This window comes from Cyprinus carpio, chromosome B14 (assembly GCF_018340385.1).
Source record: "Cyprinus carpio isolate SPL01 chromosome B14, ASM1834038v1, whole genome shotgun sequence".
NCBI classification, from domain to species: domain Eukaryota; kingdom Metazoa; phylum Chordata; class Actinopteri; order Cypriniformes; family Cyprinidae; genus Cyprinus; species Cyprinus carpio.
In genome coordinates, this window is record NC_056610.1 from 14798788 (window position 1) to 14868546 (window position 69759).

At 38.0% G+C, this 69759-nt stretch overlaps 8 protein-coding genes and 1 pseudogene across 9 annotated transcripts in view; 6 read left to right on the plus strand and 3 right to left on the minus strand.

Annotated features, from left to right (window-relative positions):
• Positions 1-430: 430 nt before the first annotated feature.
• Positions 431-7396, plus strand: LOC122133962 (annotated as a pseudogene).
• A 1720-nt stretch (positions 7397-9116) lies between these two features.
• LOC122139686 (phospholipase A and acyltransferase 3-like) lies at positions 9117-14723 on the minus strand. The gene is made up of 4 exons (XM_042738801.1): positions 14715-14723; positions 14171-14375; positions 13789-14057; positions 9117-9677 (listed from the first exon to the last, which is right to left on the minus strand). The coding sequence occupies exons 1-4, from the start codon at positions 14721-14723 to the stop codon at positions 9552-9554; spliced, it is 609 nt and encodes a 202-aa protein (XP_042594735.1). The 3' UTR covers positions 9117-9551.
• A 3108-nt stretch (positions 14724-17831) lies between these two features.
• LOC109101546 (integrator complex subunit 5) lies at positions 17832-22444 on the plus strand. The gene is given in 3 exon segments (XM_042738217.1): positions 17832-18152; positions 19037-20202; positions 20205-22444. Coding segments are annotated over 3 exon segments (3102 nt in total). The 5' UTR covers positions 17832-18075; the 3' UTR covers positions 22064-22444.
• A 215-nt stretch (positions 22445-22659) lies between these two features.
• Positions 22660-32068, plus strand: LOC109101544 (neutral alpha-glucosidase AB-like). Of its 2 annotated transcripts, none has more exons than XM_042738218.1 (24): positions 22660-22825; positions 23655-23756; positions 23996-24104; positions 24328-24455; positions 24622-24801; positions 25305-25377; positions 25656-25737; positions 26244-26340; positions 26428-26608; positions 26702-26855; positions 26943-27178; positions 27274-27400; positions 27727-27806; positions 28321-28461; positions 28638-28734; positions 28844-28945; positions 29244-29487; positions 29622-29686; positions 29774-29850; positions 30105-30179; positions 30273-30386; positions 30475-30587; positions 30682-30782; positions 30896-32068. In XM_042738218.1, the coding sequence occupies exons 1-24, from the start codon at positions 22803-22805 to the stop codon at positions 31000-31002; spliced, it is 2808 nt and encodes a 935-aa protein (XP_042594152.1). In that variant the 5' UTR covers positions 22660-22802; the 3' UTR covers positions 31003-32068. The 2 variants fall into 2 exon arrangements, with proteins under 2 accessions (XP_042594152.1, XP_042594153.1); XM_042738219.1 differs by lacking the exon at positions 22660-22825 and adding an exon at positions 22928-22950.
• Positions 32069-32360: 292 nt separating this feature from the next.
• On the plus strand, positions 32361-42264 carry si:ch211-114c17.1 (pre-mRNA-processing factor 39). The gene is made up of 14 exons (XM_042738221.1): positions 32361-32506; positions 32968-33200; positions 33291-33416; positions 33589-33707; positions 35178-35345; positions 35719-35902; positions 35999-36103; positions 36509-36745; positions 36856-36982; positions 37100-37371; positions 38686-38870; positions 41291-41362; positions 41455-41623; positions 41769-42264. Exons 1-14 carry the CDS (start codon positions 32407-32409, stop codon positions 41841-41843), a joined length of 2172 nt encoding a protein of 723 aa, XP_042594155.1. The 5' UTR covers positions 32361-32406; the 3' UTR covers positions 41844-42264.
• A 443-nt stretch (positions 42265-42707) lies between these two features.
• ubxn1 (UBX domain protein 1) lies at positions 42708-45944 on the minus strand. Its single transcript, XM_042738220.1, has 10 exons — positions 45803-45944; positions 45257-45319; positions 45122-45175; positions 44797-44909; positions 44610-44685; positions 44328-44519; positions 43792-43843; positions 43560-43682; positions 43169-43346; positions 42708-43026 (listed from the first exon to the last, which is right to left on the minus strand). The coding sequence occupies exons 2-10, from the start codon at positions 45313-45315 to the stop codon at positions 42986-42988; spliced, it is 888 nt and encodes a 295-aa protein (XP_042594154.1). The 5' UTR covers positions 45316-45319; positions 45803-45944; the 3' UTR covers positions 42708-42985.
• A 2737-nt stretch (positions 45945-48681) lies between these two features.
• LOC109101542 (EH domain-containing protein 1-like) lies at positions 48682-57496 on the plus strand. Its single transcript, XM_042738224.1, has 5 exons — positions 48682-49708; positions 52382-52479; positions 55229-55641; positions 56107-56271; positions 56355-57496. The coding sequence occupies exons 1-5, from the start codon at positions 49311-49313 to the stop codon at positions 56880-56882; spliced, it is 1602 nt and encodes a 533-aa protein (XP_042594158.1). The 5' UTR covers positions 48682-49310; the 3' UTR covers positions 56883-57496.
• A 1355-nt stretch (positions 57497-58851) lies between these two features.
• Positions 58852-61128, minus strand: LOC109101903 (microtubule-associated proteins 1A/1B light chain 3C-like). Its single transcript, XM_042738226.1, has 4 exons — positions 60618-61128; positions 60092-60147; positions 59847-59953; positions 58852-59581 (listed from the first exon to the last, which is right to left on the minus strand). The coding sequence occupies exons 1-4, from the start codon at positions 60673-60675 to the stop codon at positions 59422-59424; spliced, it is 381 nt and encodes a 126-aa protein (XP_042594160.1). The 5' UTR covers positions 60676-61128; the 3' UTR covers positions 58852-59421.
• Positions 61129-63489: 2361 nt separating this feature from the next.
• LOC109101541 (dapper homolog 2-like) overlaps positions 63490-69759 on the plus strand; it is a 10780-nt gene continuing 4510 nt past the window's right edge. The window contains 2 exon segments of the mRNA XM_042738223.1: positions 63490-63859; positions 69601-69759. The exon segment at positions 69601-69759 is cut by the window's right edge and continues 10 nt beyond it. Coding sequence (XP_042594157.1) covers positions 63626-63859; positions 69601-69759 — 393 coding nt within the window. The 5' untranslated portion in view covers positions 63490-63625.

The window sequence follows — 69759 nt, forward strand, 5'->3', positions numbered from 1 at the left end:
GGCTGCCAAAACTGATTACAGTTACATTTATTTTGTAATTAAATTACTTAACCCCGTTACATGTAACTAGTTACTCCCCAACACTGCCTGAACCCTAAAGAAAACGAGTGTGGTGAACTGAAGAGAAGAAGCACCAGCACGGAGCTGGGAATCTGAAGGGTCTGGAGAGATTCTGGATGAAGGAATGGTCTCTGATCTCTTATCAGGTGTTCTCCAAAACGTGTCAAGCATTATAGGTGAAGACTCAGAGCTGCTTTCTTGGCAAAGGATGATGCAAAAAGTATTAAATAATAGATTACCATTAATTGTGGCCAACGTGTATCAGAGAAAAACATTTATTTCATAATGAGATTTCCCCCCATTTTGAATTGAACAATGAATAAACTAACCTCCAAACAGGATCAAGTGGACTCAGAGTGTGTGCGTGCGCGCGTCACGTGGCCTGATGGTCGCGGAGCAGCTGCGTCCTCTGTTGGCTCTCTGTCAGTCCTACAGAAACAGTGTAGGCTGGTTTGACGGGGAAAGGATGTGGTCCTTTTTCGCACGGGATCCTATCAAAGACTTCAACTATGAGATTTTACCCGAAAACCAAGAAAAGTCAGGCATATGGACCCTTAGTCGGGGGGGCAAGCGCAAGGTAAAATGACTTGACATATTAATATAAAGCATGTATTGTCGCAGCAGGCCGCTGAAGCCTCGGTCTAAAGTTTAGCTACATCCCGCTTAGCGTTGCGCAGTAAAGCAAATATAAAAAGCTCAAAACACCCTGAAATTCTTTGTAGGATATATATGTTTTAATAGGCATTACTAAATATATTTAGAGGTGCAATATAAGGACCACTTATATAACACAAACTAGGTTTCTTTTGTCATCCTGTCAGCACAGTATACATCGTTCCTGTGGCCACGTCAACAGAAAACCGCAGATACATTAAACGGCTTAATAATGAAAGTACAGTTGTTAGTATTCATTTGTTTATGTGTTTCCTTTTATTTATTTATTTTATTTTGAGTGCTACACTGTCATCGCTCATTGTATTATATGTATGATTGTATTAATTGCTGAGAAAGGTGCAGTGTTTGTATTTACTGTACACGTGTCCTGACAGGCCATATTAATCACTGTATCACATCAACATTCACCAGAATTACTTTTGTCATATCAGTAAATTGTATCTTCTAGTTATTTACTAGCAGGCATCAGTAACCATCTATTCATCTCTGTCTGATGATCATCTGATCAGCATTATAATGGCAGCTTAAACATCAGGGAGGCTATTTACTCTAATGTTATTGACTAAAGGCTATATATCAGTGGTTTCATTCATTTCAAGACTAGTCAGTATAATCAGGACATCCTGGTTTTCCAAATCTAATTGCACTAGTGTTCTTGACCAACTATAGATGAATTATAACTTAAGTTAATTAGTACCCCCTCTTTCTTTTTTCCCAGACGACTGGTGAGCCAGTGTCAGTCTTCGTGTATGAGGTTTCTCAAGGAACAGAGGAGCAGACACAGCTGGCTAAAGCAGCTTTCAAACGCACAAAAACTCTCAGACATCCCAACATCTTGTCTTACGTAGATGGGTTGGAGGTAAGGATCCCATGAAATGATGTTGTTTATAAATGTGGTGATGATGAATCATAAGGGGGTTGTTCTCTTGAAGCAATGCTTTTCTTCATCTTGATTATTTAGGTTGAGAGGTGAGCTTTGTGAATGTAACCCCTTTTCAGTTAAATATACTTGAATACCAGAATATAAATATTTTAGTCACTTTTTGTTAGTGTGGGAATTTCGGTCAAGATTTATCCCGATTGCAATTATTAAAAAGCCATTTTCGTTAGACAGAGAAAAGCTTGTACATCGTCACAGAGCCAGTGACGACTCTGGCTGCTCACCTGAAGCTCCAGGCGGAGAAGGGAGGTGCGAGTGATTTAGAGGTGTCATGGGGCCTTCATCAGATTGTCGTAAGTTGAGAAGGCATGGACTAAAATGAAATGATTGTTCAATCATTAGTTCAGTTACTAAGTTTGCTGTCACTCCTTTCCCATCAGAAAGCACTGAGCTTCTTGGTGAACGATTGCCATCTCAACCATAATAACTTGGGCATGTGGGCTGTCTTTGTGGACCGTGCTGGTGAATGGAAACTTGGAGGGTTGGATCATGTGACCTCAAACCAGGGAGAGTCCACTTCCTTACCACCACCTAAAGTGATCAACCCCGACTTAGAGAGATATGACCCTCCAGAGAGCCCTGGCGGTGGTGGAGATAAATGGTACAGGCAGGAATCTCTTATTCTCTAGTAGTTCAGCCCATATATTTCATGTAGGTTATTACAATTTTAAATTGACTCTACCATCAAACAACAAAAAAAATTATTTATAATAAATAATAAATAAAAAACAACATCTTTTTGTTGTGTCTGTACCATCTCAGGACAGGGGACGTGTGGCGTCTCGGTTGTCTCATTTGGGAAGTATTTAATGGAAATTTACCACGTGCCTCCTCGTTACGATCTCTCGGCAAGGTACTAGAGCACTTTTGCTTAACTAGTTGTGCAATGACAATTTTCTTCAGTAGTTTTGATTATAACATACAGAATAAAAGCTATTTACACTCGGAGTCTTTCAAATCACTTTCTTTACCTCTTACAGATTCCTAAGCAGTTAGTGCCGCATTACTGTGAGTTAGTGGGAGCCAACCCAAAGATTCGGCCCAACCCTGCACGTTTCTTACTGAACTGCAGATCTCCTGGAGGCTTCATGAACAACAGCTTTGTGGAGAGCTGTCTGTTTTTGGAAGAGATACAGGTATTTAAACAGTTGTGTGTGTGTCTTTTCCTGTGAGCCTGTATTGTGTTGTATTACTCTAGCATTCAAAAGTTTGGTGTTGGTAATTCTAATATGCGGATTTGGGGCTCGAGGCATATATTGTTACCAGTATTGAAAAACAACTGTGCTGCATAGCTTTTTTTGGAAACACTTCAGGATTCTTCAATTAATAGAAAGTTTATATATTTGACCAGTATTGTATATTGATGAATACGCTTTGATGAATGAATAATTCAGATGTTATAAATCTTTTATGTAAAATGATAAAAACAGTATGTAGAATGATCACGCTATTTGTGTGGGTTGTGTTTATAGGTTTGTGTGTTGTTTTTACCTATTTTCAATAATACTGTAACATGATTACCATTAATTTAGGTCAGATAAGTCACATATAAGCTTGTTTGTTTGGTGTATTCCTGTAGATTAAAGAACCTGCAGAGAAGCAGCAGTTTTTCCAGGACCTAAGTGAGAATCTTGACTCTTTTCCTGAAAATTTCTGTAAACATAAAGTGCTGCCTCAGCTACTTACAGCCTTTGAGTTCGGCAATGCAGGCGCTGTCGTCCTCACACCATTATTTAAGGTGATAGACATTTTAGGTATTGCATTATTGCTTAAGCATGACCATGTTGTTTAAGTTTCTTTAATAAAAGTTTTGATACTTTTTTGTGTTAGGTAGGGAAGTATTTGTCAGCTGAGGAGTAACCAGCAGAAGATCATCCCAGTCATAGTGAAGATGTTCTCCTCTACGGACCGTGCCATGAGGATACGACTGCTACAGCAGGTATATATCACTTCATTGCTTCATGTAGCTTTCGTAAGAGTTTTCTACATCATAACAAAGTCTTACCCAAACTCTCTGACTCTGTCATACACACTGTCTCCAGTTCTAAATGTATTCTTTTTTCTATGTGTCTCTTTTTACCAGATGGAGCAGTTTATTCAGTATCTGAATGAAGCAGCAGTTAACTCACAGATTTTTCCACACGTGGTTCATGGCTTCACAGACACAAACCCTGCCATCCGAGAGCAGACTGTAAAGGTATTTGTATGCTCCATCTTCTCTCCTTTCCAGTGTTTTGCACCTCAGTGTAACTGATGTTGGCATATTTATACATTTACATTTATAACACTTTTAAATAATGTTTCTTTGAATTTCTTTTTCTCCTGTAGTCCATGTTACTGTTGGCCCCTAAATTAAATGAAACCAATTTAAATCAAGAGCTGATGCGTCACTTTGCACGACTCCAGGCCCGGGACGATCAGGGCCCCATCCGCTGCAACACCACCGTTTGCCTGGGCAAAATTGCCCCCTACCTCAATGCTGGGGTAACTGCAACTAAAACCCACAATTCTTCACTTGTTCAGACATATTGTTTTCTCTCAATGACCATCTTTTTTCCAATGCTTTTTTCTCAGATGCGCCAGCGTGTATTAATCTCTGCATTCTCACGGGCAACTAAAGACCCGTTTCCTGCCTCACGAGCAGCAGGCGTGCTGGGGTTTGCGGCCACCCATCAGTACTATAGTGTGGTAGAAAGCGCCAGTCGTATTCTGCCCAACACTGTGCACACTGACTGTGGACCCAGACAAAAACGTCAGAGATCAGGTAAAGAAAACTGTTGTGCACACTGCCACAGTATCTATTTTTATGTTCTGTGGTTTGGGTGTGTATTCCATCATTTTTAACTTAAGTATTTCTGTTCCTGTAGGCGTTCAAAGCCATAAAAAGTTTCCTCAGTAAGCTGGAGACAGTTTCTGAAGACCCCTCTAAACTAGCTGAAATAGGTATGGTGTTTTTAAAAGCATATTTTGTCCCTTCTCTTAAAGGGATAGTTTACAAAAAAAATAAATAATAATTCTTCCCAAATGTTAAAAAAATAATGCTGACGGTTCAATCGCAGAGAAGGATGTTACTGCATTGGCTCAGACAGGAGGCTCAGCTGCTACATGGGCAGGATGGGCGGTAACAGGTGTCTCATCTCTCACCTCCAAACTCATCCGAAATGCTCCGGCTGGTTCAGAGGCACCACCTGCTGAAAACAGCCCCGTCCCTCAACCTGCTGCTGGACCAGCACCCACAAATACTGCAAGCAAAGGTGTGCAACAAGACAGAAGCTATGTCTCATGTCAAAGGCTGTGCCCTATGGAGCTCACATTTGTCATATGCAAACATCAAGGATGTCTCATTTAAAAAAAATAAATAAAAAAATAAACCGTTATAAAATTGCCTGTTACTTATAATGAAGCGTAAATGACTGTACTTTCTTTCTTTCTTTGGAATGTAATGGCTATTTTTCCTAAATGAGGCATCCTCAATGACATATGCAGCCAACAAATATGAGTTTTAAGAAGATAAACTATTTTACTACTTGCCCAATTTTTTTTTTTTTTTTTTACAAATTTACATTGAAAAAACCCTTTTGATTCATTGAGTTGTGTATTTACATATACAAAAATAACTTTCATGTAGAGATTTTTAAAGGGTGCTGTATGTAAGATTTTGACTCTACTAAAGTATAAAAAATACCATAATATGTTTGCAGATATTTAAGAAACATGCTAAGTTAACATACTTGTTTATCTGAAAAACAATGCTACAGTCAGTTATTCTCCTTTAAAAATGTGCATTCTGGCCTGAATGTCAATCTTTGTTTTGGTTTGTGAAACCCCCCCCCACTGCCAGTTTTCCCAATTGTATTTCAGCACCCCGGGTTGCCAGTTGGCGGAAAACAAAGCGTATTTCATTTCATTCATCATCAAGTGCTAGATCCTGTTGGTGTCGTCAATCTGGCAAACTGTGTGTGTGTGTCAAGTCTGAGGAAGAGCTGGCGGGTGAAAAAAAAACAACTCCAATATTTTGATTTTGGACTGCAATGCCTAGTTCAACCACTCGGTGTCAATCCTACATGCAGCACCTTTAAAGTATGATTTCAGATTGATTACAGTTATTTTGAATCTAGTTTCAACCTACCAAACAGCTTTAATCTGAAATCTTATTTGATTTTATTTTTTCAAAAAGATAATGAGCAGAAATAAACATTAAAAGGAGTGGCACCAAGATTATAATCTCATCAACTTGCTCTTTTCCTGTTAGGGCCAGAAATGAGAGCACAGACGTCAGGTGCACGTGGGATCCAATCAGAGACCTCAAATGAGGAGACAGTGCAGCCAGAAGGGGATCGGTGGGATGATGAGGATTGGGGAAGCCTTGAGGTGAAAGATGGTTATTCAAATTCTGTAAACTCTCTGGTGTTTTTTCAGTGCTTGACATTTTATAGTGTTAAAAGTTCTCTTACACATGAATACTGAGAAATTTGAATAATTCCTTATATCTGTGCACCCACAGGACCCTGAAAAAGTCCAAACAGATCCAGACGATTGGCGTTCTGATTGGTCTGCAACGTCATCAACACAGAAGAAAAGCAGTGTAAGTGATATGCATTAGTGTAGCTTATTGAATATAAGATCACTATTCTCCTACTTGATTTGTTCAGTGTTTGCTTTGTGCAAATGTTGAGGATGTATATACAATATCCATACTTATAATTACTAAATGGAAAACTTGACAGGTTTTTAACCATATTCGTTCATTCTAAAGTGGTTGTCTGGGATGGGATTTTCAGTATATTTTTAAAAAATATTTAGAGAATATTGTACATGCATTACAATATAATGATCAAATGGGATAATTCTATTCATTCAAATATTACTTCACAAATAAATGAAGTCTTATCCATTAATAAGGCTAATCTACTCTTGTCATGTTTCTATAGGTGGGCCGTAAGTCCTCAGAGGCAGTCAAGAAGCAGAGCTCTGATTGGAGCTCTGGCTGGGATGCGGATGACAGCTGGTCTAATGAGAAAGACGCAGATGGTCAGGGTCAAAGTTCACCTGCTGATGAGGGCTGGGGTAATGACTGGGACGAGGATGGGAGTCTGGCTGAGAGTTTCTCTCCCAACACCTCGAAGTAAAGCCTCAACCAGAGCTCCAAAGAGTGGCAGATTAAGCTCTGCGCAGGAAGGGGTACGATTGGCCAGTGATTATAACTGGGATGGAGCGGAAGGAAAATCAGCAACATCTGATCTGTTTTCCAGTGTGTCACAACGAAGTACTACGGTAAGTCTCTGGTAGAGGTATTCCCTTTCATTGTAAATTGCTAAATGTGGCAGAAATCCGTTCTGAATTATAGTTCCCTCCTAGTGTATAACGTTTATGTGTGATGTGTGGTGGTTTTTTTTGTTTTTTTGTCCACAGAAGTCTGATGGCTGGGACGCAGACAGTGCTGGAGACTGGGGAACAGAAGAAAACTGGGAGTCACTGGATGGAGATCAGGGTCAGAGACTTTTTTTTTTATTTTATTTTTTCAGTTTATGCACTTAATCCAGCGTATTCCCACACAAGATTCATTGTTGTGTTTTCAGTTAGAGAAAATAGAAAGTGCTTCACAAATAACCATGCTTTCACTCCCTCAGGTTTAAGTAAAGCAGAATTAGCAAAGAAGAAACGAGAAGAGGCGGCGGAAGGGAGCTGGAGGCCAAACGGGCAGAGCGCAAGGCGGCAAAGGGTCTCTCTCAAACTGGGCGCACGCAAAACTGGACTGAGCACTGGAGGTACACCATATCACTGACTCTTTGGAAGATGAACGGACTGCAAGATTTTAAAGAAAACATTCCGTGATGGAGCTCACAGCTGTCTGTACGCTGGGCGACTTGGAAGAACTCAAATCCAGCCGTGTCTGCTGACTGAGGAACACCTAACACACCTTAAACTATGATATTCCTTTCCTCTCCTCACAGTACCATGATTTTTATAATATACAATATCATAGTTTACTGAGTGTGCATGAACTCACTGGTTTGAATATTAGGAGACGATGATATTTGAATATAATCCTATATATCTTTGTATTGATGTACACTGATTATACATTAACTAAGGACCACTTTGAATGTGGTCTTTGAGGACATATGAAAATGGATGATGCAGAGAAACTCAAAATGTTAGCTGTTACTTAATCATGATCCTAAATGCAACAATGCCATTACTAGTGCATGTATAAACACAGATGAACATTTCAAAACAAAGGATTCCCTTGACCAAAAAACATTGTAATTCATGAAAGGCGTTTTGTTCTTTCTTTGTTTGCCATATGACAGGGTGAGGGTGGATGTGCTTGTTATTTCTGGTTTGTGCCTTCTTTTGCGTTCCAGGTGGGTGGTACTGCTTATGTTGTAAAATAAAGTAATCAACAGATGATTTTAGTTAATGAGACAGTCTGTGAAATCCGGTGCAATATTTTCAGAAGGGGTAATTCATGTACTGTACACATAGATGTAAAAAATCCAGCTTCATATGTATTATAATAAAGAGGAGCAGTCTGTCTTTGGAAATGTGCTGTACAGAATCATGTTGCTCAATTGCTATGTTTCACAGAACTTAGTCCAGCAAATAGTAACAAAGGTCTCACTGAACTGTCAGAAACAGTGTTGCCTTCTAAAAATACATAGAAGAAGAAGTGGTGAGATTTATTTTCTACAGTCATCAAAAATCTAGAAATATCAAGAAATTTAATATTATAATTCCCAGGCCTAAAAACACTGGTAGAAAATTGAATTAGCTGAATTGTCAATATAAAATCAAAAAAATATTTCTAAAAATCCTTATGTGGGAATGACGAGGGTTGGGCAATGTCAGGGAAAGTTATTGGTTGAAATGCATTACTGGCTTATGAACATAACTCGGGAAGAAAGGTTTCTAAAATTCAAAGTACTGGACAGTAAGACTAATGTATTTATTTCAGTCTCATTTCCTTCTCTTTGGCCAGTGCCTATATTTGTAAACGTTTATTTAAGGAGTGATGGCAAATACAACTACCAAAGATGATGTCACAGATTAGAATTGCACAGTATGGTAATTATCTTTCGTTAATGTTTACTTTACTTCATTATGTAGTTGACCCTTGTCTTAATGGATATGAGAATAATCAAAATGATATTTTGTGGTAATCAACATGCCACAAAATGAGTTTAACCTTAACCATTAATGAGAAATTAATTTGATCCGTAAGATGTATTTAACACAATGTCTCTGATGTTATCAAATTGTTATGCTTCCTGCTTTGCTGTCAGAAGCATTTAGTCCAGCAAATGGTAACAAAGGTCCCATTCAGCTGATGTAAGGCAGGCCAGCTATGCAGAAACCTTCCGATTTTCAGAATTAAATTAAGTAACATCTAAGACATGCTGGTATAGTATAATCACATTAAGAAATAAACAAACACCTATTACTGTATATGATGTCAAATATTTAATGGCACAAAAATAGCAACAATGCAGTTTATTTTAGAATTTGTTTGGTCAAATATTCAGCTTGCTCTTTTTGATTATATAGAATTAAAGTGCTTGAATTGTTAGGGAAACCAGTAGAAAGAGAAATGTGTGATATCAAAATTATTTCAAAAAATCAATCATGCAGAGATTTGTCAGCAGCGAGCGAAATGCACCACTGTTAGCAAACCACAGAACAGATGGGGTTTTGTTTGGTTGCTGACAATCACTTATGTTCTGTTTAGGAATATTTCCATTTGTGCTCATAAAACTAAGCCTGCCTAATCAATACATTAAATGTTTTTAATTATTTTCATTAAATGCATTACACATTTTACAGACTTTAAATATCAAAGGTCTCCACAACTCTGCTTTCACTTCATTCCCCAGTTTTACTGGTTCTGTTTCCGTTTCTGTTTGTCTTTTGAGCTAAATATGGCAGCAGCAGCAGCAAGAACTGCAAAGGTACCTGCTGCAACAAGACCAACTCCAACACCCATCTCCACCGCTTTCCGCACCTATGACAATGTACAGGAAGTATTATATTAACTCACTGTATGAAAAGAAAAGCACCCATCACTGTTGCCTATACATAAAACAGAGCTGCAATACTGTGATTTTCACATTTTTTTTGAGAAATTACCGAAAGCACTATTCACTACTTCACATTATTACTTCTGTGATGTTCCAAACTGTACCTGGCGGGACTGTGGTTCTCCGTATCTCAGCTCTGTAACAAAGTGCTCACAGTTCCCTCTAAAGACACAATATGGACGTTCTTGTCCCAAAACACTATGTGCATTGCAAAGAAATCTCTGAACAGGACGTGGCTCATATTTCTCATCCAGAAGATTGTTGATACAGTATTCATCATTGCCAACTACTTCATAAAGTTCTTCTTTCTTCACTGTGGCTTTATCACATAATACTGACATCATACTGTAGGCTCCAGCTTGAGCATGTTCAGCTGTAGAGAAAGAAAAGGAACAATAAAAGCAATCATGAGACTTGAATGGAATGTTTCAGATTCAGTGCAAGTTAAGCTCAATGAACATCATTTGAGGGATGTAAAATACTCACAGGGGGGTTGCCAGGTGAATAACATAACCTTCACCAACATAAATAACCCAGTGCTGATATGTGCCTCGGAAGATTGCAATAAGGTCTCCAGGCTCCGGCTTTTGATCATACAAGGGACACAAACACAGCTATCAAGAAGTGTCATATTTTGACTGTTAAAGCCAGAGCATTTAGCTCTCTGGGAAAACCTGACAATACCATATATAATACGTTTGACTCAAATAACAGATACTATTGCACTTGTGGATAGAAAAGAAAAGAAAAAGTTTTTGTGCACAAATGCTTTGTGTTTTTCGGTCAAACGTACTTTGCGAAATGATCTTAAACGGACATACATATGCGCTTGACATAGCTCTTTCTGTTGGCTATGAAAACAAAATCCTGTCTTATACACTTTTTAAACATTCTCTGTAGCTTATAATAAAATTCCCCCATAAGACCTTGAGCAATAAGCATACATAATTACCTAACTGTGCAACAGTACCAAACACTACGATTTCTTCAATAACAACATGGATCTATTCGCCATTTACTGTTACATTTCAGTTCGTTTAGATTATTAAAAATGCATTTACCTTTGTCTGTGCCATGACAACTTCAAAAACACTGTTCTCTTGTTTTTACTCTAATCCTCCTGAGAGACACGTAAACAACATTTGTGATCCGGACACAAATTAATCTTTACCGTTACATTATGCATGTCGTTTATTTTTCATACACAATTACTTTTAGATGGCAAAAAAATATATGCGGCATATTCGGAAAATTACAATAATCGCATTTCTATGTAAGTGAACATAATATGTTGGCGCATCGGGGGGAAAAAAAAACATCAGGTTATAGGAACAAGCTGACGTCATGCAAAACAAACAAAACCATCCAGGCTTCCGCGGTCTTCATTCCGAAATAGAGATAAGTAAGTAACCCTGTGGTATAACGAAGGAATCATACTTACAAATAATGATGTTTGTCTCGGTGAGCTTTTGCGTCTGAGGCAAAAATAGCATCATAGAGCGAAACATGCTGGTGTGACTGTTGATGTCGACCAATCAGCTGCAGGGTCATTCGGCGCTGATAGAGATCATTGGTGGACGCCCTTTAAAGTGATAGTGCTGTTCTAATTCATAATATAACAACTTCACTTATGTTTGATCCGTGCCATCAGGTCTATTTCCTTTGTACGTTTCAGGAGACTTCTAAGAGCTGGAGTGCATTTAGGGACTGTTTGTCCATTGTTGTACAAACAGTTACAGCAGGCCAATGTCACCGACTTTATAAACTTTAACCTAGAATTTAGAAATATGCATTTGGGTAATTTTGGGGACTCACCCCATTTTATGCAGTGTTGTCAAGGACGATGCTGAGCACTAAATATTTTGATAATAATAACTCTTCTAGACTTCAGAGGGTGGTAAGTGTATTGTAATGTTCCCAGTGGCGAAAGAATGTAGGTGTCTGTGCGATTTCTACATTTGCAGTTGAAACGGCGTTGAAATGGTTAAAATCGAAACTCCCTTCACATTTCTACATTTGCAGTATTATTCTGTATGTAAAATAAGATATTATGCATGAAATATATACACACATAAACGATGTGGTGAGCAATCATACAGGTTACCAAACAGCTAATGAAACATTGCTTCAGTTTTTTGACGGAAGTCCTGATTGTTATCTGTCTTGTTAAACTGTTATCTGTATAGAGGAACAACGCGTGGTGCTCTTTTCTTGTCATTATGGTGGTTTGTTTATTCTGATTCTCGATTTATGTATTTATAAGCACGATATAGTCTGCAGATGTAGGCTACAAGTTCAGTCCAAATTAATAAAGGTTTAAAACATAATTTGGTCAAGTTTTAATTGTATTAGACAGTTATAAAAGTTTTTTAAAAGGTCATTAGAAATGTATTATTTAAAAAAAAAAAAAAAATCTGTAGACAGCAGATATATTATATATATATTATATTGTTTCATCCATAAGGTGGATGACATAGTATTGCCAGCTACTTCATACAGTTCTTCTTTTGCCATTATGGCTTTTTTGTGCATTACTGACATCATTCTGTTGGCCCCAGCTTGAGTATGTTCAGCTATCTGAAAGAAATGAAAATGTAAATACAGTCATGAGACTTAAAAAACACATCCAGTATATTCAATACAATGGATGTGGTCTAAAAAAGCAAGAAGAGCATATGACATTTGAACACCGCCAGGGTGAGTAAATGATGACTTAATTGTCATTTTAGGCTAATTATCAGTAGATATCATTTGAGGCATGTAAATGACTCACAGGGTGGTGCCAGGTGTATCACATAACCTTCACCAACATAAATAGCTCAGTGCTGATATGAGCCTAGGAAGATTTCATTGAGGTTTTCTCCTACATACTACATAATATATCAGGCCTCATATTTTGTAACATTTTTAAAGAGCCATATAGGCTAGCTTCTCAATAATAATCATACAATCAAGAAAAAATAACTGTGGTCTGATTACAAGTATTTTAAAATGTAATATATCAAAATAACAAGTGCTTAATTTTTGACAAAAAATGTAATTAAAGTCCCCGTTTGATCATATGCCTGGAGGAATACCTTTCAGCTTTTTATTTATTATCATCCTATGTTAAGCATGAACAGTCAACATGAGCTTGAAGACTGCAAGTGTGGGTATTTGAACAGGGCAATAGTCATTTTCAGCTTTTTATTTATTTTGTTATTTTATTTTATTTTTTTTGTGAGGGATACATAAAGGATACACCTGATGCAAAAAAAAAATACTATATAGAATAGATCGTTCAACTTAAGATGTCCTTCGAAGGAGCTTGATGACAGCCTAGATATGCAGTCAGTACTAGGATGCGTCCTTCCGGTGGTGGTTCATGATGCCACTATATTCAGCTTTCTATGTTTTTCTTATAAAACACAGTAATAAAAAGTGCTTGAAAGGTCATTAGATATCTAGTAGAAAAAAATAAATGTCTGATATCATAGAGAGAGAGAAACAGAGAGAAAGACTTGGACTATGGACTGTTGAGTTGCCTTACACCTCAATAGACTTTACATTCTGTAATCTCTCCATTTGTACTCATAAAACTAAGGCTGCCAAATTTAACACTTAGATTTAATGGTTTGCATTAAACATTTAAAAAATAGTACAAGCACCAAACATTTTATGGGCTTTAAATAATCCAGTACTTTTAGTTCTTTATTTTTCACTATTCATTGTGTCTGTTTCTCTTTGTCTTTTGAACCAAACATTTTTGAAATGGCAATGGCATAAGCAACGATCCCAAGGCCAATCCCTGCACTAGCAACTGCAGCAAAAGTCTCCACTGCGACTCGTACCTATTAGAATAAACAAAAAATATTTAAAATTAATTCACTGTGAAAAGTTGTTGCTTTTGCGACATTAGCCTATAATAAATACATTTAAAAAATAAATGTTTTACAATAAAACAGTGATTTGCAAATTTGAGACATTTAGGAGTAATTGAATTACAGTACTTGTGTGAATAATCTCAATATGCCAGGTCATGCCAAACAGCTGTACCTGGCGGGACTGTGGTTCTCCGTATCTCAGCTCTGTAACAAAGTGCTCACAGTTCCCTCTAAAGACACAATATGGACGTTCTTGTCCCAAAACACTATGTGCATCCCGAAGAATCTCTCGAACAGGACGTGGCTCATATTTCTCATCCAGAAGATTGTTTATACTGTATTCATCATTGCCAACTACTTCATAAAGTTCTTCTTTCTTCACTGTGGCTTTATCAGATAATACTGACATCGTACTGTAGGCTCCAGCTTGAGCATGTTCAGCTGTAGAGAAAGAAAAGGAACAATAAAAGCAATCATGAGACTTGAATGGAATGTTTCAGATTCAGTGCAAGTTAAGCTCAATGAACATCATTTGAGGGATGTAAAATACTCACAGGGGGGTGCCAGGTGAATCACATAACCTTCACCAACATAAATAGCCCAGTGCTGATATGTGCCTCGGAAGATTTCAATAAGGTCTCCAGGTTCTGGGCTTCTTCTCGTACTATGAAACAATAGGAGGCGTAATATATTTAATAATAAATAAAGTAAATAAATAAATACAGAGTCATCTGTCAGTAATGTATGCAGTGATATTGTTTAACTGCACGCAATACCTTTGTACTTGTACTTTGTACTTTTGGAGATAAACTCCAAAAAGTGAAACTGTACGCAAGATCTCTGTTACCGTAATAAAACTGCTTTACGACAGACCTCGAGCAATAAGCGTACAGTGCCAAACAGTCAGTTCAGTATATAGCCTAACAACAGCACAAAAATATCTATTTGCAACGTGAGCTTTCCCTTACGAAAATCAACCATGGTTTTATTGTAGTAAAAAATGAAGTAATCATGTTTTTTGGTTCATGTGTTTTTGTGGGTAAACAATGGTTAATTTTCGTAAGGGAATTCATTCTTCCCATTAATTAAGATATTTACCTTAGCCATGACGACCTCACTTTCACTTTCCTGTTAGAAACACATAACAAAAGCATTTTTTTATGGGACATTTTAAATTTCTACGTCAAGAAACACATTCTCTAAATTACATAAATCACTTGTATGTACATGAATGTAAAGGCTATCGTAATTAAATTCATTTGAATAATCGGAAATAAACATAAGAAGGTGGGAGCAACTCGACACTTCTTCCTAAAACAAACTAAAACAGTTTGCGCTCTACGATCCATATGCTTTGAACAAAGTATTCATAATCGAGTACGGAAGTTACACTGTGGTCTTAATTAGAGTATTATACTTACAAGTACGTAGCCGTCTCTGTGATGCTACCTTGAAGTGAAATGAGAGAATATATAGCGCTACTCGACCAATCAGATACATTCAGTGCGGATAGAGACGCCCTTAAAAGGTGTTGGTGTTCTTCTGAAACAATTTAAAATATATGTACACTTTTGTTGACGTCTTATTTCAGTTAGTTTCATCCAGAAGACTACTTTTAGTACGTTTAAAGACGACCAGAGTGGTAAACTAGAGTGGCAACTGTAGGACTAGCAGTTCTTATAAAACGTTCACGCACCTGCTGGGAACTTTATCAATGGGCGCTCAATGTTACTGGCCTCATAAATAAGCAAATAAGAACTGTAACTTTTGACTTTAGAAATATACAGTGCGTTATATAAAATTAACCAAGCATAAAATATGAACAGTGTGAAACATGGAATAAAATAACCCGAGATTATTACATTTCTCAGGGTTTATTCCTGAGTGTACAGTGCTCATTAATACAATGCGCGAGCGCGAATCTCTCCGCACGCGCGCTGATTTCCTTTGCCCTCCACAAAACCGGGGGCGCGCGCTCAGATACACGCTAGTGATGCGCGGGTCGGGTTTTTTTCCAACCCGCGGTTCCGCTTTTATGAAATTATTTGGCCCGCCCCAGCCGCCCCGCAAATAAAGTAAAATTTCTTCACCCGCCCCAACCCGTCCCGCAGGTTATGAGGCAGCCTAGTATAATTCGGCTATCAAACTGCCCAGCTATTCACACACACGTGCGCGCAAATTCGTATTAAAACATAAAGTATTTTAATAAGTCTCTATCCAAAAACACATTAACATCGTCTGCAGACATAATGTATTTTATTGCACTTTAACAAGTAATCTGAACGGCCTATATATGTGCAATATTTTAAACGAGTGGACTTTAAATGAAATCTAGGCTACTATTGATTTTCGTTTTTAATGCCACAGTTATGTTAGAATGCATCTCCTTGTTTCTGTGGCAGCGCGCGGTCCAGAGCGCTGTATGACCGATGCATCAGTTCAATTGCACACTTTACTCCATATATGAACTTACATGTTTTAAAAATACTTTATATTTAACGTGTTCGTTTGTGTCCAATATTAGTGTTAAAACTGATGGACTTTAAATGAAATCTAGGCTACTATTGATTTTCACCGTTGACTGAACATTTAGACAAATACCTCACACAGATGCGGTAAATTTGTCACCGCGCAATATGATAGTTGCGTCCGACTATATATGAACTAGCTGTTTTAAATACAGTAATTTTATATTTAACGTTAGTTTATCAATATGTTTTAAAGTGTATTTTTTCGATTATTGGTGATTCCATAGGCTCTCTCTCGCGCACCTGCGCGGTTTAAAACACCAAATAGTTATGCTATGACAAGAACGTCTCTCTCTTACTCCACCCATGCACGATAATATAGTGTATCGTCGATCTGATCTGATTTGAAAAAATGACCATATCGGCCAACACTACAACGTATGTTTTTTTTTACATTCGCAAATAAAGTGTCAATTTCGGGTTATGAGACGACCCGCGCATCACTAATACACGCTGCTCTCGTCCGGAGAGAGTGCGCGCAAACTTTGTCCTGTGCACTTTCAAATCTCTCTGTGTTCGTGCGCTATAGATATTAATTCTTTTCGCACCTAATTTAAAGGTTGTCAAAGGTTATTATCAACCAATCAGATTTCAAAGATGGATCTGTAATTTCTGTACAATTCAATACTAAGTCATAATATTAGAAATGAATCGGGTGTTTGGATGATTTGTAAATAACCTAGTTTAACAGTTTGGTCAAACCCTTCTGAACGATTTATCTAAACAAACAAAAAAGCATATGATTCTTAAAATGCATTTGGTCATATAGGCCTATATATATATATATATTGTGTACTTGGATTAATATATCTCTCTGATTTATGTATATCTTCTGATTTAAGACAGAAACTATTTAGATGTGGGTCAGATGCATTATTCCCTAAACATATACTTAAGATTTGTAGACCAAATATAACACTACAATGAATTTTTCATATTTGCCATAACATTACTACATTATATTCTATGGGTTTAATGCATTTGCAGACAATGCAATTACATGTAACTATCATATAACTGTATATTCACTGTTTTAGAGAAGAGTGCCATTGAATGTACAGCTAATATTAAGTGGTTTATCAATGAAAAAAAATCAGAACTGAAAACAAACACCGGATTAAAAAAAAAAAAACTCCCAATAAATTTCCAAAAAGCGATGCTATTAGAGCATGTATTGTTACATCTTGCATCATTTACACCTATTTTTACATTTGATGTTGATTTGAGGAGTTGTTACTTATTGCCATCATACCAACTTAGAATTTATTGCAATGATTTTAAATTCAGTTGAGGTGTCTATCTGACATATTATGATACATTTTTTAAAAGTGCATAATGATAACCTTTGACAACGTATTAATCAGGTGCGAAAATAAGTTATATCTATAGCGCATGAGCACAGAGAGATTTGAGAGTGCACAGGACACAGTTTGAGTGAGAGGAGAGACACGTTTTAATTCACACCACCCTCGAACAGCGTGTATCTGAGTGCGCGCGTCCGGTATTGTGCGAGAGCAAAGGAAATCCGTGCTCGCGCATCGTATTAATGTGCTTTCGCGCTACAATAATGCGCTCTCGACATTTGTCAGTAAAATAACGCCATATTTTCTGTCATCATAACCTCATCAAACACACAGCCCATTTTGCACGGTTTTTTTTCCAAGGAAGGTGTTGAGAGTGCTTTGACAATAATAACTCCTAAACTACAGAGGGCGATAAATGTAGCAAACTCGAAATTTCCCCTCTGACTAAAGAAAGAAACGAGAGCTTCCGCTGTTTAGTGTACCGTTTGTTGAAACGGTGTTGAAAAATTGGCGAAAGTTGCAAATACTGCCCCTTTCCCCTTCACATTTCGCCATTGTAGTAGTTGTTTTTTTTATGTAGATTTAATATTGTGCATGGAGTATTTGGTATATATAAGTACATAAACGATGTCTGCGATGTTCGAGGGGAATGCCTTGTCAGCCATGCAGACGTCTCACTGCCACACTTCTCTAAACAATTACAGGTGAGCAGTAATCGAATAATCATATATGTTACCAATAACTTCTAAAACATTGTATCAGTTTATGGAAGGAATTCCATTCTTCATTAAACTGCGTTATCTGTATGATTGAACAAAATATTATCTTTTTACTGGCATGAACGAAGGTGGTTTATTTAGTCTGATTTATATAATTAATACAGAGAGCAGGTGTTTGCCAAATTTAGTCCAGTATGTAAAAAAATACGGCGAGCATAAATCCCTATTGTAACTGTATGTCCATTTTGTCATGTGTTGCCTTCTCTGTCAGTGCATTTCTGTTATTTCAGGTTCAGTAAAATTTCCTGGCATAGTAAACGGCTTTACATTGCCAAAGCATTAGTAAATATGCAGTTTCTTATATACTTATAAATAAACATGTTTACAGTTATTGCACAGAATACAGTGTATGAAACACATTGACATTTTGTGACAGCATTCCTAAAATGTGGCATGTTTTCACACTGTATATGGGTTAGTTGGAATATTAAATAGCCTATTAAAGATTTTTCAGCAAAACCTAAAATTGATACGATACAGTTATTTAATCAGCACAGTTGTAAAATATATCACGCCATTGTTTTGGCTACAATATAGTAAAATATTTCTTTCATAAATTAAGTGCACTTATATAAAATGTGACAGCTTATTTTGAAATTATAAGTATTCTATGTTGTTTCTCAATTAATACAGTCTTAAAATGGCATGTTTTTAAAATAGTATTAGATGAAGGATAGCATGTTATACTGCTGTGACTGTTGACATGTTATTTCTGAATATAGTCAATATAGAAAAATCTTATTTTATTGCAAAATATATGCTACATTTCATTTCTGTGTATTTCAACTGTCCTTTTTCTTTTTCATCAGTCCTCAAGAGCTGGCTTTAGAAATCAAGGCTTTCATCAGTGGCGTTGACCAGACACAGGGACGTAAACTTAGCGTTCGGGATCATGCCCGCTGCGCAGTGCGCCTCCTTCGAACTGTCCCAGCCTGCCGTGGAGCCGTCTTGGAGCACTTAAGGGGAGTGTATGATGAATATGTTGCGGCCTTTCTGCAAGACCTGGAGGCAGAGGGTGAAAATGGTGGTAACAGTACAAGTGGAGGAGGCAGCACCTGTGTATCCAATTTGGAGGACGTTATTAAAGAAGTCCATGCAGTCCTTTCTGAATTTATCAAGCTTAGTCCTAAAGCTTGGGCTCCTCTTGTGTCCACATGGGCTGTTGACCTTCTTGGTCAGCTTAGCAGCAAGCATGCAGGACGAAGGGCGGCTCCTCACTCGTCCAGCCTAAATGAGCTGCTGCAGCTTTGGATGTCGTGTGCAGCCACTCGTTCACTTATGGAGTGCTACTCCCAGTGTCTAGCAGCCATGTTGGCCTGGTGCCCCGATGCCTGTGTGGATGCCTTGTTGGACACCTCTGTCCAGCACTCCCCTCATTTTGACTGGGTCGTCGCCCACATTGGTTCAGCTTTTCCTGGCACCATAATCAGCAGGGTGCTGGCTTGTGGCCTCAAAGACTTTTATGCGCACGGATATTCCTCTGCTGAGAAGATCAACCAACAGCAGCCAATAGACAAGAGCAGCAGAGTCCCCAAAATAGGCTCAGTGGTTGGTATCCTTGGGCACTTGGCCTCCAGACATTCTGATAGCATCAAGAAAGAGCTTCTCAGGATGTTTCAGGATAGTCTGTCTCCACCCCCTCAAAATGTACCTCCGCATTCATCCGGGGCAGGAGGGTGGGAGAACTCCCCTCATCTCCGTAGGGCCACTGTACCTTTTTTGCTTCAATTGGCTGCTCTTTCCCCCACTCTCCTGGGTGCCGTTTCTGCAGAACTGGTGGAGTTCCTCAGACCCGCCTGTGTGCTAATTCAACTCCAGGCTCAGTTCCAGGCCTTGCCCCGGGAGGAGCTCGAGAATATGTTGAGTCTAGCGGTGCATCTCATAAGCCAAAGCCCTTCAGGTGGAGCAAGGGTGCTGAAGTTCCTTGCAGACACTGCTACACCATCGTCAGTGATCATATCAGGCCCTACACCCTCTCCCATGATAGTATTCGAGAAGCCTGTGACCGCTTACTGCAAATGCTTCTGCTACATCTTCACAAGCTGGTGCACAACAGACCAGAGGGTGATGAACCCTTCCCACAGTCCTCTGCTGCCCCATCAATGCTACAAGTGGTCCCATTTCTAGAGGAGCTCCAGGAAAACATAGGTGATCTGTGCGCTGAAACCCTCCGGCTTGAGCGGAAGAGGCACCTCTGGTTGCATCAGCTCCTGTGTCTGCTATCCGTGTATGGTGGCCCGAGTGTGGCCACTGAAGCTTTGTGTCAGCTCTTCACCCAAGCCCGAAACCCAGAGGAGCTTGCTCTGGCCTCGCAATTGTACACCCCACTTTCCACTTCACTCTCCGGGTTGCTTCCGTCAACAATAGCCCGCTGTGTTGCCCAGATCCACACTCAAACCCTTGACAACAAACAGTTGGCTCAGCTCCTGAACAACCTGGCTACTGCAGTACAGAGTCAAGAGGAGGATCGGAAAAATGGAGGGGCTGCAACGGGGAGTTCAGCTCAGTCATCAATGGCCTCGCAAGTTAGAGTTGCCATCTCCAACCACCTTCAGGATTTCTGCCCTTTGCTTCTTCATGGCGACACAATGGTATCCAAGGCAGCTGTCCGTCTGCTTTCGTGTAGCCAGCTTCCCAGAGCTTGCTCTCCAGCTCATCTGTTGCTGATATGTAGAGCGGCAGTGTCACACTTCTTTGTGTGTTTACGACAGCAAGGGGAGAGTCTTAGGGTAGGGGAAGAGGAAGTGGGCTACTCCATGCGACTGTTGTCACGTCTTGCAGCCTACTCTCCCTTGACGCTTAAAGCTGTGCTGCAACAACTAGTGGAGGGAGCCCTGCACAGAGGCAACCGAGATTTATTTGGAGGCCTGCAGGAGAGCCCAGGTGATGACACCACACAGTCATCCAACCTTGTTCCAGACTTGGGCGTCTCCCTCTTGGACATCAACTGCAAATTTGGCACTTCTGTTAACTTCTCGGGTAACGTGTGGTCCGTGTTTCATGCTGGAGTAATCGGAAAGGGTTTGAAACCTCCATACACCCCTTCACAACCTGACCCAGATAGAGTCAATCAGAACATGCAGACCTTGTTTGCGGTCATGGTTCAGTGTTGTAGTGCAGGTGGAGGAAGCCCTACTGGCAATGCTAGAAATGGTTCTGCTGGAGGTACCACTAATGGCCGCTTCCCTGCCAGTGAACCTCTCATTTCTGATGAACTTCCCCCAATTAATGCTGAGGCTGCAAAGGTAATTGCTGTAACTCTGGTGGAGAACATTTGTCCAGATGTAGCAAATGGAGAACTGTCCTGGCCTCCAGAAGAACATGCGAAAACCACAGTTGAGCGAGACATACACATTCGTCGTTGCTTCGAAAGAAACCCCGTGCTGTTCCATCTTCTCCGTGTAGTTGCAGCTGGACGTCCAGCTCTGTGCTACTGCTCCGTCATTTTAAGAGGTCTGCTTTCCACCTTATTGGCTCACTGGGAAGGATCAAGGGAACCATCAGTGTTGGACTCCCCCTGGCACCTTCAGACCTCCTGTTTGCTCGTATCATGTATGGGTGAAGGTCAGCTACTACCTCCAGTGTTGAGTAACATCCATGAGGTTTTCCCTCACATCTCACCCTTTGAAGTTAGGCTACTGCTGTTGGGTGTATGGGAGTACATGCGGGGGAACAGCCCAATGCCGCAGAAGTTCACCTTCTGTGCTGACCAAGGACTTTTCTTTCGGGACTTTTCACGGGACGGTGATGTTGCACGCTATATTGCACCCATCCATAGTGTTCTACATAAAAACATCGACCGCCTGGGACACCTTTGTTGGAGGTTTCAAATCTGACAACTGTCAAATTATGAGAGAAGTGGTGTTCTGAGGTCACAGGCATTGAGATATTTTTCTGCATATTGTTAGCTTAGGTGTAAAGTTGATTATTTCTACATTTTTAAGAGTTGCCAGTGTCAAAAATAGTAACAGAAAACCACTTTAAAGCCTAATTGTGACAGTGTTAGGAACTGCTTTTCTGTTAACCATCACATCTGTTCTTGTATCTAGCTTTTATATTGTCTAGCTTTCTGTAGATTTTTTAAGCACTGAAAACTAGGCATTTTGATTCCTACAGCAAAATGTAAGATAATTCAAAAATTCTGTTTTTGCAATCCCGCACATTGTCTCTGTTGTTGTTGGTGGGAAACTGTAAAAATAAAAATGCATTAAAATGCCTCTTATTCTGTTGTTTATTTTGCAAGAAAAAGCAGTTTCACAAAAAGTAAAAATTACATAAAACTGCATGGGATTAACCAGTGGGATACAGATTTTATGATGTTAATGTAGGTCGTCTAATTTTCATCATCAAATCAACATGAAATGAACCACAGCTGTGCTGAATGATCCCTGCCTATCTGTAATATAATGTAGGTTCATCACACAATAATCTCGTGTTCACAAGCATACATGTCAGATGGGTTGGTTTCCATGGTAAGTGTGGCCTGTGGGGATTCGGTTGTTACCCAATAGTGTTCCTGCAAACACGCAAACCGACCGACCTCCGGGAGGCTGGGCTTAATGCTGTGTGTGCAAGATGGCGGTTATCTCCATTGAAAGGTAAAACAAAGACTAAGCTATCATTATAAATTCGTCGTTACGGATTTTTAAAAATTTCCTCTGCCTTTATTTTAAGCTAACCGACGGGCAGCTCGTGTGAGAGTTGGGCTGTAAAGCTGCTGCAGGTGTTGAACGAGGAAGCAAAACAGTAACGTTAGATGTGAATGCGTGGCTGAGCCATCGCTGGCCTTTTGACGAGTCATCTTTTAATTCATAAGACATGATGTCTTTATACATCTTTATGGTTGACGTAAAGTAGTACAAACGAGTATCTTTTATATGGCATTAATTATTTGCGCATGCATTGCAGCTTTTTTTCATATCATCCTGGTGTTGATAATTTTTTATTTTTTTTTTAAATGCAGTTCGGGGGTCGAGATTGTAGTTGATTGATCGCTGTGCAATGCTAGATAAAATCTGAAGAGTTTACAGATTATTTTATCCAGCATAAAGTTGAGACCAAAATTAACCGGTATGTTTTAAATAAGGGAAGTTAAGCTTTATGGAGAGAGCGAGTATATACAAAATAATACATTCATTGAGAAAATACAGCTTTTTTTTTAATTATGCCGTTGTTTTTACATGCATCTAATCCCATCCCAGCTGCTTTTTTGAGTGAAGATATCAGATTGTGTCACGTGCAAGGTGTTAAATAAAAAAAATAACTCGCTATGTAAATGCTGTTAAATCATGGCTCTTTTCTCAAGAAATAAGGAAGTGCACATAGCCCTATTGTTACTCCACCCTGCCCATTCATTACTCAAAAATGATCAAATGCAGTAGTTTATTTTACTTTAAACTTTCTTCTCTTGTACTTTATTTTTTTTAGGATGGGGCTGCTGTCTGTGGTCTGTGTGTCTCTGTTTTTCAGCAGCACCTTTGCTGTGGATCGGGGAAACTTTAAAACCTGTGATCAGAGTGCTTTCTGCAAGTATGTCAAGAGTTATACTGTTAATCACTACATTATAGACGAGCTGTGCAGTGTGCAACTAGGACTGCATGTTAAGAATCCCGTGAAAAATAGCGAAGTTAGTTATTATTGTATTATTCTGAAATATGTAAAATTGAAATGATCCACCGTATACTCTGTTTTGGTAGTTGAGAGAGTTCTTGACTTGCATCTGCAAAGGCTGCAGAAATGCAATGATTTTTGTCTCTGTTTGTCCGTAGACGTCAGCGGGCGCTCAAGCCGGGTCAGTCCCCATACCGAGCTCTTCTGGAAACTTTGGAGCTCAGTGACTCCCGACTGACCCTCCAGCTCATCAATGACAACAACAAGGTCTGTTTCATGCTCTCCTTTAAACTGATGCCTCTGAAAACAGTATTTTTTTAATCTCCTTGTTAAAAGATCTGCAGAATTTCTTGATATTCAGTGGTTTATCTGGTCCCATTTACGGCCAAATCAGAGAGGAAGTTAGTCTGCCCTTCTTGTTACATGTTCTGGGATTATGTCCCTGCGCAAAGGCCAGGATTTTGGATGATCACGCTAATGCTGTTTGCAGGTGCACTTGCTGTTGGAGCTGTACAGACTGCAGGGGAATATGACGCGGGTGAAAATAAATGAGTTGAAACCTCTGAAGCCGCGCTTTGAGGTGCCAGACGTGCTCATAGCAGAGCCTCCTACTGAGCCGTGAGTGTGTCTCTTGAGAGTGCACAAAGACGTTCAGAGAACAGTCGAACACATGCATGATTTATTGTGTTCCTCTTAGTAACCTCAGCTCGTTTCTGCTGCTTTTATTTGGCATCTGATTCCCCTGTCTGTCTTTGTGTCTCTCTCTGTGTCTCTCTTTCACTAGTCTCTCAGTGTTGTCCAAGGACGATAATGGCGTTGTGTTGTCTCTGGGAGCAGAGAACCAGAGGTTGATTGTTAGTGCCCGTCCATTTAGGCTGGACATCATGGAGGGGCCAGAGGTGCTGCTCTCCCTCAACTCGCGTGGCCTGCTGGCCTTTGAGCACCTGCGTCTTCACAAGGACACGTGAGTATTGAGTTTTTCTCTCCTAAAATGGCCTTTATTTGGAAGCTGAGAAGAATACCTCTACACTACTGTTCAAAAGTTTGGGTCAGTAAGGCTTTTAATGTTTTTGCTGGTTTGTTTTTATGCTCCCCAAGGCTACATTTATTTAATTAATGGTTTCAGCAGCCATTCCTCCAGTCTTAAGTGCCACATGATCCTCAGAAACAAGTATTAAAAGCATTCAATTCTAATTGACCCACAACTTTTGAACGGTAGTGTAGTTGGAAATGATATTTATATTGCTACAAGGATTTAAAAGGATAGTTTACCCCAAAAGTGGTTTTCAACTTGCTTAGGTTAAAATAATTCCCTGTCCTCTCCCAAAATCAGGAAAAAGTGTAGAATAGTTTGCTGCAGAGTGGAGGAGATTTTGTAAATGTCAGTGGTGAATGCAAACCATTTACTACTTAAGCCTTACTATTGTTATTCTCTCTTTTGTCTGTATGTTGGGTGTGTTATCAAAGGCAAGCACAAGCAGATGGTGCGGAGGTTAAAGAGAGTGTAGATGGAGATCAACAGCAAGATGAAGGCAAGAAGGTCAGTAGCTGTTTTTGTGCATTTGTGGGTGTGCTTGGGTAAATAACACTAGAACCTGATTCAGTGTCATCTTGCCACGTCTTCAGTTAAAACCAACATGTCCTGTTACTGTACCAGATCTGGTTTAGCAGCTTTATGTAGCAGTTATGCAACACTGATATGTGTGAAAGTACTGTAGTAACTAAAGAAGTGTGATCTGATAATCATCCCATTGAGAACTGAAACAAAGACATTTTTTTTAAATTTAAAAAAAAATAATAATTTCACCCACACAATAGGATGAGGATGGAGAGAGTGAGAAAGAGGAAGATGGACTGTGGGAAGAGACGTTTAAATCTCACACAGATACCAAACCGAACGGTATGTTTCTACGTCAGTTACATTTCCATGAAATCACTTGACAAGTTCAGTTTTAAATTGGTGTTCACGTGTTTTCTATTGAAATAGAAAGCATCTTGAAAGGTTTATTGCTCTCTCTTTTTTACTAGCCAATAAGCCTTAGTTTGATTCCGTCACTGTCATAAAATGATCACATTGTTAGGACTCTTTGATGAATAAATCATTAAAAAAAAAGTATTTACTTGTTATATAAATCTGTTCCAAGATTATAAATGTCTTTGTCACATTTGATCAATTTGATGCATCCTTGCAGCATAAGAGTATTGATTTCTTTAAAAAAACAATCTTACTGTCCCCAAACTCTAACAGTAGTGTGTACAGTTAATGCAGCTAACATTTTAGAGTACACTGTATTATATTAGAGCATATTGATTGCCTCAAGGCTGTCAGAGATGGACTTAAATTTTTATTACACAATATCATACAATAATGAAATGTTAATATGTATTGTTCAATATTTTCTTTAGGCCCCACATCAATAAGTTTAGACTTCTCCTTGCCTGGTGTAGAACATGTGTATGGTATTCCAGAGCATGCTTATGACCTAAAACTCAAAACCACAGAGTGAGTATACATCTTAATACACAGAAATCTAAATACACCTCCTATGAAATCGGTAAGCAAGGTTTTTTTTTTTTTCTTTTTTCCTAGTGGTGGTGATCCATACAGGCTGTATAACCTAGATGTGTTTCAGTATGAGCTCTATAACCCTATGGCCTTATATGGATCCATACCTGTCATGCTAGCTCATAACACACAGAGGACCATGGGTATTTTCTGGCTTAATGCAGCTGAGACCTGGGTAGACATCAGTTCTAATACTGCGGGAAAGGTAAGAGGTCACTAGGCTTCTCTATATTATAATCCCTGGTGTATTTTAAAACTCTAACTCATAACTTCATTGTTACTATTGTCTTTCTTTCAGACTGTCTTTGGTAAGATGCTAGACTTTGTTCAAGGCTCAAGTGAGAAACCACAGACGGATGTCCGTTGGATCTCTGAGAGCGGTATCATCGATGTCTTCATCATGCTTGGGCCCAAACCATCCGATGTCTTCTCACAATACGCCTCTCTCACAGGTAAATGTCACCTATGACCTCTAAACTACACTAAACCATCTTCAGGCATGAGTCAGAGATATTATGGGGCTTTTTTTCACTTTCTAGGCACCCAGTCTTTCCCTCCCCTCGCCAGTCTGGGCTATCACCAGTGCCGCTGGAATTATAATGACCAGGAAGATGTGAAGTCAGTGGACCAAGGCTTTGACCAACATGACATCCCTTATGATTTCATATGGCTTGATATTGAGCATGCAGATGGCAAGCGCTACTTCACCTGGGATCCCCACAAGTTCCCTCAGCCTAAAGAGATGCTCCAGGGCCTAATGGACAAGAGACGCAAGGTCAGCCACAGTTGTTGTAGAACTACAGTATGGTATTAATTTCTTCTAAACATTCCATAAGGATTCTTTTGTGATGATAATCTTGTTTTGAATAGATGGTGTCTATAGTAGACCCCCACATCAGGGTTGATAGTGGCTACAAGATCCACAACGAGATTACTTCTAAAGACTTCTATGTTAAGAACAAAGACGGCAGGAATTATGAAGGCTGGTGCTGGCCAGGTGGGAAGTTTGTTTTTGAATGCAGATGTGCTGCTTAATATTTTTACGACATTCTTTGATGAATAGAAAGTATAAAAGAACAGCGTTTATTTGAAACTTAATTCTTTTTTTAACAATGTAAAAGTCTTTACTCTCACTTTTGATCAATTGAATGCATCCTTATTGAGTAAAAGTATTAATTTCTTAAAAAAACAAAAAACGGACTTAAATCTTTTGAACCATAGATAAAAAAATTCACTTAATTAAAAAAAAAAAAGTGGTGTTTGTGTTAAGATGCTTAATGTTACATGTGTTGTATTTTAAATGCATCTCTGGTCTTGTCACAGGAAACTCTGGTTACCCAGATTTTACAAAACCAGAAATGCGGGCCTGGTGGGCCAGTATGTTCGCTTATGACCAGTATGAGGTAAGAAATTTCTGTTCTCAGTCTTGTCATAGTGAAAGCCCTAAACTAGGAAAAAAATCTGAAACAGTTATATCATAATGCTCTTGAGCAAAAAGAGTGTTAACTTGACTGATTTCCTTCTTGTTCTATTATTCTAGTAATTGCAAATCAATCATTAAAGCAGATGTTGTAGCTGTACCTCTGTTTTTCTCCACTTCTAGCCCAGGCAGGATGTGGTGATGCTTTTATGTCTTGTGCTGCATTTCCCTTCTACATACGACTTTTTCAAAAGAGTATAAAGTGCTTTCGCTCTTTAAAATATGCACAAATTAAGTTTCTCGTCTGTAAACCTGGCTGCAGAAGACTGTGAAGGACATTGTCAATCACTGGTTTCCATTCCACTGTGAAATCTTAATGGTCAAATGTCCTGCTCCAGATTTGGAAACTTTGACACATCACATGTGGTTAAAACACAGTGTTAAATGTGAAAATGGCCAAACAAATCCTATTGTCATAACTAAATGTTGCTTTTCAGGGTTCGATGGAGAATCTCTTTACCTGGAATGACATGAATGAGCCGTCTGTGTTCAATGGGCCTGAGGTCACTATGCACAAAGATGCACTGCATGGAAAGTGGGAGCACAGAGACATCCACAATATCTATGGACTTTACGTGGTGAGGAACTTATTTATGATAAAATGTGGAATATTTTAGAACCAACTGAAGAGAAGGGACAAACATCAATAACATTGTTACTAATATTTTATACTCTACCACCTGCATTAAATATTTTTCCAAATTAAATGTTATTCTCTTCTTTTCCTTGATTTTCTCTTTGTATTATCATGCAGCAAATGGCCACTGCCGAAGGTCAGATTCAACGATCTGGTGGAGTTGAAAGGCCTTTTGTTCTGACCAGAGCCTTTTTTGCTGGTTCTCAGAGATACGGTAAATTCATGTGGTTGTCTTTGCACACGGAAATTAAAGTTTGAGACTGTGATTATTTTATTGTACATGTTGTGTGAAAGAAACATTTGGGTTTGAATGTTTTCATCAGGTGCTGTTTGGACTGGTGATAATGCAGCTGAATGGGACCATCTCAAGATTTCCATTCCCATGTGTCTCAGTCTTGGGCTTGTGGGCGTCTCGTTTTGTGGAGGTCAGTAATTATCTGTATACTCAGTGGTAATAACTAGACCCAAACAAACTTTTATTTGCTGATTTTGAGAGGAAAATGTATTTTAACATGGTAAAATAAATATTGCAGTTTTATTTAGCTGAAAGCACAATCAAACTAGGCAAAATATTTAATAACAAACACACAATGGATAGAGAATTGTATTAATTTGAATGGTCTACTATATGAATGACATGATAATGCAGTGGACATGTGTGCAACTTTAGATGCCTATATTTTGTAATCATGCTGCTAACCATTTCTCTCTTCTTGCATACAGCTGATGTTGGTGGCTTTTTTAAGAACCCCAGCACTGAGCTTCTGGTTCGCTGGTATCAGACGGGTGCGTATCAGCCATTCTTCCGTGCTCATGCTCATCTAGACACCACGCGCAGGGAACCCTGGCTCTTTGGGCCGGAGAACACGGCGCACATCCGGGAGGTAATCCGCCAGCGTTATGCTCTTCTGCCGTACTGGTACCAGCTGTTCTACCAAGCACATAAGACTGGAATGCCTGTCATGAGGTGAGCGAGGTCCCTGTGAATGCTTGCTTATGATATTGTTCATTATTTCACACAGACTAGATTGTTTGTTTGTATAGTCATAAGTGCTACTTCATTTTACATGAGTGCACTTTCTCTTTTCTGTCGTGTCTCAGGCCTCTTTGGGTCGATTATCCCAAGGACACAGCAACTTTCACCATTGATGATGAATTCCTAATTGGTGAGAAATTATAAAAACCTTTTTCTAATATCAAGTCTAATATCAGTGAGTCTGTAATTTATAATGTGTTCTGTTTTTGTTGTTTAGGCAGCGATTTGTTGGTTCACCCAGTCACAGAGGAAGGGTCTCGTGGAGTCACGGCCTATCTGCCTGGAGCCGAAGAGGTGATACTGTTGACTTAAATACTAAATCAAAATCTCTCTCTTTCAGGAAATGCTAGCTAGAACGAGTATATTTATCCCAGTAATATTTTCTACCACCAGCTTTGTTGTTTTATGACATAAACTAAAGCTTAAACATTTTATTTTCGTCAATGTAAAAACTTTACTTGTGAACATGAACGCAAATGTATATAGCATGTTGAATATTATATTAGATTAACTCATGCTTCATACTGTTTTCTTTTTTCTATTTCCAGGTTTGGTATGATGTCCACACCTTTCAAAAACACAATGGTGCACAGAATCTCTACATCCCAGTCACACTAAGCTCTGTAAGAGTCTCTCCTTGTTCAAGAAAACCATTTTATATTTTAGATTGATTTATTTTAATTGGGGTTTTTTTTTTTTTGTTTTTTTTTTTTTAAATCCCGGTGTTCCAGCGTGGTGGCTCTATCATCCCTCGGAAGGACAGAGTTCGAAGGTCTTCCACTTGCATGGAAAATGACCCATACACCTTGTATGTGGCCCTTAGCCCTAAGGTAAAGAACTAGTTGACTAATAAAACCAATGGTACAATTGAATTGAATTAAAAAAAAAAAAAATTCTTCTCTCTTTTACACTTTTTAGAAATTTGCTGAAGGCGAGCTTTACATTGATGATGGCCATAGTTTTAACTATGATACAAAGAAAGAATTTATTCATCGGAGCCTCACTTTTGCCAACAATGCTCTCACCTCCAGGTATTTATATTCATCTGTCCTTTACTTATCTGCTTCATCGTCCAGACATTTTTGATTGACAGTTTTGACATAAAAATACTTTCCTTCATCTCAGCAACCTGTGCCCAGACTGTAATTTCTTAACATCATCATGGATTGAAAAAGTTCTTATTTTGGGTGCCAGCAAGCCCAGCAAGGTTCTTCTTAAAATGGATGGTAAGATGTTGAATATTGTAATATCTGAAAAATAATGTCTTGTATTACAACAGAAATGACCTCAATGTCTCAGATTGTATGGCATGCTAATCTTCTCATGATCTCTCAAACAGGCAAAGAAACCCCTGTGGACTTTGAGTTTGACACTTCCATGTCAGTGCTGACCCTCCGTAAACCTGGGATGAATGCTGGGGCCGACTGGACCCTGCTGCTGCAGTAGCTCACTGGATCTCTACAGCGGCCCGGGCCAGATGACACGAGATCTATAAAATCACTTGAAAAATTCATCAGTTGAAAATTTCACTCTTAATTCATAAACGCATCGAGCACTTACAAATTCAACAATTCAAAAGTGAAGAAATGGTGCAGTGAGTCAGAGATATTTTCAGTGCTAAAAAGAGATGGATCCAACTGGCAGGGTCAGACAGTAAATGCTTTCCATTTTAAATGTAGTAATGTCATTCAGAAGCCAAAAGCTTTGTTTTTAATTTTGTGTAGTGAAAAGTAGTATTAAAGTCAGATTAACTGAATCATGCAGTGGATTTAAATCATTTCAGGGCAGCAGATAAGACTGTTCATTGTATTTAAACCCTATGAGCACAGTGGAAACCCAGTGGATAGGTCTTTAGCAAATATATTTGCTAATTTTCAAAAATAAGACGGCACAACAGGTTCACAAATCAATTCTGTTAGTCTAAAATGTTAAAGCTTTGAAAATGGTTTACTATGAGCCCATCAGGGGTGTTAGAGTTTAGTTTTTAAAGTTCTTCACTGGACACTACTAATAAGCTCTATTTGCTTATGGCCTAGTTAGTTAATTTGATGTGGGATCTTGGGTTTGGATTGTTTTACAGGGGAATAACCCACTAAATCTGTGAGTTTATTTTGTCTTATTGCTTGTATTTTTGTTTTCTAGAGCACTTGGATGTGCTGTTTTTGTGGTGGGTGGGGGATTTATGTTTTGAGCCTGCAAAGCAGAATGAAACCGTCAATTATTCCAGTCTAATCTACTGTGATGGGGAAGATGATTTAAGTTAACTTTGTCATCCACTATAGAATTGTTGATATTCTGTGATAATGACTGAAGTAAATGTCTCATGAAGGAGAGCTTTGTGAACATTCCCGTCGGACCATCTTACACTACTGCTCTGATTTCACTTCGTTTCATTCCATTTTTGAGGGTGACCCTGAAAGCTCTGAAAATGTGAGGCAAAAACGTAATGTCTACAGTTCTGATTAATGAGTGTTCAAATGAGATGGAAATAAAAATTACTGTACATTCCCAACTGCGTTTGTTTGTTGTGCCTCATCTCGATGGCAGCACATTCATGGAAAATATTAAAAGAACATTTTGATTTAAGTCATAACTACACAATTTTACGACAGTTGCTTATTCCCTGCTTGAGATTAAAGGGTATTAAGCAATAGTGCTGAAATAGCTTTTGAAATGTTTTACGTCAAAAGTGGCGTACTTATTATTTTTTTATTTAATACATATTTAAAATGTGTCATTTTTACTCAGTTGTAACACTATTTAATTTTCTCTTCGGGATTTTATGGATTATACAGCAGTGGTATGACGATACAACCTTGCTATCGACAATCTACTGCGACAGTACAATGAATGAGGCGCACTTTATATGCGTCATTTGTTGTGTGGTCAATAATGGCGGCAGAAGGCACAGAGGATCTGGGCAACAACGGGCAACTCACAAACCCTTCAGGTTTCTCTTTAAAACTTACATAATAAAATACCGAGTTTTTAAGCATGTATGAATATAGTTGTCGTATTCATTTCTTAACGCTTTATGCATCAGTTATTACACGAGCGCGTCTTCATGATATAGCTAGCGATCTAAATAACCATTGATTTATTGGTTCAAACTTGAGCTTTTTTATCCCGTAAGAGTTATTTGACAATTTTATGTTAAAATTAATACGAGGATTAAGTTGCAGACTAACCTTTATAAACGGTTAAATAAAATAAATCACCTTTCGTCAACGAAATATGTAACGTTAACACTTTGTGTCCAGTAAGGGTATAGCGAGACCAAAGGGAGATTCAGTTTTACTAACTGTGATATAAGTTGACTATATCTTAACCCTATATTCTGCATCATAACCTAACTCAATACACTGAATTAAGCTGTAGTCTGTTTACTCAATACCTCGCTTTCATTGACAGAGCTTTATGAGCCTGAGGCTGCAGACCTCCCCAAGACAGATGTTAAGGAATCAGCAGAGAGGGGTGCAGATGGAGGAGACACCGGCGTCCCGACAACCCCCTACACAGCCGAAGGAGAAGAGGAGGAAGAGGGAGAGATGCCTGCAGACTTCCAGAGACTTTGGAAACTTACCAGCGACAATCCTCAAGATTTCAACAGCTGGACTGACCTCCTGCAGTACTGTGAACAAGAGGTGAATGTGTTGTATACGGATTGCAGTGTTTCATTATTGGGGCGGCACCAAAATGTTAGTTGGTTTTAAATTTTTCATTATTTATCGCAGGGCCACATGAGAGCTTGCCGTCAAGCCCTGAATGCGTTTCTGCTGCGGTATCCTCTGTGTTACGGTTACTGGAAAAAGTTTGCGGATCTTGAGAGACGGGCCGGTCACGTCAATAAGGCTGAAGAGGTGAGAGCATGCATAGATGGACATTTCAGTCAAATACAAAAAAAAAGGAACAATCCCCTAACATAAAATTACTTTGCATACTATTGTATTCACGTTTCTGTAATTCTGTCATATTTAAAGATGATCTGTACATTATATGGAGATGTAAATCTGTATTTGGGTCCTTTGACAGGTGTGTGAACGAGGTTTGAAGGCAATCCCTCTCAGTGTTGATCTCTGGATTCACTACATCAACCTGCTGCTGGGAACGCTCAACATGAACCTGCCTGAGTCAACACAGCGCATCCGCAGGTACCACTGACAAACTTGCAACTTTTTTTTTCTCCAGGATGCAATTTCTGCTTCCATTTTTGTTCTGTGATATTGTTAGACCCAGTTTGTTACTAGTTTTCTTTCTCTTTTTGTCTTAAAGTCAGTCGGCATTGATGCCAAGTTAACTTTGCAAGGGAAGAGCAAGAGGCAGGAGACACATGATGATAGTATATAGGCAGAGTTTATTGAGGAACATTAGTTGCATCTTTGTCAAAGCGCTATCTGACCAGAAACAAACTGAGCAAGTGTTTTTACAACAAGTAAAAAGGAAATGGAAGTTTAATCCTATTTAGTATCTTAAAGGGTTAGTTCGCCCAAAAATGAAAATTCTGTCATTAATTACTTATAATAATAAGATATTTTTGATGAAATCCAAGAGCTTTCTGACCCTCCATAGACAGCAGGAGTCCTACCACGATCAAGATCCAGAAAGGTAGAATTGTTGAAGAATTATTGAATAAAGTTGTTATTTTAGTTTTTTTTGCACACAAAGAGTATTCTCGTAGCTTTATAAAATTACAGTTGAACCACTGATGTCACATGGACTATTTTAACAATGTTCTTACTACCTTTCTGGGCCTTAATCGTGGAAGGACCCTTGCTGTCTATGGAGGGTCTGAGATTTCCTGGATTTCATCAAAAATATCTTAATTTCTATTCCAAAGATGAACAGAGGTCTTACTGAGGGTGAGTAATTAATGACAGAGTTTTCACTTTTGGGTGAACTATCCCTTTAATATTTTTATCAATACAGTTATTCTCTTTAACAGTTAAAGCAAATATGCACAATTAAGGTTGCAATACACTGCACAATTTTTACTCAGATTATTGCCCCGATTAACAGATTGTACAAGTTGACACTAGTTAAAGTTTTTTTTTTTTTTTTTTGCATCAGGCTATGAATTCGTCCTGTCAGAGGATATCAAACATGATTGATATTTTTTCAATCAATTTTACAACACACTTTGTTTATATTTGTCATGCATCTCCTGGCAATGAGGTACATGTTTCTGCATTAGTTTGTTGTGTTCAGAACAACCTGAAAGTGTGGTAATCTGTTATCCTTCAGTTTTTCCCTGTAATCATTTACAAGTTGGCAAGTGTTTTAAAATCTGTTCAGATTTGAAAAGTTGTGAGTGTATTCCAGACTTTCGTTAAAACTTATCTTAAAAAAGAAACTGTGATCATTTATTTATCCCTGTTGTGATGTATATCCGAGTGAAACGGCTTCTCAAATGAGAAAAAAGGGTACTTTTGTCCATCTGGAATTGATTGGACAGTTGTTGTTTGCTAATTGCTGCGCTTTCATGTGACTGACAGGCAACATTCCCTAAAAAATAAGAGTGGTCAATTTTGATTTCATGGTAACTTTAAACATTATTCTTTACAGCAATAAAACATTTCAAGAAACAATATAACATGATAAGTAATGTCTTGTCCTTTGCTCAGTGTGTTTGAGGAGGCAGTTGCAGTCGCTGGCTGGGACTTCCATTCAGACAGGCTGTGGGATCTGTACGCCGAGTGGGAGAAGGAGCAGGGCAACCTGAATTTCATGACCGGCGTCTATGACCGAGTACTGAGGGTCCCCACACAGTTCTACAACACACACTATGAAAAGTATGCTATACTCATAGATCATATTTTATATGTGTTAACATCATTTTTTTCCTCGCACAACTCCTCAGATTTGAGGCACATAATCCACATACCACACACACACACACACACACGCATGGATTTGTGAGAATTTGTTACCATTTCTTCTCACGCTCATATTCTGTGATCTCTTTCCCCCTTTATATTTAGATGCAGCTGAATGCATCAACAAAAGCCTAATTGGTAAACTGTCAAACACCTGCAGTTAAACACATCAAATCCAGATCACCAAAATATCACAAAAATTCTTTTGCTTTCAGAGTCCATAAAAAATCATGATGACCCTTAAACTAAACAAGGCTGATGTTCTCTGAATTTCTGTCTCCTCTGTCAGACTGAAAGCTCATCTAACCTCCCACCCGCCTCAGGATGTCCTGTCCCCTGAGGAGTACAGTAAGGTGAGGAATGAGTGCAAACAGAGCCAGATTCAAGCCAAGAAAGAGAGATCTGACATCAGTGCTGAAGAAGAAGAGAGACCGCCTGGGGAGGAAGAGCCTGCAGACAATGGCAAGGACTCGGTAACTCACTTTTTCATCTGTAATAGAAGGTCTTCTTCAACTGATGTGACACTCTAGAGATGATCGTTTTAATCTTTAACATGTTTTTTTATGCAGGAAGAAGCAGTGCAGAAGATGCAGGAGCTCCTAATGGTCAGCCGAGAGGAATTGTACCAACAAAATGAAGCAGAAGTCAGGAAGAGATGGAACTTTGAAGATGCTGTAAGGTTCTCAGAAAGAGGTTGAGGAAACACTGATGTTATCTATAAAAATAAATAACTAACCCACCAGATTTGGCTGATGATGTCGTATATTCTTGGTAAAGAAATGAATACAGTAGGTGTTAAATTGATTAAAAAATGACAGTTAAGGTATTTACATTGTTACAAAAATACTATTTCAGATAAATGTGGTTCTTTTGAGCTTTCTATCAAATAGATGAATAGAATTTTCCACTAAAATATTATCTACTCAAAATAAATTGTAAAATTTGTAATCGAATAATGAGACTTTCAAAAATATCTAAAAATCTTGCTGACCCAAACTTGAACTGTTTATGGGTTGTGTAGAAAGTGTTTCTGTCAATTTACCCTCCTGTTGCTTGATTCCTTCGCTCTTTTTTCCCAGATTAAAAGGCCTTATTTCCATGTGAAGCCTCTGGATAGAGCCCAGCTGAAAGCCTGGCAGAGCTATCTGGACTGGGAGATTGCAGAAGCTGAAACCGCAGCAGTGGATGCTGAAGGGGCGGCTGTGGAAGGCAATGAAGGCTCAAAACAAGAGCGTGTAGCTGGGCACAATAGAGTGCTAATTCTGTTTGAACGCTGTCTCATTGCTTGTGCGCTCTATGAGGAATTCTGGAACAAAGTAAGTATAGAAGGGAGATCCAAACAACCAGTTATTAAAGATCATGATGGTCTGTTTTATAATATTGTTGACATTTTTGTTGCATTTTGTAAGCTATTTATGTGTTTCAGTATGTGCATTACCTGGCACCACACGGGCTGGAGGAGGTGCGTAATGTGTACCGCAGAGCTTGTGAAATCCATCTTCCATACAAACACAGCATCCACCTTCAGTGGGCTTCATTTGAGGAAAAACATGGTGAGACGATAAGTTTAGCATAGAAATCTAAAACATATTTCATAGAAATGTGGATTTGTTTCAGCTACTGCAGATTGTGTACATTACATTGTCTCATTTTGTTTTCCCTTCCCATAGGTATTATTTCAGAGGCAAATCCAATTCAAAAAACACTTCATATTACAGCTCCTGTTCTGGCTTATGAGAATATAAGAAGAGGAGGCCTGGAGCGGAGAGCAGGACGTTTGGATGTGGCGGAGGCTCTGCTGAAGGAGACGGTGGAGCAGAGTAAAGACAATCCCCCACTCCATGCCTTCTACTCCATCAAACTGGCTCGCTTTCTACACAAGCTGTGCAAGAGCCCTTCCAGGGCCCGCACTGTTCTACAGGAAGCCATAGAGCTGAGTCCGGTAAAATACCAGCGTTTAACATTTTATACACACTACCATTCGAAAGTTTGGCATCAGTAAGGTTAAAAAAAATAAAAGGTTACTCAGCAAATATGCATTAAATAAAGCAAAATTGACAGTAAAGACAGTTATAATGTTACAAAATAATTAGTTCTTTTGGACTTTCTATTCATTAAAGAATCAGTTTCCACAAAAATATTAAGCAACAAAACCAATGTTCCCTCTAATTTTTTTTCTTGCTAAGCAAAACATTTCGGCCACCTGAACAAAAACATTCTTCATACCAGACCTCTACAGCACACACCCCAAAAAGTGTTTAACGTTTAATGTGCTATTTATATTTAATTTGACCCAGTTTTAACAGTGCTGGTACTTACCAGGAAATTGTATTAAAATCATTCAGAACAATCATGCAGAACAGTTAAATTCTTTATAATAATATAATATAATGAAATATAATATAGCTAATATGAAAAAATGAAGCAGTTATTGCTCACGAATTCCCTTTTTGCGGTCATTAATTTATTAGGCTTATATAATTTTTTTTTTCAAACTTTGTATATTTTTTTCAATTTATTTGATTATTTCTATTTTTTTCAAACTTTGTTAAATAAATAATTTCAAACAACGTGAACATGTGAATTCTTTTACAGTTACCTAAAACATCCCCATGTAGTAGAGTTTGCACACTACTACAACACATTTTTGCCTTTGTCCTGTGCGTGGCATATTATGTCTCCTGCGCAGTCACAACTTAAGAAGTGTGCAGCTTAGAGGGAACATTCAACTTAAATGTTTTCACCACTAATAATAAAGAGAAGAAATTATTTCTGAAGGATAATGTGACACTGAAGACTGGAGTAATGGCTGCTGAGCATTTCGCCGCCTTGGAATTAGAGGGTTCTTTCTGCATTCTAAGCAGTTTTGAGATATTGAGCTTCAAAGTTTTTGCGTTCCATAGACTTCTGTAGATAGAACTCTTTTTGTTTTCTAAAATAAAAAGGCCCAAAATGTACACAGCTTACAAAAGAAACCTCACATAATGTAAATAAGTTGTCACAGAATAAGAATATGTGAATAACTCAATTTTAACAAAAATGGCAGATAGAACCTTATAATTCCAAGGCTACAGTTTTACAGTATTATTGTTTTTACAGTATTCTGGATCAAATAAATGCAGTCTTGGTGTGCATAAGAGACTTCTTTCAAAAAAATCATAATGACCCAAAACTTTTGAGTGGTATTACAGAAAATTGTCGCAATATTATGCACCACAAAACCAATATTTGATGACTCTTGGATTTGGATCCTCAGGATAACGGTAGATTGTATCACAACCTTCTGGAGCTGGAGATGTCAGGTGACCTGCGGTCTAATGGAGGTGGGATTCTGCAGTGTGTGGCCAAAGCCGTTGCTGCTCCTCTCTCCCCAAAGACCAAAATCCTTTTCTCCCAACGTGGCCTGCAATTTGCTGAGGACTTTGGGACCACAGTACAGAGGTCAGAATTAATTCAAAGCATTCTGGGTAGCTTCAGCACTAGTGATAAAACATGTACATTATTGTTCAAAATAATAGCAGTACAATGTGACTAACCAGAATAATCAAGGTTTTTAGTATATTTTTTATTGCTACGTGGCAAACAAGTTACCAGTAGGTTCAGTAGATTCTCAGAAAACAAACAAGACCCAGCATTCATGATATGCACGCTCTTAAGGCTGTGCAATTGGGCAATTATTTAAAAGGGGTGTGTTCAAAAAAAATAGCAGTGTCTACCTTTGACTGTACAAACTCAAAACTATTTTGTACAAACATTTTTTTTTCTGGGATTTAGCAATCCTGTGAATCACTAAACTAATATTTAGTTGTATGACCACAGTTTTTTAAAACTGCTTGACATCTGTGTGGCATGGAGTCAACCAACTTGTGGCACCTCTCAGCTGTTATTCCACTCCATGATTCTTTAACAACATTCCACAATTCATTCACATTTCTTGGTTTTGCTTCAGAAACAGCATTTTTGACATCACCCCACAATTTCTCAATTGGATTAAGGTCTGGAGATTGGGCTGGCCACTCCATAACATTAATTTTGTTGGTTTGGAACCAAGACTTTGCCCCGTTTACTAGTGTGTTTTGGGTCATTGTCTTGTTGAAACAACCATTTCAAGGGCATGTCCTCTTCAGCATAGGGCAACATGACCTCTTCAAGTATTATAACATATGCAAACTGATCCATGATCCCTGGTATGCGATAAATAGGCCCAACACCATAGTAGGAGAAACATGCCCATATCATGATGCTTGCACCTCCATGCTTCACTGTCTTCACTGTGTACTGTGGCTTGAATTCAGAGTTTGGGGGTCGTCTCACAAACTGCCTGTGGCCCTTGGACCCAAAAAGAACAATTTTACTCTCATCAGTCCACAAAATGTTCCTCCATTTCTCTTTAGGCCAGTTGATGTGTTCTTTGGCAAATTGTAACCTCATCTACACATGCCTTTTTTTTAACAGAGGGACTTTGCGGGGGATTCTTGAAAATAGATTAGCTTCACACAGACGTCTTCTAACTGTCACAGTACTTACAGGTAACTCCAGACTGTCTTTGATCATCCTGGAGGTGATCATTGGCTGAGCCTTTGCCATTCTGGTTATTCTTCTATCCATTTTGATGGTTGTCTTCCGTTTTCTTCCACGTCTCTCTGGTTTTGCTCTCCATTTTAAGGCATTGGAGATCATTTTAGCTGAACAGCCTATCATTTTTTGCACCTCTTTATAGGTTTTCCCCTCTCTAATCAACTTTTTAATCAAAGTACGCTGTTCTTCTGAACAATGTCTTGAACGACCCATTTTCCTCAGCTTTCAAATGCATGTTCAACAAGTGTTGGCTTCATCCTTAAATAGGGGCCACCTGATTCACACCTGTTTCTTCACAAAATTGATGACCTCAGTGATTGAATGCCACACTGCTATTTTTTTGAACACACCCCTTTCAACTAATTCAACTAATTGCCCAATTGCACAGCCTTAAGAGCGTGCATATCATGAATGCTGGGTCTCATTTGTTTTCTGAGAATCTACTGAACCTACTGGTAACTTGTTTGCCACGTAGCAATAAAAAAATATACGAAAAACCTTGATTATTCTGGTTAGTCACATTGTACTGCTATTATTTTGAACAATACTGTATATTATGTTACATTACAAATCTATTATTATTATTAAGTTTACTTAAATGTTCCTTAAAGGGGTCTTATTATGCTCTTTTACAAAGTCTTGATTTTGTTTTGGGGGTGTACTAGAACAGGCTCTCATACTATGTTGTTCAAAAAATACATTATTTTTTACATATTTTACATTATTACAATACCTCTCTCCCCAGTCTGGCATGAACGGCTGGAATAGTTCCTGTATCAAATAAAAGCCCGCCTTCTGGAATACGAGATGGGCTGTGATTGGTTAACTGGGCCAGTCTGTGTTGTGATTGGTAGCACTCAGCGCCTGGTCGGGAAATGTCCTGCTTCTCACCATAGCGACCATCACTTTAAATATTGCGTCAATATCAAATCAGTTTGAGCAAAATTTAAACCCGGATGATTGTAACCACTCTAAGCTCGTCTGTTTTGAGAACACTAGCGCGTCTCCGACATAGTGATAACACTCGTTGCTTTCTCTAGTGCAGCTCAACCAGGTCTTGTCCCATTCGTCGATCTTTGTGATATCACAAATCCCAGAAAATATTTTTAGTTTTTGAAAAGTGATTTCTGTTAAATAAAATAACTCCTTTTGAAGTGGACTTTGAGCTTTGTAACTTTGCAGATCTTTTTTATGCTCAAACAGCAACATTACAGACTAACTAAAGTTTAAAAAGTGAAAAAGCATAACAGGGCCCCTTTAACATTCTTCTTGTATTTTATCAGTGTGTTGAGCATGTATGAAGAGCACCAGAAACTGCTGAAGGAACATGATGCAAAGAGACAAGCAGAGCATGGGTGAGCTCGAAAAAAACAAAGAACCCCAGAGATCTACTTTTGACATTTCGTTTTGTGCAAGCCTTTTAAATGTGCGTTTGTTTTTCCTAAAGCGATAACGGTGATACAGAAAAGATGAGCAAAATGGATGATGCATCAGCCTTGACAGTGCCACAGACGGCTCCACCCACAATGCCTCATGTTCCCATGACAACGCCACCTCCCTCTATGATGGGCGGAGACATGAGTGGATCATATGGGAGTTATGGCAGCTGGTATCAGGTAATGGATTGAATGGCACATTTACGTTGTATTGCTAAAGCACTGCATTTACCCAGCAGGAGGCAGTTAAAGCTTTAAAAGATTAAACGCAATGCATCTTGATTTAAAATGTGTATTGTATACAAATATTGTCCCTGTGTGTCAGCAGCAACAGTATGGAGGGTATGGCAGCTACCAGAACCCGTGGAACCAGTACAATCAGTACTACCCTCCCAGCTAAGTCCCTTCAAAAGCGGAGGTCTGGGGTGCTGCTTCATGTGATCCACTCACACATCCTCAGTCCTCCAAAAGCCGCAGCAGTGCGTAACTTGAGCCAGTGTCAGAAGTGAGAGATAAAATGTACAAACCTATTATTGTGTTTTTAAAGGATGTTACCGTCTCTTTCCCTGAGTTTTTTGTACTAAGTGCCACCTTACATCCTAAAATGCATTTGTAGATATATATATATACACATCTGTTCATGCTTTTAAAGTAATTTATCTGTGAATTGTCAATTTATTGACTCCCTGAAATATATTGTGAACATTTTTCAGTTGACCATTTTGTACGAAGTTATTTTTAAATGTTTAAAATTCAGTTTGTTGTGCACTCACCATCTTATAATTTTAATAAAATATAATACACAAAAAAATTTTTTAAATTCAAATATGTTGTAAAGTTTTTACTTCACTGACTTTGCACCGATGTTGAAGAGATTTTAATCGTCATCTTTTTACATCTAGGGTTCTCAGCCAGGGGCCTTAATTTTTTTTTATTAAACTATTATTAATGTATCATTAATATTAAATGTATTATTAATGTATATAAACAATCTGTGTGCATTTATCAGAAGGTTAGGAACCACTGCATCACATAGTAAAGGTAATTTGATATGATTGATATGCAATTCTGATATAAGCTACTATAATCACTGATATGTTAAAGGTTTTTAAACCCTTTTTCCAACAATTTGGTATAGCACTATTCTTGATATTGAATATTTTAAGAGCTAATAGTCACTGTATATGCAATGATCAGAAGCTTCTGCTTGTTTACAGATTTTGCCTTTATTTCCAACGCCAATATAAAATTCAAATCATAAAACTAAGATGAGTAAGATTTTATTGGTGAAAATGTCTTTTTTCCATGTGGCAGAACAGAAAGCTAACAGCAGTTTCTCAATGTTCATCATTGTGAAAACTCACTTGACCCTTTATTAAGCAGTATCAACAGGTTTATGTTTAATGAAATTAATGATCAATTCATTGCATGTTTGGCGCTTTAAGTGGAATCATTGCAGTAGCAGTCCACTGATCCTCAGAGAATCCGTTTGATCTTGCACTGACGTCTGGAAGAACAGCTTGTTTCTATTATTATTTTGCTTCATTTCTTGGTAACCACAAGGACGGCGGAAGGCACCAAACCTGTCAAGTAAAACAAAAGATCCATAAACGGCAGATGTTAAGCACAAATTCGGAAGATAAAAATTACTTCCTCAGAGACAAAGAACTGTGATCATTTTAGTTCTATATCACCAGTAAACATCAACCTTCTAGAAATTCTTACCCAGCTCACAAAGGGGTTTTTCCATGTCTAGATCTGTGTACACACGTCTGGGATACGGGGTGATGAGGTTGAAATCCTGTCCGTTTTCCCCGTTCATCTGAATATAGACTCTAACAGCAGCCAGAGGTTCATGAGCCTTGAAGACAGTGCTCAAGGTGGATCCATCTAGAAGACGCACCTTATGACCAGAGGAGGGTAAGAGAGGAGTTTGACTTATATATGTATATATATATATATATACACATTTGTGGAATCATTTGTCATTAAAGTATCTTAAATATCCCATTTTAAATGATTTCTAGTTAATTCAACAACATCCTGGACCCTCAGGTCTACTTGGGCACTAACTAATGCGTAATGAGTGAAAGGTGGTTTCATTTTGTGCCAGTACCTGTATCCGACAGTCATCATAGTCTTTCTTAGCAGGAGGAGGCCCTTGGTCCTCAGGTGGAGACTGCAGAGGGGCTTCAGAGGGGGGAGATGACAAACCCGTGCTTGCTGAACCGCCTCCAAACTGCAGAGGTTTTTGTTATTTATTATTTATATACTTGATATACTAGTAGTAGGCCCACAAGATAATAGTAGTAATGTGAAGTGGGCAAAGTAAAAGCATCAATTAATACCTTTCGTGCCCTCTCCTCTCTGTCTCGTGCAATCTTTTCTTTAACTCGCTGCCTGAGAAAGGATCACAGGTTATTACTAGTGGTTAAAATGAGATGATTTAAATGAGCATTTAAATAAGAAATAAAAGTCAATACATTTCTTGTTTAATGTTTTTCTATAAAGAAACAATTATTTTCAAAAATTATAACAGTTTAATTTTAAATGTATAATTTCTAGACCTGGAAAAGTAATGTAAATGTATAACTCCATTGGCATTTTTATAACGAATATATATTTTTATAGTTATGCCAAGCTGTAAATTACTTTATCAGGTAGAGAAGGGAAGAATCTTCTCTGCATTCCTCCTCTTCTCTATCTAGTCTCTAACAACCATTGTTGGCTCTTTGACAAACTGCATGATTTCTCTTTTTTTAAGTTGCTTTGTGTTAAAAGCAATGGCTAAATGATAAGAATAAGAACTAGTGAACTCAAGTGAAAACTTTACTGAAAGTGTCTGATCAATGTTAAACAGGCATTGCATCCCTGTTCGTCTTACTTGGCAAGCTTGTCCTCCATCTTCTCTCTCCTGCGCTGGTCCGCTAGCTTTTTCATCTCATCATCTTGAAGCTTCTGTTTAACCTGCAGCAGCTCTTGGCCCTGTTTCCTTCTCTGCTTTTCTCTTTCTATTTCCTCCTTTCGCTCTCTCTCTCTCCTCTCCTCCTGTCTGGCCTTCATCAACTCCTCCAGTCTGTCGGGGGAAAGCAATACTTTTCATCAGCTTTTAAATGTGTGCTTTTTACGGTAATACATTTTAAGGTCAGCTGCACAAAGCACAAACCGTTTTACTTGTTCCATCCTTTCTTCTTCTGTCATAGGTGATTTGGCATCTCCCATTTGCTCAGCAACTTCAGTGGCTGTTTTTTGTTTTGGTCACAAACACAAATAAAAGAGAAAGTAACATTTTGTGAAATGATGACGATGATGTTTCAATGAAATTGAAAGTGAGGAGCATCAGAAGAACCTACATTCAGGAGTTTCTGTAGGAGACTGGCTCTGTTCTTCTGTGGTGGCGAGAGTATTTCCAGCAGGCGGAACATAAGGCTCATTTATATCTGGATCATTCTCATGCTCCATTAACCTGTACAGTTATAGAAATAGTAAATGCAACTTCAAAAACGTTTTTTTTTAATTGATTAAAATTCTTGTTAATTAAATAATATATATTTATTGTGCCAATTAAATATTATTGCTCTTTTCCATACAATAAAAATGCATAATGATAACTGCATAATCAGATTGAATTGCAATTTCCTAAAAAATAAAAAGCATTAAAAAAATATGATGACTCGCCAGTCCATTGCTCTCTCAATGCCCTGGTTTCCAGTATGTGCTACTGCCTTCTCCCTACAAAACAATCACTGTGTGAGGGAAAGTACTGGATCTGTGTGTAAACATCAGTGTCACTGTAGTAAAATCATCACTTACGCTCTGTTTCTGTCAAAGCCCATTTCCAGCAGACTGTCTAACGTAGTGCTCTCAGCCATTGTGCTGAAAATGAGTTTATTAAAGCATTATAACAACACCTTACAGATACACAGAACATTCATATAAAAAATTTTCAGAAAAGCTTTTTATAAACGCTTTATCATTTAATACACACACACACACACACAAAGCCATACAGTTGGGTAGATACTAAAATCATTGCAGCTCGAAACAGCCAGATTTACGGACTCTACACTTCTGGATGACATGATCATATCATCCCTACATATTCAAATCTGACTGATAAAATAATTTAAATAAGTGTGGCAGCAGCCTGTATTTATACTGATAGATACATGATTAAATTCAGTTAGCTGGCAGGCTAACACTGAACAGCCTCCAGCAACAGCTAATTATTCTTTTGCATAACAAGTATCTTCTAGAGAATTTTCTTTTTAAAATAATAGCGCTTTTCTATATCAGGAACGATATATTGACTTAATTTAATCGTTAATAAGCCCTGCACGTCGTTCTACAGCTACTTACATTTGTTGTCAGCACTGGGTTGCTTCCACACACATCTATCTACGGAAAGCCGCAACGACCAAATCGCTTTCTCTGCTGCTGAGCGACTAGAGCTGCGCTGTGTGGTGTACTACTACCACCACATGATCAGCTACTATAGAAGGGTGAAACGACACAATAACACCAGCAACTATTATCTGTATCGTAGTTATATATTACCGTATCATAAGGGTTAATTCATAACTGGGACACTTTCTTCCATTGAGATTGCTGGGGAAAATGTCCCAATCAACCTGAATCCACTATATTTGACTACAAAGAAATGACTTATATATTTGCAATTAACCATATCTTTTGAAATGGCATGTCATGAAATTGCACAGCTTTAAGCAACAGTCAGGTTTCATGAAAAGGACAATGCATGACAAATAAAACCATCAGAAGTGTCCAGTGTCTATTTTCCCTCTGCAAGGTGTTCAAGGTGAAGACATGTTACCCAGATGGATGTGCAAACCGTGCAGTATGGGAAGGGCTTCATAGCTTGTTACTTATTGGATGAATGTGTAATAATTAATCTGGCAACACTCTTACTCTGGGGCATTCTTCTTCTGAATGGCAAGAGATCATGCATGCTGCTCTTTACTCTCTTTTCTCTTTCAGCCTTTTTCCTGTCATGTGTGTGCTTAAAGAGATCATCATGCTGCTTCAACCTGAGTTTCTGCATTTTGATACACGGGTGAGTTATTTTGAACAGTTATCATTAGTACTTTATTTAGTATTTATGCAACTTTGTAAAGTTTTCATAGTATGTACTTCGTGCAGTTTTGTTTTGTTTTTGGGAACGACGTAAACAAATGACTCTGGGTGAACATTTCTAGATACTTCATAGTAGTAGTAAACTAGTGTTTATTGTATTAAAGTAAGAATGCACACAGGGAAGATTTGATTGCTGATTGTATTCGACTTTATAACTTTCACTAGTCAAGGTGTAAAGCGGGTAAAGTTCAATATGTCAAAGTCCTTGACTTTACAGGAAAGAGGTTAGCAAATGAAGGGGTAAATTTACAGTTTAAATAAATAGCAATACTAACATCATATTCAAAACCTCCATATTTTCTCTGTCCTTCAAATCATTTGCTTAGGCCTATTTGTAGACAAGCAGGTTGTTTTATTGGAAATTGTTTTATTTTTTCTTCTAACCATGGATCTCTTATCTTTAACAGAATAAAATCTGTTGGACATTGGGCAAGCATAGGAAGTGTTGAGAGCTGCTCCTGGTGCTCACTGGGTGTAACAGCCACTCCATGTGGAAATGTATTGCAGTGCCAGTGGAGGAGCTGTTACCTGCAGAGAGTCACATGTGACGGAGGCGCTGTGCCTATGGGATGCCTTATCCTGCACGTAGAACTGTATATTATAATGTATAATGCATCTGTATACATTTACAAATATGTGGCAAATCGTTCCTTTAGTCAAAGACTACAGAACACCCAAGACATGTCACTCGTGTAGTTTTGAATGGGGAAAAATGGCTGCTTAATCGCAGGAAGCCCCGCCTTCTGAATGAAGGAGCCAATCGCTAATCGGTAAAGTCAGCGCGTCACTGCACCTGCCGACCGTTAGAAGCGTCCCGGTTGCTATAGAAACAGTCAGCGTTCTGAGCTGTTTTTATACAGTCTATGGTTCTGAGACGGCTGATCTAGCCTGAATAATAAGCTTTTTATAACGCTATTTGAGCAAAACAAACAACATTTATGACACAGTTGTTATCAGATTCCTTTTGTGATTTTAAATATGAAATTTAACTGCAAGCCTAGTGAACGGTTTTGTAGAATTTGATGTTTCCTCATTCAAAGAGATAGGAGTTGCACTTGGATGCTCGAGAGGCGTTTTCAAAGATGGCCGCCGAGTGACATCACTTGTCTTAAAGGGACCTTGCTCTAGTTGAGGTAAAGCAATGACTCCATTTACAGCCGTTTGTTTTGTTCACCTCAGTAGATGTCTGTTTATCATGTAGTTACCACTGGTGTCCACAAGGGTACACTGTTGTCTAATAAGTGTTCTGTGTCAATTCATAACAGAATAGAACGCGCCCTACACATTTAGCCTTTCTTTTCTTTTTTATTATAACCACTGATCTATTATAGATCATATTATAGAACCATTTATTATAGATCAGTGGTTATAACCGTTTTAAATTTCGACTTTATTTATTTATTTATTTTTACGATTTTGTTTTTATTTTGTTTTGTGGGGAAGTCGCCTAATGGTTAGAGAGTTTGACTCCTAACCCTAAGGTTGTGGGTTTGAGTCTCGGGCCGGCAATACCACGACCTAGGTGCCCTTGAGCAAGGCGCTGAACCCCCAGCTGCTACCCGGGCGCCGCAGCATAAATGGCTGCCCACTGCTCCGGGTGTGTGTTCACGGTGTGTGTGTGTGTGTGTGCACTTTGGATTGGTTAAATGCAGAGCACAAATTCTGAGTATGGGTCACCATACTTCAGAATCAGAATGAGCTTTATTGCCAGGTATGTTTACACATACGAGGAATTAGTTTTCATGACAGAAGCTTCCGCAGTGCAACAGAATGACAGCGACAGAACAAAAAACACATAATAAAAAATACAAATAAGTAGGTAAGGAATAACAATATACAAATTGACAACTGTATGTGCAGGTATATTACAACAGGCAGTTTTGTATGTACTTGGCTGTATGTCATTTTTTTCACTTTCACTTATTTTTATATTAATGCCTTAATGGGGCTTTTTTATGTTTTAATGGTGTAAATGCTGAAATGAAAAATGCACATTTTATTCAAGTCAAATGGTGTAACCCTACACCTTGATATTCTCGTCGTCTTGGCATTTCTGAAAGTTAAATATTTTTTACCTTGAAAATATATAATTTCGGGAAAAAAAAATATTAGGTTGTACGCTGTTTGTACGTTGTACGTTCTATTTAAAATGTATCTGTTTTGTCATGTTTTACAGAATAGTACTGAAAAAAATATTGACCAACAGAAAAATAGGAAACATGCGTATCACGTTCACAAACAAAATCGTCATTCCTAAGAGCCACGTAGAGCTTTGGTGTTTAATGTGGTGCTGTATGTTCCATATCTGGCGATTTCAATTCAAACATGTATGTATTATGCATGCTCCAGCGCTACCTCCCTCACATTAGTTGCGAAACCGAGGCTTTTATTATGAAGTATTTAAGATTCCGCATGCAAACCGCAGTTGGTTTAGATACACGTATAAAGTTGAGATCCGATTATATAAGAATTTCCCCAACTTTAAACGACGTGCATTCACAGAGGAGTGTTTCAACAATCTCTGATATTGCCGTTGCATTACAGTTCTGGATTTAATGAATTGCAGCATCAAGTCGTAAAAATAGGCTACGCAGAGGGGACTGTACAGGGGTGGGACAGTCAAACTTTCGACAGGACGTTGCCTGGGTTTGTGGCCAACATTTGAAAGCAGAAGTCTTTTTCTCTCGCACTGGACTCGTCGTAAACAACCATCATGTTCAGCTGGTCTAAACGAGAAGGAAAGAAAGACCCAGAACTTTTCCAAAACGTGTCGGAGGGACTGAAGCGCCTCTACCGCACCAAACTCTTCCCTTTGGAGGACACCTATCATTTCCACGAGTTCCATTCACCGGCTTTAGAAGATGCTGACTTTGACAACAAGCCCATGGTGCTGCTGGTGGGACAGTACTCGACCGGGAAGACCACCTTCATTAGGCATCTGATGGAGCAGGACTTCCCCGGGATGAGGATAGGCCCCGAGCCGACGACGGATTCCTTCATCGCGGTTATGCACGGCGAGCAGGAGGGCGTGATACCTGGCAATGCGCTGGTTGTGGACCCAAAAAAGCCTTTCCGAAAACTCAACGCCTTTGGAAACGCTTTCCTCAATAGGTAATACACCCATGTATCATGTAACATAAAGGATCCATTGATAAAATGCTCAGTTGTGACTACATATGGAGTTTCAGGTGTGGAATGGATTAAACTAAGATTAGCCTTATGTTTGTGAATCAGGAAATTGCGCTCAAGTACATGTTACTTCAGTGACTTGGAAAAATTGCAGTCTCTGACTCAAGCATCTCAGTTATTTTGACCTCTGGCAAATGTTTGACACATGAACCAATGATGAATTGAGATGATCTAGTTTAAAACACGTTCTTGTCATATTTGTATTTGTTGATTACAACAAATAGTGTAAACATTAAGTAAAAAGGTGTGTATGTGTGTGTGTGTGTGTGTGTGTGTGTGTGTGTGTGGTATATATATATATATATAGCAACAGATTGTATTTTATTTAAAAAAAAATGTGCATGTTGGTAAACATTGTAAACAATGTTTACAATGTATATTGTAAACGATCATGGTGAATAAATTAATAATAATCAAGAATATTCTATAGCATAATTGTTTTAGTGTTTTTTTAAAGAAAAACATAATATAGACCTAATAATGTTCATCATAGGTCTAAATCCTTTTGATAGTATTTGCATTTTAATGTATTTTAGTAACTTAGACAAAAGGAGCTTTACAGTATCCATTTGTTTTTAATTATGACCTCATAATAATTCAGTCATTATTCACTCTCTAGAAAGTTGTGTCATAGTTTCCATGTGTGTTGGATTGAGTTTTGGCATATGCTGAGAGCAGGTGTCACACAGGCCATGTTCTTCAGCTTGAGTTTGTCTTGGGCTGTTAGTCTGTTTGTGTAACTTACCTACTATCACAGTTACAGTAGATGGGGCAACACCTAACCAGGACATTTAGCCCACGTGCCGTACATGTGTGATGTTATGTGATGCCAGTCTGAACAGCTTCCACATTCCCTGTAAAATAACTGGAGCAGATTTCTGGGTGGTGTCAGATGTTGAGTCTACTCAAGCGGATTGAAGCAGGCTGGGATTACCAGCGCTCTGCCATATGCTTGTTTAAAAAGTTCAAGGCTGATGCAGCAGAATTAAATATTTGTTCCCGAACAGAGAACCATAAAACCCACATAATAATAATGCTATTTCATTCTAAAGATATTTCCTTTTTCCACTCTTAGTGCTGGTCACGTGATTATTTTTGGTCATTGTGAAATTACGGATTATAAAAGATGTGTAAACTGGTTCCATTTTCAGATGTCTGAATATTTCAAAATGTGAAACTCGCCTACATATTCAAATGTGAGAAATTCCTCTGTTTTGCATGAAAGGGAATTTGTCTGAATAGTGCAGACTGTTCAGCACATTTTGTCTTTCTGAAAGGACTACTTAGTTAATTTTCAATAATTAAGTATTCAGTAGTTTATGAAACCTTACGCTGCAGTGACATTGTGTCTTCCAGGAACTCTTTAGGCCTGGTGCAAAAGGGTGGGGTGAGCTGCTTTAGTGTTGCATGTTCTGTTCTCATCCAGATTTCTTAAAGTTTGTTATTAGATGACACAGAAGAGCCTTGAAATGTAATCATAAAGCTTCCTTGGGTTTTTGTCAGTTTTCTTTAACATCCAGTTTGGCAGCCCCTTATGGCCTACTTCAAAGTTTTGCCCTTAAGCAAGCCTAAAAAAATGAACAAACCATTGGAGAGAAATTTCTATTGGCATATTTTGAGTAAATAGTGCTTTTTTTTTTTTTTTAAAGAGAGAAACCTGTGTCCTAATGTGGGAAACAGTTTCACTAGTGCTGTCAAATGATTAATCGCATTCAAAATAAGTTTTTGTTTTGTACTGTTTATTTATTATGTGTGTGTGTGTGTATATATATATATATATATATATATATATATATATATATATATATAAATATAAATATAAATATAAGTATAAATATATATATATATATATATATATATACACACACACACACACACATAGTATATATATATATTTACACACATACAGTATATATTTTGAAAATATTTACGTGTATATACATTTATATATTTTTACATTTATATATACATTTATATATATTTAATATATAAACAAAACATGTCTTTCTTAATATATACGTGCATGTGTTTGTATTTATATATACATAATAAATATACACAGTACAGACTCATTATGTTAACAACAACTTTTATTTTGGATGCGATTAATCGTTTGACAGCACTACTTCACTCTAGTGGTTTCTGTGCTTCATTAAGAAAGTTCTAGCTGTAAGCTTCAGTCTTGTGACGGAGATTGGCATATGTGTATTAGCAGGCGGTTGGGCAGTGCTGTAGGCTGGCAGGGAGAGAGACTGTTGATCACTGTAAACAAATCCACATCTTTGTATAAGCAAAGTACATTTCATGTTATTACAGAATGAGACTGGTGTTCTTGAGATTTCAGCTTCAGTCCCGATCTCATGCTGATTGAAACATATATGTAGTTACACAAGGAAGTAAAATCTTCCTGTGGTTTTAATACAATTGTTCTGCAAATGTGATTTAAATGTTAATGTTAATAAAATCTGATTGTCAAACATTTTTACTTTTGATCTCTATAGTATTTTTTTAGACAATGAGAAAAAGAGGGTAAGGAGAGTGGTGTAGTATTTTGGCCTCAAATCTCACCCAACCTGTTTCTCTTTCTCCACGCAGGTTTATGTGTGCTCAGTTAAAAAACCCCGTCTTGGAGAGCATCAGTATCATCGATACTCCAGGCATCCTGTCAGGGGAAAAACAAAGGATCAGCAGAGGTCAGCAGCCTTGGGTGCTTTCTGCCTTATCTTGTTTTTACATAATAATAAATTAACAACAACTAAAATCAACAATAAAAATATTATATAATCAAATTTGTATTACTTTAAAATGTTAATTAGAATAATTAATTAGAATATGTAAAATATCTAACATTTTATAATAATTTAATTAATTAATACGTTGATAACATTTATATTTTCTGTTATTTTTTTTTGGTTTTATTTTGTTTTATACACCCTCATATCTATAATTATCATTTTTTGATTTTATCATTTCTTTCTTCAAGGAATACTTTGCCTTTTATCAATTAATATATTTTTGTACTCTTTCTTCTTTGTCATTTCCCTTTCCTTTCACATATATTATTATAGTACATATATGCACTGTCCTTTATTTTGTGTCATGTCTGTAGAAAACTATTAGCCGATGCGTTTTAGCATAATAATACATAAATTCATTCCATGCAAATTTTTGGAGTGACTTTTTTATTGTGAACTTCTGAAAATTTAAGTTTGTTTTCTTTGCTATGAAAAGCAAGTAAAACAAGCCTGATTTCCTTTCCTGCTCACTCTTCTGTTTAAAATCTATAAGTGGATTTTCTGTAATACAGGAAATATTGAAATATATTTTTCTCCACTAATAGTCATTTATGCTGTACTTCATTAAATGAAGATGTAACAAAAACAGGATGTCAGAGCTGCTCAGGCAAGTTTGTTCACTGTGCATAAATCCCCAATCTAAAAGCAACCTCTGGCCTAATCTTAATGTTGGTAGGGATAAAACTATTGTGCCAAAATAATCCTGACCACATTGTTCCCAGTTCCCTCTTTTAATACCACTGAAAGGGTTTCGTGGGTGGGGATGCGTCATCATATGACTGGCAGCTTGTACTTGTGTTTTGTTGAGTTGTCCAATATTTCACACAGTCACTATCTGATAGTATGCTTGAACTCCATTCTCATTCATCCGTGAACAGGAAGAATTAGAAGGAAATGCTGAGTTGGCCTGTATGTAAACTCACTGCAGTCTACAACTGTAGATACAGATAGCAACATCACAAAGAGACAGCTGTTAAGAAACAGAAATGTGCCATTGTTACAGGATATGTCTCAAGAAGTCATGTGACCCTTTTGTCCCTTCTGGGGCCCGTTGAGCCAGTAACCAGATACTGAGATCAAGGTGGCCCGCACACCATGGTCACATAGCACTCATGCTGAGGCTTCCTCACCACTAGTCCCAGCAGAGACACAGCAGACTGTGCCGCAGTTGTGTCTGTGTGGGATTAAGCATGAAAGCCCATCAGAACATTTCTGTCTGACTGCAGCTCAAACAGCCTTTGTGCTCCATGTGTTGCTGTGGGTAGCTATTATGATGTCATTGGGTCGCTTGGGTCTACTATTGCAACTGGAGTTTATCCATGTGGGAAGATGTGTTTACGGCAAATGGCTGGAAATAGGGTCATGAGGTGACGTTCAGTTTAAAATGTGGAACTAAAAGTTCCTGTGTGGTACAGGGTCATGTGAGATTTGCTCAGAAAATGTTTTTCAAGAAGCACCTCTCACTGACCACTGCAATTTATTAATTTATTATTTAAAAAAAATGTGATTGATTGATTGCGATCATTTTTTTTTTTCTTTTTGAATTTCATAAATGTTGACTTGGGTCAGAACTATCATGTCTTTTCAAAAAAAGGAAGTTTGCAGATTTTCAGTGCAACATTCAAAACGATTTATTTCGTGATAATTAAAAAAAAATTATGTATTTTTGTACATTTTTATTAATTTAAAATGTTAGAATAAAATTTGTACTGGATTATTATTTTTTTTTTTTAATGTCTTTATAAGCCTCATATCCATATAATATTTTCTTTCTTTATAGTTCTTACAGCCTTGTAACAGGTCACACTTTACTGTAACCTCATGTTCTTTTTCTTTCTGCATATAGTTTTCCAATAAATGACTTCATGTAATTTTTATTTAAATGCAGCTTTCAAAAACATAAGTTTATGGTACAATCATTGTAGGTTAAAATAGTGTTTGTATTTTTCTTTGGTACATTTTTATTAATTTTAAGTGTTAGAATTAAATATAACAGTTTAAAATAAATATAATAAATGATTTATATTTTCTTCATTTAAAATGTTTAAATTTAATATTTTATATTAACCTCATATTCTTACCATGTGTATTTATTTTATACTTCTGGTAGTCTTATTGCTGATTTTGGTTAATAGTTCCTTTGATGCAAATCGTTGGTGTTTACACTCCCCTTTAACCCCAAGTTGTTGTTGTTGTGGTTTTCATTTGTCCCTTCTGCTTATAGTTTTTCATAAATGTCCAAAAACTAGTTTATGTCATGATTTTTGTGGGTTAAAGAATCTCCCATTTTTTCCTAAAAAGTTTTTTTTTTTTTGTCCCTCTATGGTTATTACCTAGCCAGAACTGCCACAGGTTCTCAAATGGAAATAAATAGATGCACAATGACGATAGATGCCTTTCAATTCCTCTACACCGGGGATTTCACAGGCAGCAGATCTCTTTCTCTCTGAATACATGGCTTTAGTTGCAGTTTACAGTTTTCTGAAGTCACTGAGATCAGATGATGCTAATCAAATCCATTATCCCTGACCTCCTTTTCTAAAAATAAAGCATGTTCCCATGCAGCCCTGCTGACTTCCTCTTTCCAGAGCTTTGATTTAGGGCCCAATCTAATGCACGTCTTTCTAACTTTCTAACTCAATTGCAGGCTATGACTTTGCAGCAGTTCTTGAGTGGTTTGCAGAAAGAGTGGACAGAATCATCTTGCTCTTCGACGCCCACAAGCTGGACATTTCTGATGAGTTCTCAGAGGTGATTAAGGCCCTGAAAAACCATGAGGACAAGATGCGTGTGGTTCTGAACAAAGCTGACCAGATCAGCACCCAGCAGCTGATGAGGGTGTATGGTGCCCTCATGTGGTCACTGGGGAAGATCATCAACACCCCTGAGGTGGTCCGAGTGTATATCGGCTCCTTTTGGGCTCAGCCACTTCTGATCGCAGATAACAGGAAGCTGTTTGAAGCAGAGGAGCAGGACCTCTTCCGGGATATTCAAAGTCTTCCCCAGAATGCAGCTCTGCGGAAACTCAATGATCTGATCAAAAGAGCACGTCTCGCTAAGGTGAAACTATGACATTTTTGCACATTTACACTAGCGTTCAAAATCTTAGGATTAGTATTCAGCAAGGATTCATCTCAATTGATCAAAAATGGTAGAAAAGGCATTTATAATTATATTTATAATCTATAAACCATCAAAAGAGCATACTAGAATGATTTTGAAGAATCATGTGAAACTGAACTTTTAATATAATTCAAATATAAATAGGAAACAGTTATTTAATCCCCCCCCCCCTTAATTATGAGGGTTGAAGTTCAGTGTGTTGGTCTATGAAAATGCCTTTTATCAGGATATTTTTTTTTATGAACTTTAAACCCCAGTACGTGTGTACCAGATTTTGGTTTCACTTCTTATTTTCACTTTATGAAATAACTTAATACTTGTGAGAAGGTGTAGTTCTGTCACGCGAAACTGCACAAATGCTATTTGTATTTAATCCGAGTCCATTTAATACTTTCCTTTTAGGTACAAGCTTACATTATCAGTGCTCTGAAGAAAGAAATGCCAAGTGTATTTGGCAAAGACTCAAAGAAAAAAGAGCTTATTAACAACTTGGGCGCTATATATGAAAAGATTCAGAAAGAGCACAACATTTCACCAGGAGACTTTCCTAATTTAAAGAAAATGCAGGTAAGAGTTTTTATCTAATGAATTAAAGTTTTATAAAGATCTTTTGTTTAAAAATAAAAACACAACACAATATTTTTTTGCAGGAGTTGCTAGCTGTTCAGGACTTCACCAAATTTCCCGCCATTAAACCAAAATTGCTGGAGTCAGTGGAAGACATGCTAGGTAACGACATCGCTAAGCTCATGACGCTGGTCCGTAAGGAGGAGGCCGCCATGCCCAGCCAGTCAGTGAAGGGTGGTGCGTTTGAGGGAACCATGAATGGGCCATTTGGTCACGGATATGGAGAAGGTGCAGGTGAAGGCATAGATGAGCTGGAATGGATCGTGGGCCGTGATAAGCCATCCTATGATGAAATGTTCTACATGCTCTCACCAATTAATGGGAAGATATCTGGTGCCACGGCTAAGAAGGAGTTGGTGAAGTCCAAGCTGCCAAACACAGTGCTTGGAAAGATTTGGACTCTGGCAGATGTTGACAAAGACGGCTATCTGGATGATGAAGAGTTTGCACTTGCGAATCACCTGATCAAGGTAAAGCTTGAGGGCCACGAGCTTCCGGCCAAACTGCCTGCTCACCTTGTGCCACCTTCCAAACGGCAGGAGCTGAATTGAAGAGTTGGTTGGATCTCAGTGGCTCTCAGCTACATTCCAAAGTCCCCAAGCCATCTTCTAGCTTGTTCTGACCATTCATTTGACTAACCAGTCTTCAGGAACTCGATTTCTGTCTTAATCAAAAATGATTGGCTAAGAATGATAGGACTGAGAAGACAAACCAAGAACTTATCTGCCAGTGACAGACTTTTTCTTTCTTCTATATGACTTGAAAATGGAGAAACCACTATGAGCACAGAAAGAATTGAAATTGATTGCAAAGTTCTTTGGTACTGTTTAGTGGGCATTTGATAGAGATTGTAAAGCAGCAGGCAAAAATTGAGTTGAATTAAAAACCAAATGTGAAAATATTCAATATATGGTACATAACTCCAAAATGTTGATTGCTGTTTTTCTTCTTTAACTTATTCTTTTCCTTTATAGCAATTTCATCTGTTTTTGAATACTGTTTTCTTTTGATTTAATGTCTCTAAACTTTATCAATATACTTTATCAACATGTATTCTCTTATTCTGTGGGTGTATCTTTACTTTCCTTTGGGATGTTGGGATCTGAAATGGCTCACCTTCATTTAAATGCAGCAATTGCAATGACCAATAAAAGTTTATTTGTAAGCTGTGCTTGTTTTCTGCATTCAGAAACATTTCCCAAATTACAGTGTGTAGTGAAACAATTGACAGTTGTGAAAAATGTGTACATTTTTCTGTCATCTGTCTTCATGAGTGCTGACAGAAAACTGTACTAGTATGTGAAGACTGTGTGGTAGTAATGCAATGATAGCATCATATTTATCTCTGCTTATCAAGTTATGTTGAGGGATGCTGAGGTACTTTACAGAGTCTTGTGTCCTGTGGCAGCTATTGGGAGTTAATCACAGAATTTTTTTTTTTTTGTAATTCTTAGTTACTATCTTAGTTTGGTGTAATGTGAACCCTCTTGAAACACTTTTTTGGCTGAAAAGAAAAAAAGACCGCCTATTGGTTCCACATTTGTTTGTTTGCATTAAGATGTAAAAGTTTTTTTGAGGAAATTAATTCTTTTATTGAGCAAGGAAGCATCAAATTGAGCAAAGGGGATGGTAAATAATCACATTGTCACTAAAAATAAACTGGAGTGTATTTTTGACCCTGGAGTAATGGCTGCTGAAAATTCAGCTTTGCCATCACTGGAATGAATAAATGAAATTTGACAAACTTTTGAACAGTACTAAACAACTTAATATATATACTACTTTGTTTTGGCACTGTTATGTGCATTTCATTATCACCTTATACTAACAGCATACATTATATCCAATAAAAACCTCAGTTTACCTCCGTTTGAACTTTCTCATTGCCATTTCTCAGTTAATGCATTCTCCTTTCACAACACACTTTGCAGGAAGGTGCTAAAGTTCCCAGTAATGTCCTAAGTAACAGTAAGAATGCATATGTGAAGGGTTTAAAATTACCACCATCAACCCACCCTATATTTGTGCTTAATTTTAAATTAAAACTACTATAATTATAACTTGCTAGACACGGATGAAGTATAAAGTTGCATTGTGAGGGACACTAACATGCAATTCACAGCCTTTTAAATGGTTTATATCCATATAATTTGTTAGACCTGATCCATTTAGCACCTCCTGCTTACTGACACCGTAAACTAAACCCTTTTATTAGAGAAGCTGGTTAATAACAGCCATGTGTAAAATGGTGATGCATCTTAAGAAGAGGTGTGAGACTAAAAGGCAATGACTCAGATTTCTAGCAGAGAATTGCTTCACTGCTCTGTACATGTTTATGAGCATGTAAACCATCACTTATTGGCCATATTGTTTATTTTAAGCTGCCCATTAGAAATAACCAAATGAAAAATAAGCAAATTATGTCCCCATGTATGGCACCCTTGTTAATCTTAGTTCCCTGTTGAACAGAATAAACCACATCAACAGAATAGATGGAATCAAATAAAACCAGACATTCAGTTAAAAGAACTAAACTGATTTATTGAGGATTTTCCAACCGCGTTTGAAGCTGAGTACATAATGACTGTGTTGTTTGCACTCGTTTTCATTCCAGTAGGTGCTTAAATAGTTTTTTGTTTGTTCGTTTCCTCTGTGTTTGTTTTAGAAACACAGATGAACAGTCACAGAAAGAACATGGAAAGGAAACCAGCATCGAACAAACCCCTTTCTCATTGTGACAGGACATCCCAGGTCCTTTGAGGGACAGGACGTCCTTTTTTTGTGTTGGAGCCTTATGAATGAGCAGCTTGAGAAGTGACATCACTTTTCTGTTCTTCATATTAGACAGCTCAGTTGAAACCTCTTTTAAATCTACTGATTATGCTTCAACATTAGCCTCAAAGAAATCTAAACTATTAAAAAATGAGGTCAGGAGAGTCCTCTAGACCAAGAGTAGTTGGTGGTCTGTGTGGTTTTAGGTGTGATGCACAGTGAGAGTCTTCATTTAGCAGCAATACATGATCTCAGAGAGGCATCAGTCTGGAGGGATGTGATGTGATCTGTGTGTCATGCTCCTGTCTGAGAGTCTTTTCATCCAAACATGTCCTGGGATGCATAGGATATGTAGAGAAAGCCATCGGGGTCTCTGAACTGTGAGTAAACTTCTCCCATGCTGGCTGACAAACAGGACATTTTCTTTCCTGAGATCAGTAGGTAGAGAGCTTGAGATGCCTCTAGTTCTATCTTACTTCTGAAAGAGAAAGAGCGAGACGGGAAATTGGTATTACTGAAAATAATTGCTTGAAAGATTCTGAAACTTCAGGCAGTGCCTCATACAGCGATCCAGTGACTGAAGCAACATGGCACAGCAGCACTGGCCTGATTCACTGTTCATACAACACACATTCACACTGACTCAAGAAAACAAGCCATGGCTCATTTTCTTTTGAGCTGCAAAATCTGACACATGCAGCTAAAACTGCATCATATAACAAAAAGAGAGAGAGTATACACACCTGAGCAGGCTGAGGAACTGCCCTAATGTCAGCTCATGTGGGACAAGAAATTTGGTTTTGTCCAGTAGTGGAAGCTTTTTCTCACGAAGGTATCTCTCCACAATTACCTAAAATACAAAAAAAAAAAAAAAAAAAAAAAAATATTATATATATATATATATATATATATATATATATATATATATATTTAAAAAAGCAGTTGTTTTATTTTTTTTTAAACACTTTATGTTAAAAAGGTATCTTACTGGTAATTTGTTGGGGAACTTAGACCGAATAGTGCAGACTTCATCTTTTCTTGTTGCTGCAATAGAGGAACAAATATACATTTATCTGTGAATGGAACATTGTTTTACATAAAATATTGCAGACATAATGTTTGTCACGTTGTCACATCATTTCTGCTTGTTGCATTGCTTTTTTATGGTTTTGTTGGTTTTTCTGAGAATCTAAAACCATTTTCCTTACAATTAATATAGATTTTGAGCTAAAAAGAAAGTAAATAAGAGGCTTAATAGTAACTTTTGAGATGTTTTTTTTTTTCTTTAACTAGGCTACATGAAAAAGATGAGCATATATTTAAAAAAAACATGAAATTAATCTTTATTTAGCCTCTGTTTAAAAATATAAATACATTTAATGAAAATGTTTACATGTATAATAATTTAATTCAGCATTTATTTTATTTTAAAATGTTTCCCCAACAATCCAAATCAGGTGACGTAGAGGAGTTTGTAAAATGCAAGAGCTGATGTAGTTGTTGTCATGACCTACCGAGGCACTTCCTTTGCTTGAAAGGCGTAATTTCCATGGATTTCTCGTAGGGAGGCATTCTGACTGGAGTTTGGGGAGGCCGGAGGAGGCTGGTCCCGAGCTGACGAAGTGCCCACGGGTGGAGGTTGTATCAAATGCCTGTTTTCAGCTCGCGGGGCTCGGCCTTTATACGAGTGTGTGTGTGTTTAAGGGGAGGACAGTCAGAGGTGTGAAAAGATGAGAAGTGCTTACGCGTAATTAAAGGCCTTGCGGTGATATTAGGGTTTGAAGTTATGGAGCGTTACATAAGCTCTTCGAAACCTCTTCAGAGCCTCTCCCGTCCTCGCGCTCGAACAATAATGAACCGTGGCTGTAAATGAGCAAAGCATTCTCAGACACCGGCTATTTGAAGTTCAGCTCCGTTTTTTTCTGAAGTGAGTGCCATGACAGCTTAATTGCAAATCACGGCATCGGTTTGTGTAACACCTCAGTGAACAACAGACGTGAGTTCCCTAAACCCAGCTAACGGGACAAACACAAGCCGTTTATATTATGAAAACAGGGTGTGACGCGTTTTAAATACATTCTTTGTGTTGAAAAATAGATGAAAACAGAATTTTAGTCAAAAATTCAAGAATCACTAAATGTACAGACATCCAACAGACATTATATAGGCTGTGTAACTGAAGAGTTCTGATAAAAAAAGCCTCAAAGTGCTGTTTGAATTTTTATTTTTTAAAATTAGCTTTTTTTTTTATAATTTTTTAATTAGGCTCCTATGTTTATGTCCAGGAGGTTTATATATATATATATATATATATATATATATATATATATATATATATATATATATACATAATAATAAAATATTTTGAGAAAGTGTGTGTATATATATATATGTATGTATGTATATGTATACATTTTTACTCATTTTCTAAAAAATATTTTATTTTCCAAAGCAAGAAAGTAAGTCACATGGTTAGTTTTGGAAGGAGACGTGGGTGAGTAAATGATGACAGAATTTTCATTTTTGAGTGAACAGTCTTTTGTGTTTTTGTGATAGATGACTGAGACTCAATGAGGTTAGTATGTTACCGACTGCATAACCATATTGAAACAGAGCCCAGCAGCCTCAGAGTTTGGAACAAAAGCCAGTATTTCACTTACCCTAAGGCCCTTCTTCACCATGCTCCCATTCTCAATGAGGTCAGAGACATATGAAATAAACAATGTACATTATGTGCCTGATGGACATTAGGCTATATGAAACAATAACAAGGCCAAGATAGCAATATGGTTTGGCATATTAGTTTAAACAAAACTCTTTAAACACATTTACACCTCACTGGCTCAACAATATATTTGCTGAATCACTGAGGAGTAAAACTGTGTTTAAAGCATTTAAACTTAAATATACCATGAAATTTCAAAGCAGTTTGAAAAGTTACATATGAAATTTTGATGGATCTGACTTAAAGGTGCTCACATTAGTGTAATGTATGCAAAATAGATTATGTAAATTATTTGTATTTTACAAACAGAAATTATGTTTGTGGGTTAAGAGGATTAAAAAAAACCTGAAGTGGAAGAGAACTGCCAAAACTGAGTTTGAGGTTTCACATTTTGATGGTTTCAGCAGGAAGTTTGCCTATGAATAGTCACGTTTTATGTTAAAGAGTGATGAAAGAAGTAAGAAAGAGCTGATATGCAGAAAATATTGTGCTATAGGCCTGCTTCATATATTTTGTTTAAACTTAAGATAAGAATCCTCTTTCAGAGGCAATTGTAACTGTTTTATAAATTAACAAATTGATTTTACATACGTATGCATCATGCTGAAACAAGTCTAATATCTATTTATTTTCATCTGATGTTTTCATTTGTGATTTGGTTTTCAGTATAAACTAAACTCTATATCCAACATGGATAGACATATATGGAGTATCCGACCTATATTTGACTATTTGACTAATCCTCCTACCCTTGTGTCAGTGATTTAACGATTACTGATGGAAATCTTGTTTGGTGTATGCAGATACTGTCACCTGCTGGTTGGAAACAGTCTTTGTGCCAACAGAGGACGTTCTCGTCGCATAGCAGCCGATGCAGGAACCTGCTATTTGAATCCAACAAAACCAAGCGGATATTTGATCATTTGGAAAAGTACACAAAGTAGGGTAATACACGTCATAAAAGTAACAACATACTCTTTTCAATCACAATGTGGGTCATCAATTTTTTTTTTTTTTTTTACTTTATCTGCCCAGTTGAACGTGATCCAATATTTCCTGAATGATTTAAGCAAAGGAATATTTCCATGAATTGATTCATTTTTGCCTCTTTAAGCGCGCAAAAGAATCTTTCTAGTGAACGAATCCAAAGACTCAAATAGATTTGAGTCACTGGGGTAAATCAAAAATCTGTTCCACTAATTTTTAGTCTTTAACTTTGATAAATGAGCACAATTCAAGTTTGTTTGAAATATTATGCAACTCTACAGTCCATATCCTATTAACTACTAGCAGATTCACATTCCTCGTCTTAAAAAAAGCTAATCAAATCTGTTCGAAAACTTCTCCGGCCAATCAGCAGCGAGCTTTCGCGTCTGACACCTCCCCATTCATACTCTTTTCTTCACAGCGGTGAGCTGTGTGCAAGACTGTCGCATATATGATTCAATCCTTCAATCATCTTCATCATCATCATCATCAACCGAAGGATAGCTGACGTGATGGTTGTGGCGTCTCAAAATGGTTAGGTGGGAAAGAATTTTTGGGGGGTGTAAATTAAGACCTTAAAAGTATGCCTTTGTTACATGTGCCCTCACTGCGAAAGTTGAGTTGCGACCCGTACTGCAATTTTCGTGATACATTGTTACGGACTCTGAATTTAAAGCGTCGGCTCCGCTGCTGCTCATGTCGCACAGAGCTCATGCTGCATTGACAGTCGGTGCTCTGGCTAGAGGCGAGCAGTGAGCCCTCCCGTTCACCGACCACCGTGTCTGTCTACAAACCGATTTTGCGCGCACAATGGCCGGTCGCCGCGGTTGTGTGAATTCGCTATGGTCGGGGAGCGATCGGGTTCGTATCGGAGAGCGGCTGAAAGCCACTCTGGCCGGCATATTGGAGCTGGACCTTCTCAGAGGACGACATCTGGAGATGGTGGATGCGGTACTGGACATGAGAATGGGAGCGCCCGCTCACCAGGGGGACGGACTGGAGAGCGCCGCCGAGGATTGCGCCGCAACCTCCCGCAGGCAACAGGTCAGTGGGGACGTGGGAAATTCCGAAGGAACATAATGTTCCTCGTAATTTTAACTTTGATCTCCTCTTCGAGGTGGAACCCTGCTGATGGCACCTGCTAAACGTTTCGGTGACAGTGGCATCCAGTGGAGCTCAGGTTGCATGACCTATACAGGACGCAGCTCTGTTTACATTTCAGATTTGTACACACCTTTTTCTTCAACGTGTCAAGGTTGAGTTGGAGAGCACAGCTATTTTGGGCCCCTGCATACAATACATGTTGATTGCGCCAATACAAAATTGTATGGGGGAGTGGGGTAAGCTGTGTCATTTTAAGTTTGCCTCTGGGAAAGGAAAATTAGATCTAATATGTCCAATTATATATCAGGAAGCTTGTTATCAAGTAAAATGAGAACACATATATTAGAAATTTAAAATATGACTTCTCAGAAAAAGATAGTTGCTTCATGTTGGGGGTAAGTTGAATCATTGCAACGTGAACATTTTATATAAAAAATATACTCAACCAGTTTACTAATATATTAATCTCATTCCAATGTCTTAATTTTGTAGATACCACCCTGGACATTTTTAATATTTTTAATATTTGATTGTACAAAAAAAGTAACATTTTGCAGTTGTATTTTTAGTAATAGTTCCAAATTTTTCCCCAATTCAACATTATGGGGAAAATATTTAATAATGAAATAATTTACACAAATTTTACATGTTTTTTTTTACACAGGTAATTAACCGACTGAATAAATCTGTTTGATATGAAATTAATTAAAAAAAATACTTTGGCATGCAAAAGAGAAAACAAAGTAAAAAGAAAATAATTAAAAAAAATTTCATGTGCATTGCTCAAAAGTTGGCAACTGTAAATGAAAGGCTCTTTCTTAACATATGGTCATTTGAAAAATTATGCTCTGTTTGGTAGAAGTGTGGCACAGTTTACCCCACTATCAATCCCTGTATGTTGTACAGACTATTCAGTAACAAAATGTTGATTTTTGTCATGCTGATGTGCAGGGCTCTTGACCAGGTATGGAGGACTGATAACAGGTGCAGTTCAGGTGTGTGCTTGTGTAATGAGAGAAGGAGGGAAGTGTATGTGAGAGTTGACAATAGAAGCACCATTGTGTGTTTTTATAAAATGGACAGTGTGCATGTGAACTCAAGCAAAGCCACAAATGTGAAATGCATTTAATAGTGGCAAATAGCTCATAAATTATTTCTCATGTCCTTCATTTGTTATAGGGCGTTTATATAATTATCCGGGATCACCTAGATCAAAGTGACGTGATTAAGAGTGTTTCTTTCATGGCATTTAAAATTGTTTTTGCAATAACAAAAGGCTTTTGAAGGACACTTACAAGTAGCCATTCAGTCCAGCAAAATGTGCGCATGAGAAACCAGCAATATGTATCATTAGACAAAAGTATTAGTCATCATCGGGGCAATGTTGTTGCCTCTCCACCTACGCGATTTCCATTTGCATAAAACACCACATGGAGAAATGTTTCTCTTGTCGGCGTCACAGATATCACCTCTCCTCTGCTACCCGCTGAGGGAGAGAGAGGATGGAGGGAAATGGACAGAAAGATGGAGAACGGGGGTGTGCCATGCAGAGCAACTGATATATTAACCCCTCGCTAGGATAGACTTCTGCGCAATGGCTGAATGCAGCATCAGATTTCATAGCTAATATGCATATTACATTTTACTGACATTGATTTATTAGATGGTTCCTATATATGTTTTTCACTTTCAGTCAAAGAGTGGATTGCTCTGATTCAGTGGTTGAAAAGCTGTCTTCCTGTTGCCTCCCACAAGACTCACCTTGTTATTAAAATATGATGTTAAGCCATTTCCAGTGTCAGTGAGGGAATTGAATGAGTAATTCCTCTGTCAGTGGAATTGATGGCCAGACTGGACATTTGTCTTATTATTTCCATTATTTTATTAGACTCATATAATGTACTTTCCATGTGCCAGAGCACTCCTTCATGAATTGATCGGTAGCTGGAAAATGGCCAGTGCACCCTGCGTGAGACTTGTATCAGGTTTCCCCCATTGAGCAAATGCTTCTTCCAATTCCCCTCCTGGTGAAATTAAATAAATTGCAACTGTATACCAGGATAATGCAGTATACATTCTGTCTAGATGTGCGCATGGGTATGTATATATATATGAACAAATTTGGACTTTGGAGGCAAATTATACGTCTTTGCGCATTTCATTCAGGGGTGGCAAGGAAAAATGAAACTAATTCAAAAGGTGACTATATGTCATCTTTTCCCTCGACGTGTCCTGGCTGGAATTGTTTAAAATGTACAAGTGTTGACTTTATTTTACTATTCTTTTTATATATGCTGGAGATAATGACTGAAAAGTAGTTTGACCAGTAGCATGCAGGCATTGCACATAATCAAACCAATTGTGGTGTGCGGGAAGATGGGATCTACAGAGAACGGTCAAACTGATGCAAATGTAGCCTACATATAATGTGTGAGGACTGTGAAGAGAATGTCAAGAGGAAAACAAAGCCAAAACCAAGGCAATTTAGAAATCCTGACCCAGACATGTCCAGTAAATAAAAGTTGTACACTCACACCATATATGTTTTTTTTCAAAAAAATCATGAAGTGTCAGTGCACGTGTTAGTCCATGTTCAACCAGCAAAGAGACAGTTAAAGTATTGCTGCTAAATCGGATGTGTGGGCGAGGAGAGGAGAAGGAGAGCGAGAAAGAGAAGGAGAGAGAGGGCAGGAAGAGAGGAGAGGCCTGACAGTTCTCTGAAGTGAAGTGGGGGAGGCAGTTATATCCAGGAGTGGTGGTGGTTGGGAGGGGGTCTCACATAAGAGATGCCTCCTTCATGCTGTTCCTCTCACTAGGCAACCCATCCCCCGTGCTCTCTACTTTTATTCAAAACTTTTTTTTGCTATCTAGTGTCTTTATGCCCCCTCCATGAGTTTTCCACCTTCATCTTTTTCATCCCAGAATGTCCTGCTCACTCTTTACTCTGTATGTTTTTCTTTCCATATGTATTTTTAGTGTCCAAGACAGGATTGTGGGTAAACTGCTGGAGCAGAGATAAGCCTGGTCAAAGTCTGTCTTTCAATACCCACTATCCCCCGTCTTTTCTCCCTCTCTCCTTTGTTTCATCATCTGTCTTTCTCCACTCTGCTTATTAACAGCCCTCCCCCGACTTTTTTTCATTTCGCCAATGCATCACCTGCATTGTCTGTGTAAAAGTCTGACAGAAGGTTGATCGGACTTAACAGGATATGCACAATAGTCACTTGATTTGATGGGATTCCTCAGAAGTGCTGCAAAGGAAGATTCCTTGCGATGGGGAGAGGTTGGGGATCACAAACAACTAACCCCATAAACGTCTTCAAGTTGATAAGTGATTCAAAACTTCTGAAGTTTAACTGAAGCATTCCCTTGATGGATCTTAGTTTATCAGTCTTTTAGAGGGGTCATATGACGTTGCTAAAAAAGAAAAATAGTTTTGTGTATTTGGTGTAATGAAATGTGTTTATGCGGTTTAAGGTTAAAAAAACACATTATTTTCCATATACTGTACATTATTGTTTGTCCTCTATGCCCCGCCTTTCTGAAACGAGTCGATTTTTACAAAGCTCATCGTTCCGAAAAGTTAGGTGTACGCTGATTGGCCAGCTATCCAGTGTATTGTGATTGGCCAAATACCTCAAGCGTGTGACGGAAATGTTACGCCCCTTAACATACTGTGATGCTGTGTCCGGGTGCGATGAGACAAAAATAATAAAACCCATTACAAACGACGCATTTGTTGCATCCAGTGGGGACATAATTACTGATTATAATGACTTGCGTTGCATCGCGCCGCGTAAACATAAAACCATGTCTGCATTTGTGATCAGAGAAACGACAAACAACAAGCGCTATTCTTCACTGCTTAAAACTCGTGTTTTTTTTCATCAGTGGCAAATTCTTTAAATATGAAAACATACTTACAGACGGTGAGTCAGAACAGCCTGCATTGTAGTCTATACTCTCCCAGGATCAGGAACAAGCCCTCCATAAAATGCACTGCACACTGAATATTTGGTTTGAACTGTTCCGGAACAGTGTTGTAAATACAACTTAACCACCAATTTCTAATTATGTCCTCTTTTGGAAGACCAAACAAAGTAGTTTTGCTTTTACAAGGAAACACACAGCAGCTCCATTACATGGCAATACTACAGTGAGAATCCAAATTTCTTTGCGTGAACATTTTGGCGGTATTATGCAAATCTTCTCACACAGTGACGCACACATATGGGGGCGTGTTTAAACAAGGCATTTTAGGAGTGCATGGAGTAGTCTTAACTTTTATAAAGAATATCTCTTTGGGTTTGAGACTTTAGTCTTTGCAACTTTAGGGATCTTATCTATTCACAAACAGCTTGTAACACTCCAACGAGAAAGGAAACTTGAAATGGCATCATATGACCGCTTTAAAATCCTCTTAGAAAGCAGGCTTATACATCATAAAGTCACCAGCTAATGATGTGGATTCTCCTTACAGGTGTACTGTTTTGTAAATATATACATCACAGATACATGACTTCTATCCTGATATTAACATCTGTGTCTGTGGTCAGCTGAGACAAATTGCTGTTTACATTAGATATATTGACGTGTCTCAAATGCACCTCCAGTGACCAGCTGTGATCGTATTTACATAAGACAATATCTAAATTCATTACTACATACATAATCCACAAAAAAAAAATCATAAATAAAGTTGATAAAGCACTTTTTTTTAAACTATTTAAAAAATAAAAACAAATTTTAATTGTGGACATTATGTTTTGATGGGAATGCTGTTATTTTAGCATATTAAAGGGATAGTTCACTCAAAAATGAAAATTATGTTGTTAATTCATTCCATACCCGTAAGACCTTCGTTCATCTTCAGGAACACAAAAATCTGAGCGCTCTCTGACCCTGTGTAGACAGCAACACAACTGACATGTTCAAGGCCCAGAAAGGTAGTAAAGACATCATTAAAATAGTTCATGTGACATCAGTGGTTCCACCTTAATTTTGTGAAGCTACAAGCTACAAAGTATATGACATTCTTTTTTCAGATTAGTGCAAACAAAGATTTTTTTATGAAAATATACCATCTCTGTGAGTACATAATGCAAGTGGATGTTCCCCTCAAAGTTGACATTTTAAAAACCATACAAAGTGTGTTGATTCATTGATTCATCAGTGTGAACCCAAGTGATAAATCAATGTGTTCTGAAGCGACAGGTGTGTGTGAGAAAAATACTATTTTAAATTTTTAAACTATAAACCATCTGATGTAGCACTTCACAACACTCATGAACCCACTTATGAATTTTTCCTTTTTGGGTGGAGTTCCCCTTTAACTTAACAGTTGTTTGTGTGGCAGATTATCTGTGTCACTGGCATTGATGTTTATTGATGTTGTGTGCATGTTCATGTCTGCGTATTCCAGATATTTCAATACGATGGTTATTTTCTTTTAAAACCATTTTTTAAAAAAAGTTAAAACCTTTTGTTTTGGTGAAATAATCGATTGACAGGTGAATAGGTGGTCCTTTGCTGCTGTCTGGGATACGTCATGATGGATTAGTGTTTAGCAACAAATACAATGCGATTACATGCATCATGATCGTATGTTAATACCAGGTGTAAACAGGGTCTTTGTGTCATCACCTTATCTTGTAGTAACATGACTCCTCCATCTGTTTCAGAGTCTGTTGCCTGCAAACCCTGATCTGTCTTGCCTCGGAACGACAGGAGAGGGGATAAGCTCACGCTGGTCCACTCTGTCCTGGGACATCCCGTCTGATCTGCTGTCCTCTCCCACTCCAGACTTCCCTGGCACAACACCACTTGACTGCGACTCTAGA

Bases quoted from the DNA above. Each gene is read 5' to 3' on its own strand.
- si:ch211-114c17.1 (XM_042738221.1), top strand. From the start codon at position 32,407: ATGAGGCGCACTTTATATGCGTCATTTGTTGTGTGGTCAATAATGGCG. The intron at 35,346-35,718 runs GTATGCTATACT...CTCCTCTGTCAG, and splicing joins TACAACACACACTATGAAAA to ACTGAAAGCTCATCTAACCT. The intron at 41,624-41,768 runs GTAATGGATTGA...CCTGTGTGTCAG, and splicing joins GTTATGGCAGCTGGTATCAG to CAGCAACAGTATGGAGGGTA.
- LOC109101903 (XM_042738226.1), bottom strand. From the start codon at position 60,675: ATGCCTCCCTACGAGAAATCCATGGAAATTACGCCTTTCAAGCAAAGG. The intron at 60,148-60,617 runs GTAGGTCATGAC...CCTCTATTGCAG, and splicing joins CAAGCAAAGGAAGTGCCTCG to CAACAAGAAAAGATGAAGTC. The intron at 59,582-59,846 runs GTGTGTATACTC...TTTCTCTTTCAG, and splicing joins CAGTTCCTCAGCCTGCTCAG to AAGTAAGATAGAACTAGAGG.
- LOC122139686 (XM_042738801.1), bottom strand. The intron at 14,058-14,170 runs GTGAGTATTTTA...CTTTCTCTACAG, and splicing joins GATTCACCTGGCACCCCCCT to CTGAACATGCTCAAGCTGGA. The intron at 9,678-13,788 runs GTACAGCTGTTT...ACATTGTCATAG, and splicing joins GAGAACCACAGTCCCGCCAG to GTGCGGAAAGCGGTGGAGAT.
- LOC109101542 (XM_042738224.1), top strand. From the start codon at position 49,311: ATGTTCAGCTGGTCTAAACGAGAAGGAAAGAAAGACCCAGAACTTTTC. The intron at 49,709-52,381 runs GTAATACACCCA...TTCTCCACGCAG, and splicing joins GGAAACGCTTTCCTCAATAG to GTTTATGTGTGCTCAGTTAA. The intron at 56,272-56,354 runs GTAAGAGTTTTT...ATTTTTTTGCAG, and splicing joins CTAATTTAAAGAAAATGCAG to GAGTTGCTAGCTGTTCAGGA.
- ubxn1 (XM_042738220.1), bottom strand. From the start codon at position 45,315: ATGGCTGAGAGCACTACGTTAGACAGTCTGCTGGAAATGGGCTTTGAC. The intron at 44,686-44,796 runs GTAGGTTCTTCT...AACAAAAAACAG, and splicing joins TCCTACAGAAACTCCTGAAT to CCACTGAAGTTGCTGAGCAA. The intron at 43,027-43,168 runs GTAAGAATTTCT...TTTACTTGACAG, and splicing joins AAAACCCCTTTGTGAGCTGG to GTTTGGTGCCTTCCGCCGTC.
- LOC109101544 (XM_042738218.1), top strand. From the start codon at position 22,803: ATGGCGGTTATCTCCATTGAAAG. The intron at 26,856-26,942 runs GTAAATGTCACC...TTCACTTTCTAG, and splicing joins ACAATACGCCTCTCTCACAG to GCACCCAGTCTTTCCCTCCC. The intron at 28,946-29,243 runs GTCAGTAATTAT...TCTTGCATACAG, and splicing joins GGGCGTCTCGTTTTGTGGAG to CTGATGTTGGTGGCTTTTTT.